This window comes from Balaenoptera acutorostrata, chromosome 4 (genome assembly GCF_949987535.1).
Source record: "Balaenoptera acutorostrata chromosome 4, mBalAcu1.1, whole genome shotgun sequence".
Taxonomy (NCBI): Eukaryota; Metazoa; Chordata; class Mammalia; order Artiodactyla; family Balaenopteridae; genus Balaenoptera; species Balaenoptera acutorostrata.
Genome location: NC_080067.1, coordinates 69,995,978 through 70,062,405, shown reverse-complemented (window position 1 = coordinate 70,062,405; position 66,428 = coordinate 69,995,978). Strand labels below are relative to the sequence as shown.

Here is a 66,428-nt window from a genome sequence, read left to right as displayed (position 1 = left end):
TTTTGGGGTAAATAAGATTTCGGAACTGAGTGGTAGTAGATGTTCAAAACAGAGAGAAAAAGTGCAGGAGAGAGGCAACTGCTCATTATTACTCTTACAGGGCAACTGGGCAAATGTCACTGCCCACATCTTGTTCCTTCTCCTCTTGGTCCATCAATTCTAGATTTCCTCATTATAGGATTCTAGAATCTTGGAGGAGGATGGGCCACCCCCTGTCATCCTATCCTGCCCTCCTACCCAGCTCAGAGATTCTTCCCAGAATACCTCTAACTTCCTGGCCTCTTCTTCAGCACCTCCAGAAATGTGGAGCTCAGTACTTTTGCCTGAAATCCTTTCCCCCTTTCTCTGCCTGCAGCACTTCTACTCATCATTCAATATTCAAATCAGGTGCTCAGTTTCTCTGAGGCCCATGTGGCACAGTCATTGGTGCTTCTGAGTGTGGACTCCGGGGTCAGAAAGACCTGGGTTCAATCCTGCCTCTTCTCCTAACACTTGCTGTGTGATCTTAGCCAGTTTATCTCACCTCTCTGAGCCTCGGTTTTCTTACCTGTAAAATGGGGTTCGCAGATGTGGTCATGTGTGTGGGCTCTTCATGTGGTGTCCAGTACATAGCAAGCAAGTAATAAATGGTAACTGCTACCATTAACATCAGTGGTTTCAACGCTGACCTGCAGATTAAAATCACCTGCAGAGCTTTTAAAACATGATTTAATAGGTCTGGGCTGATGCTCCTAGCAAAGTTTGCATTTTTTGAAAGTTGCCCAAGTGATTCTAATGTGTAGCCTGCCAGGTGGGGAACTGTTACACCAGCACTTTTGAAAGTAGGGTGCCTGGACCAGCAGCACCAAGGAACCTGTTAGAAACTCAAATTCCAGGGCCCCCTAGCAGACCTACCAAATGAGAACCTCTGGAAGTGAGCCCCAGCAATCTGGGTTTTAACAAGCCTTCCAGGAGATTCTGAGGCATGCTAACATTTGCGAACCACTGCACTAGATTGTAAGCTAAGTAAGGGCAAGAACTGTTTGTCTTGTTCAATGCCGCACATATTCTTAGGGCTTGACACAGTGCCATACACAAATTCAGTTTAGTTCAATCAAGAAATGTTGGGACTTCCCTGGCGGTCCGGTGGTTACGACTCCATGCTTCCACAGAAGGGGCCTGGGTTCAGTCCCTGGTCGGGGAATTAAGATCCTGCAAGCTGCACGGTGCGGCCAAAAAAAAGAGCGCTTCCCTGGTGGCTCAGTGGTTAAGAATCCACCTGCCAATGCAGGAGACACGGGTTCGAGCCCTGGTCTGGGAAGATCCCACATGCCGCGGAGCAACTAAGCCCGTGTGCCACAACTATTGAGCCTGTGCGCTAAAGCCCGCGAGCCACAACTACTGAGCCCACGTGCCACAACTACTGAAGCCTGCACGCCTAGAGCCTGTGCTCCACGACAAGAGAAGCCATCGCAATGAGAAGCCCATGCACTGCAACGAAGAGTAGCCCCCGCCCACCACAACTAGAGAAAGCCAGTGCGCAGCAATGAAGACCCAACGCAGCCAAAAATAAAAATAAATAAATAAATAAATTTTTTTTTTAAAAAAAGAAAGAAAGAAAAGAAATGAAGAATTGTCGATTGAGCGCTAATTTTCTTTAAGGCATTGTGCCTGGTCCTGGGGATACGATGCTATACGAGACAGGTGCTCGTCCTCAGGTTGCTTGCAGCCTCTCAGACTCAATTCTTCCTTCCTGCTCTCACTGCTCCTTAAGCACACCTCTACCTACCGTTGTAAACTTTATGCTGATTTATATATATTTTTTGTATGTCTTTGTCCCCCACTAAACTGATCTCCTCAGGGCAGGAACAGACTGTACTCATTTCCTAGGAGATGCTCAAAAGCAGGTGCATTGCTGGGCCTGGCTCTGCATTTAAGACCAATGGAATGTGTTCCCCTAATGAAAAATGATAGGAGGGAAAAGGCTGGTGTGTCAGTCAAGGTTTGATCAGGGAAGCAGAACCACCGTGAGGATTACGGTACAAAAGATTTTCCTTAGAAATTAGACTTTACACCATCGTGGGAGGGACTAGGGAAGTAAGATCCAGGGAAGAGGAGTTGGAGGATCAGAGAAAAGTTACAAATCAGCCTTGGTTCCTTTTTTAATTTTTTAAGTTTTATTTTATATTGGAGTACAGTTGATTAACGATGTTGTGTTAGTTTCAGGTGTACAGCAAAGTGATTCAGTTATATATATACATGTATGTATTCTTTTCAAATTCTTTTCCCATTTAAGTTATTACAGAATATTAAGCAGAGTTCCCTGTGCTATACAGAGGCATTGGTGCTTTCAAGAAAGCCGGAGATTTTAGGGAAATCTGCACAAGCACATCCAGCTGCCAGAAGGACAGCGGAGAGTTAGTGAGAAATCTGCGGAAGGCTGTCGTCCCGGTGGGCCTCATGTGGCTGGAGGTCCACGTGGCCGGTAGTGAGAGGGGGGTCACATACAAACAGGGAGGATGAAGGCGGCCAGGCGCTCTCAGCACCTCTGCATCTTACCCCACGCCTTTCGGGAGGAGCAGCTCTGTTTCATTTTCTCAGTCACATATCAATTTCTCCTCTGAACGACTCTAGCCTAGAGCCACATAGCAGAGGCGCTTCTTTTATAATCCCTATTTAGCCAAATTGACACAGTACTAAATCACCCAGCTGGTAAATATTACTTACCTAAAAAGCTGGTATTTATATTCTCTCCAGGAGCTACTGTTTTACCCTTTACTTATTTATTTATTTTTTTGCTCTGTGTGGCTTGCGGGATCTTAGTTCCCCGACCAGGGTTTGAACCTGGGCCCTCGGCAGTGAAAGTGCGGAGTCCTAACCACTGGACCACCAGTGAATTCCCAGCACCCATTTTTAATAGCCATGATAGAATAGTGTTATTCCTAGACACAGTAGGGTACCATCTCCAAATGCCATACAGAGAAAATAAAAGGCAGGAGAGCTGTTATAACAAAGGTTTGTTGCTAGATTCGGGTTTCTAGTTCAGTAGTAGAAATAGAAGTTAAGGTTATTTTCAGAGAATAATTTCTTTCCTTTATGTTCTTTTTGATATGAGCATTCCTGTAATTGCAGGTCCCCACGTTTCTCACAAGCTTAGTCCATGCGTATCTAATGCTACATCCCTGTTTATATGGCAGGTGCCACAGATAACCAGAGAAAATGAAATGATTTGAGGTGGGACATAGCAGTGTTTTACATTCCATTTGTATATCGATTTCATATGTATATTCAGCTACTGAAATATCTTAAATTATGACCATTGGGGTCAGTCTGTTTCTTTATGAGCTACTAGAAAGCACACACCCACTCCCCATTTCCTTGTTTGTGTTAATGGCATCACCATTCCCTTAGATCTTGAGACTACAAAACTTTTTGTCATCTTTGATTTATTCCTGTCCTTCATTCTTCATTCTCAGTAAGTAATGTGTTTGTAAGTCTTTGAAATGCCATACATACCCATCTTGTACTCTCCATTCTTATTGTGACAATCCTAGTGCATATAATACTTACACTCATCTATCTGTCTGTCCATCCATCCATCCACCCATCCATCAATCCCTTATGAGTTTCATAACCCTACTTTCAAACATATTTGAGTTAATAAAATAGAACAATGTAACACTGGATAATTAAGATTAAAAAGAGAACAGAGAGGGCCTAAATCAAATGGATGTATTAAAATCAATGGAGAACTTTTGAAAAATACTGATACTCAGGACTATTCCCAGAGATTTGGATTCACATGGTCTAGAGTTCCCTAGGTGATTCTAATGTGAAGCAAAGGTTGAGAACCTGTGGAATTGGAAATAGGGAGTAGTTATTACTGGCCACTTGATCTGAGCTGATTACAACATTTGAATCCTGAGTATGGCTGCAAAGGCAAAAAGGAATATATGCTGTGTTAAACACATCCCATTGTCTGACAAAACATATTTTTTCCCCCACGGAGTTAAGCTCTAAAAGGAATATATTGTGTATGTCTTAGTAATGTAATAATAGCTATTCTTTACTGTGTGCTTTCCATGTGCCAAGCATTCTGCCAATTAAAGGAATTATCTCTTTTAAGTCTCACAACACACCTATGATGTGAATATATTGTTAACCTAATATTTCAGATGAGGAAACTGGGGTCTTGAGACGTTAAATAAATTGCCAGCCTTAGGACTCAGGCTGTATAACTGCAGAAACCTGATTTTTAACCACTTCACTACTGACTCTAAAATGAATATGCTGGGCAAGGCCTCCAATGAAAGTTTTGCAAAAGATAGAATGGTGTTCAAATGGAGATTCTTATAAAATAGAGGCTGAAGGCACATAATTTTAAAAAGCAATTTTGCAATGTGTTGAGACAGTATTTTATTTTCTGATCATCTAACATTATAGGGAGAGACACTGGAACTTCTGAAAGAGTGGAATGTTATACTTACTGGATCCTCGTAAGTCTTCCGATGGGAGCCTTAGAGAGGCCTGGCTTCTTCCACAAGGTAAAGGCACAGAGCACCAGCAGAGAGGGTGGAGCCTGAGTGCCAGACAGACTGGATGAGGCCAACAAGCATTGTCTTTTGGAACCAGGATTAGAAGCAGGAAGTGGAAGATGGGGTAAAAAGCCAATAAGGGCATCCCGCTTGAGGTGCTAGGACTAGACGAGGTGAAGAATGTGGGTTGGACTGGACAAGAGGAAATTCCTGCATTGAAAAGAAGCACAGGGGCTTCCCTGGTGGCGCAGTGGCTGAGGGTCTGCCTGCCGATGCAGGGGACGCGGGTTCGAGCCCTGGTCTGGGGAGATCCCACATGCCGCGGAGCAGCTAGGCCCGTGAGCCACAACTACTGAGCCTGCGCGTCTGGAGCCTGTGCTCCGCAACAGGAGAGGACAGGATAGTGAGAGGCCCGTGCACCGCGATGAAGAGTGGCCCCCACTTGCCGCAATTGGAGAAAGCCTTCGCACGGAAACAAAGACCCAACACAGCCAAAAATAAAAATAAATAAATAAATAATAATAAAATTTAAAAAAAAAGAAAAGAAGCACAGATGGATGAAGCTGTGTGGTTCCAGAGCCAAGGTCATGACCATGGGTGTGCCTTTGGCTTGGGAGTAGGCGGAGGGTGCAGATACTTCAGAAGAGTGAAAGGTAGGTGCTGGGTCTCAGGAAACTCATGATTATTTTATCTAACAAGGGTCTGAGGTGGAAATACTTCCTGTTGTCGTGTAAAGTGAGACCTGTAGACTTTGTATAACAGCCCTGAGTGCTCATTCTTCTGTTGAGACGTGATGGTCTGGAGATACCCAGAACACTGCCTTGAGTCCAGGCTTGTCTCATCTAATCAGTGCTCTCCAGAATCTTCAGCATAATGGGTCTTAAATGCTCTTTTAGCATGTCTTAGCTCAGGACATGTAAAAGGTACTCTACTGCCTACTTCAATATAAACTCCCACTTGGTAGCACAGGAAACTATACTCAATATCTTGTAATAACCTATAATGGAAAAGAATCTAAAAAAGAATATATATATATATGTATATACACACACACACACACACACACACACACACACATATATCAATTATTTGCTGTATATCTGAAACTAACACATTATAAAGCAACTATATTTCAATAAAAATTCTTGTAAAAACCGTCCCACCTGGGCTTCATTTTATCTTTCCAAGTTGGTCCCTCCATCTCTTCAGCATCTTCCTGTCACATTAGTCGGGTTCACTGCTCCACAAAGATCCTACTTGGATTAAATGTCTGTTTCATATGCTTTCGTCTAGGCTTCCCAAAGTGATTGTAAGCTCTTTGAGGGAAAGCATTTATGTCTTTTAAATTTTATTTCTCTTCTTTTGCCTTGAGGTTCCCATAGGCTGAATATGTGAACACAAGTCAACTAAAGATGAGTAGAAGCACCCGATCACCACACTTGTGCTCTGAGCACCCAGGGAACCCCAAAAATGTGATGAGCTGGCAGGTATTTAAACTAAGACTGACAAAAAAGAAGGCTTACATCAATTTCTGTCATCTTATTGATGGCATCTTCATCTTACTCCGTAATTCTTCTTTTTTTTTTTTTAAAAGACATAGATAATGACTTTTTTTCATATATAAATTTATTTATTTATTTTTTCTGCGTTGGCTCTTCGTTGCTGTGCGCGGGCTTTCTCTAGTTGTGGCGAGTGGGGGCTACTCTTCGTTGCGGTGCACGGGCTTCTCATTGCGGTGACTTCTCTTGTTTCGGAGCACAGGTGCTAGGCGTGTGGGCTCAGTAGTTGTGGCTCGCGGGCTCTAGAGTGCAGGCTCAGTAGTTGTGGCTCGTGGGCTCTAGAGCTCAGGCTCAGTAGTTGTGGCGCATGGGCTTAGTTGCTCCGCAGCACGTGGGATCTTCCCGGACTAGGGCTTGAACCCGTGTCCCCTGCATTGGCAGGCGGATTCTTAACCACTGCGCCACCAGGGAAGTCCCTTACTCTGTAATTCTTTAAAATGATTGCACAGGTTTCTCTTTGTTGACTTTCTCTTCAATCTGGACAGTACAATGGAGTGGGATGTTTTAAATAAAAATTCAATATTAAAAAAAATAATAAGTATTTCTCTTTTTCTCAGGACTGACTATGGTAAATAGCCAATGCCTGTGCTTGACTCCATTCTAGTTTACCATGAGCAGGACTCAGAACAGCACCAGCCACAATGAGATATTTCATAAAGGTTTTGGAGCGAAATAATAATCATCTCAGAATCAGAAATTATCTTGGTGTGTTTTTTGTAATGACAACATTGATGATAAAGCCTTGTGATGATATGGTGTAAAGGCGTTCAAGGTCTGAGTTTGAATGCCAGCTCTGTCGCATATTAACTTTGTGACCCTGGGCAGGGCTCCGTGAGCTACAGTTTCCTCATTGTAAAAGAAAGGTGATCACGGGGACCTCAGAGTGGTTGTGAGGACTAAGTTACACATGAAAAGGAGCATTCAATAAATGTGTTTTGTTACAGAAAATTTTAAATCTCTTATTTTTTATTCTACTGGTTTTCTATTTTTTCCTTTACCCGGATCAGAAAGATAATTTTACATTTGCTTTCAACTTTTTTGAGACTTAATATTTTCTGATAATGAGAAGTTGGTAGACATCATATTAACAAAAGATTTTTTTTCTTTTTTGGTAATTACCTGGATCATAACAAATAATAATAAAACAAGACAAATTTCTCTCAGCTTTGGGCTGGGAATCAGGAGGAGGAGGAAGAAGGGAAGGGAGAAAGAGAGTCCTTTAGACTGGTGGTAGAAACATAACCCACTAACCCTTGATTGGGCACCCGTGACGAGGTCTCTGTGGTGGGGAAGCCCCACCAAAGGGATCCTTTCTTGGTGAGCAAGAATGCTTCAGGGCTGGGCTGTGAGCTCCAGGGCAGAGCTCTAGTGCCCGCTCTCTGATCAGCTCGACTTTGCTGCAGGTTGGTTGTGACTGAAAGGAGACCGCTGTGAATTAACTAGGAGGGAGAACATCAAGTCGGAACTTTATTTCACCCAGCCACAGGGGGATAAAATGGTATTCTTCTCTATTTAAATTCTATCCCATCTTCTTGTCCTTCCATGCAGGGCTGCTGACAGAGGTTGTCGGGGCAATTGTGCCAGGTGTGGAGATTCTGCCCACCGGTCAATTGACCTCACTCTCAGATGTTGGCTCTGCCCCTGTCTCTTGAGGTCGGCCCTTGTACTCGCAAGACTTTATGTGCCTCTGTAAGTATAGTAAAACTCCATTAATCTGATGTTATCATTCAAAAAGAGAAAAGTGAAACCACCAGTTGACAAGATGAGACTTTTTCCTGACATCATAGGTTATTTATTTGCAAGTACAGATAATATTTGAAATGAAATAAAAACTCAGAGGCTCAAATGCATCCAATAAATTGAAGGAGCAGTGACACATGCATCCACAAGTGAGTGTAGCTGTATAAAGCCCTATCTGTTTCCCTAGGCAAAAGCACAGCAAGGGTTATAAAATATATGCCTCCCTCACATTAAAGATAATCATATTATTCTCTTTTGCAAAGTCTGTACACTTCAATGTTGTAGCAAAAAAAAACAATGCAATTATAAAGTGAGGCTAGAGAGGAATTTCTCATAAAATTCCTGAACAAAATTTACATCACATCTCGTGATAATCCCTTATCAATCATTAAAAAAAGATATCCTTAAGCAGGCCTGCCTTTGTATTACTTCTTCTGCTTTCCATCCTTATCATTAGACTCAGAGCTACTAAACACTAAGGATTACTCAATCTAGCCCTGGCAACATATAAACAAACAGAAAACTCCTGTTTGAAAGCCCTGTTGCAAAGCACAGTTAATGAGTAAACAGAAGTAACTGACTTATAAGAAACACTCTCACCCAGAAGGAGAATTATCAGAATAGCTTTGTCAAGTGGGAGTAACTGTTTAATATAACTAGCCCATTTTGGAAACAGAAAGTCAATTAATTTACTTTCTCTCTCCTGCCTTTGGCCAATCTGTCTTTCTCTCTTGTCCCTCTTTGACCTCTGGAGGTTTTTATTATTGTTTTTTCCCCATTAAGAAGTTCAGCATTCAGTCTCTTGACTTCCCTTATTTTCACATGTGTTCAGGGCCCAGATGTCACAGTTTATTCAAAATGTCAAGAATCTTTGTATGAAAATTGATGAAGTATGTTTTAAGGTACACATTCGTTATCAGAAAAGCAAACTGCAGTAGGCCACAAGTCACATTAGTTTGTCCATTTTCTGTGCTAGTTGAGAAAACTCATGAGGAAGACTCAGAAAGGAGTTTGACTTCTGCGCACAGCTTTATGTCGTCCATAGAGATTGATGGTGTCCCCATTAGGAGTCTCACCATTTCTCTCTAGGCTGTTCTGAACGTTCATGGTCTTAGTTGTATTATATCAGGATATTTGGACAATGGGGAGAGGGGATGATGAGATGTTAAAGAAATACCTGTGGCCACGTGAATTAATAAAGAGCATCAGAGAGACTGAAATCATGAAATTCTTTCATTTCTACAGTTGGATTCACTCCATTAACTGGCTTCCAGGGGCGTCCAGGACATTTGGGGGAAGTTGTCTCTGGAAAATCTGGAATCAATTTAAATGCAAGGCTATTTGGCTCTATCTGGATGTCAGGGATCCAATCATCATCACTCTCTGTGGGAGGTGGTAGTGTATTAGGCATCACAGTTGCAATGAGATCTGAGTCCTGAAAGTCGGGAGAGGTATCGGCTACACCTGGCTGGGCTAGAGAAGGGAGGGTTGTTGGCCCTTCTGTCTTCTTTCGTATCTGTGCAGAAGAGGTAGTACTATCTTCATAAAAATTTGCCAAATACTCCGTTCTCCAACCATTGTGCTTTCCATTGTTTTTTCCTTTATTTTTATGTTTTCCGTGGCCATGACCATGCTTATGTCCATGGCCTAGGCCATGTTCCCTTTGATGTCCATGACCCCCTTGGTGCCCATGCCCAAGACCATGACCCCTGTGGTGCCCATGCCCAAGACCATGACCCCTTTGGTGTCCATGGCCTTGGTCATGCTCATGTTTATGGCCATGGCCAAGGCCATGTTTTATTTGCTTTCCATGGCCCCAGCCATGCCCATGAGTGGGTCCTTGTTCTTTTCCTGAATCCCGCTCTTCATCTTGTACAGGTGCCAGGAAAGTGTGGGGTGGACTTACGATTGTTCCTTCTGTAGTTTTCTCTAGTTGTACTGATCGGAAAGGTGAAAAACCTGGAGGCCTTTTCAACAGTGAGATCTAAACAGGAGATATTAAGATGAATGCATTACTGTGAAAACCACATTATCAAAGAAGAAAGAAGGGACAGGGACCTGGCAATGTTATCTCAGTTTACAGTGGGTCATGTCTTTGCCAGATTTTAAGTACTATATTATAATAATAATCTGAAAAGGATGAAAATGAATATTTTTTCCTTTTTTGATTGATTTTATAATTTGTAGATATTGATTCTTTTTCTTAATAATACTCTAAACTAGAAAATTTTTTCTTTATCTGGAAAAACTGGATGGTTAACTATATAATCTCTAGGGTACTTTCTAAGCCTATGATTCTGTAAAGCCATGGCACATTACTTATTAGTTGATGCTATTTCTATTAGCACAATTACTGCTTCTATCCAAAAAGGCCCTACCTGGCTTTAAGAATGGAATACATAGGCAGCATATACCACAATCACTCTGTTGAATTGAAACACATTAGAATATATATGTTCATAAGCTTGAAACACAGCCTTTGTATAATGTTTGTATTAGAGTATATACATACCTACACATGGCAAAAACCTAAATGAGAACAAAGGGAGCGGAGGCAACTTGCATTGAAGATACGGATTTGTGTTTTGTTTCTACCTATACTTTCACTACCTATGAGGACGTGGCAGTCGGAGGCACTGTTTGGTGATGCAAAGAGCATGGTCTTTGAAGTCAAACAAGCCAGACCCTACTAGTTACCAGCTAGTTACCAGCATCATGGTGAACAGAGTAGGCTCTGATTTGACCTAGATTTGAATCTGAGCACCACTAGCTTCCCTCTCCTCATGTGTAAAATAGGAATGATAAAAGCACCTGCCTCATAGATTTGTCAGGAGGAACATATGTGTCAGGTCCTCAGTACAGTGCCTGGGAGGGAGGAAGCACTTGAGAAAGTTATTATTCACTTTAGGACTTTAGCATCTTCGTAATGTTTAGTGTCTCAACCTTGACAGTGGGGAAAGTATTACTTACCTCCCAGGGTTCTTTTAAGAATTAAAAAAATGATGCAAACTAATGCTTCTCAAACTTGAATATGGGTATGACTCCCTTGGGGACTGTGTTAAAATGCAGCTTTTGATTCAGGAAATGTGGAGTGGAGTATGAGACCTGCGTTTCTCCCAAGCTCCTTGGATGTGCTTCACTAAGAGAGCCTGTGGACCCATGGGGCACTGACAGTGTCTGAGGAGTAATTAAGAGGACTGCTGCTCTCCTTTCTAGTCATAAAAAAAAAGAGATCAGCACAGAAATGTGAGAGTTCTCCCCATTTTAAAGGATAGTCCCCCAATTCACTTAATTAGTGGTTCATTTTCAACCCCAAAATATGATTTTTCAGAATGAGCATAACTAACCCAAACCAACTGTAATTAGAATCATACCTGTCCAAGTGATTGACAGTTGACAGTAGGGTAAATTTTTTTCTCCCAAGGTACCACGTAAACATCAGCTTTACAGTTTAGAATTAGCTATCCACGAAAACAGAAGCCAAAAGAGAGAACAGTGTTATTCATGGGATACATAAACAAACATAAAACATCATATAGGTTTCCAGGGAATAAGTAAGACTGTTGTGTTACTACTCACACTATGTTTATTGATCTCACAACTTTTGGTCAACTCTTCCTTACTTTCCTTAGAACATGTGGTTTCCCTGGCCGTGAACACAATAGAATATTTTTTTCCAGCTACCACCTGGAAAATGAATTAGTACAAAATAGGAGCTTAATTAACACTGTGTAATAAATCATATGTTTTACCATAAGGGCTTTTAGGGGAGACTATTGAAATTTTAATTATACATTGACCAAATGAGAGCTACACTCAAAAAGCACAAATATTTGACAACAAAACTTTGTTTGTATGCATGTTAAAATATCTGGCTATTGGTTGGGCTCATTTCCTTTTCTAAATGGGAAAAGAAAACCAGGCTATAACTTTTATTTTTATACTTTTCTGAGTTTTATTGTTTAGCAGCTGCAAAATTCACTAGTAATTCTAAGCCTCAAGTCATAATACATAGACTCTAAGAAGAGTAGGAAGTAAAACTTAAACATTTCCTTTAAACACAACCTTATTGTCCTGCCAAATCTTGAATCAGAGAAATACTGAGTTAGTACCACTGTAGATATTATGTGGATTAAATTATGTGAATAGGAAAATTATTTGGATTTCTAGCTCCCTTCTCTGAGTTTTTTAATATTAAGAAATTATTTTAAGCTCTAGCACTCTAGCAATATTTTTAATCATTATACAATGCTGTCTTCTGTTAACATTTGTGGCCCAGTTTTTTCCTTTTTTTTTTTTGGTCTAGAAGAGGCACACTTTATTTATTTAAAAAGTAAAAATCATTGTGCGTTTTTTTTTTAATACACTGACTTCAACAAAATCCCAAGCACAGTTTTTTTTTTAAAGCCTTACAGCCTTTATATACTTGAAAAACACACTTTATAAAATGTTTTAAAATTATATATGTAAATTTAAAAGTTAGGGAATTCCCTGGTGGCACAGTGGTTAAGAATCTGCCTGCCAGTGCAGGGGACATGGGTTCGATTCCTGATCTGGGAAGATTCCCACATGCCGTAGAGCAACTAAGCCCATGTGCCACAACTACTGAAGCCCACGTGCCTACAGCCCGTGCTCTTCAACAAGAGAAGCCACCGCAATGAGAAGCCACGCACCGCAACGAAGACCCAACACAACCCCAAAAAAAAAAAAAAAAAGTTAGTTGATGTGGCTCAATTTTCAGGCTAAGTTATTCAGTATTTCGTTCTAGGATTTAAATGTGTGTGTGGGTGTTAGTGTGTGTGTTATGGACTGAATGTATCCCTCCCAAATGCATATATTGAAGCCCTAAGGTGATGGTATTAGGAGGTGGAGCCTTTGGTAGGCAGCTAGGTTTAGATTAAGTCATGATGGTGGGGCCCCCATGATGGGATTAGTGGTCTTATAAGAGAGAAACTAGACCCCGTTCTCCCTCTGAAATGTGAGGACACAGTGAGAAGGCAGCCATCTGCAAGCCAAGAAGACAGTCCTCACCAGGGAAACAAACTGGCTTGTTTTTGGACTTTCCAGCCTCCAGAACTGTAAGAATAAACTGCTGTTGTTTGTCACCTAGTCTATGGTATTTTGTTATGGTCGCCTAAGCAGACTAACACTGTGTGTGTGTGTGTGTGTTTAATATTAAGTAGCTATCAGAAAGAATATATCACATATATCTGTTGACCTGGAGGGTTGACCATTATTGAAAAAATAAAGTTATAGGGTGATAGTATAATCCCATTTTTGTAAAAGCAAATCATAACAGTCTTTCCGATCTCTTTATGTTTTCTAAAAGCATGGAGAAATTATGGTGGGAGGAGGATGAGGAGAGCAAAGAGTCACAGGAAGAACTAAACTCCTCCTCTACATTTTCTGGCATCATTTTGCTAGGTAAGCACAGTTAAATTTTTAGGAAAAATTTGATAATTAACTTTTAAAACTCCAGATATGTATAAGTTGGGCAGAAAGGTTCGAAAAGCGTTTTAGAGTCTATACTTTGGTGATCATGAATTTTGTTGCTTATTTCAGAGTATACTTTAATCCAGTTTGTTTGACATTACAGTTGATCAATGTGATGTCACCTAAGAAAGCTGACAATATATGACACAAACTACAGCTGTTGGCTCAACACTATTCAGGGTCCAGAGGGGAGGAATAAAGTAGACCTAATAACATCTTCTGTTCGAGGGCCTCAAGATCGCATCCATATTGCCATTCTTATCAGAAGTCTTCCCTGTTTAAGCCCATCCTGCCCAAGTTTTGTTTTTAAGGTAGAGAACACTATGTAGCAATATAAGTTCCAAGTGCATTAAAACATTTAAATTAAAGTAATAAACTAGAAAGATATAATAAACATTCATCAGTTCTCAGGATGATGAAGGCTTTTTGTAGGTGAAAAGCAGAGGAAAGAACCAGGAGGAAGGAAAAAAGGTCTAAATTTGACTAGACAAAAATGAAAACTGATTCTCAAAAGTCACCATAAGTAAAGTAAAAAGGCAAACTGGGAAGAATATGATGTAGGGTCAATATTCTTAAACATAGAAAGCCCAACACTAAAAAACTGGACAAAGGACATGACCAGATCTTTTGGAGAAGTTAAAATGGTCATTAATCCTGAAAAAAAGTTTACCTTCATTAATAACCAAGGATACGTACGTTAAAAAACAATGCAACATCATTTTTAACCTTGCGTGTTGGCAAAGATGAGAAACAGCGATGACACCTGGTGTCGGCCAGGTGTGGGAAACATGCATCTTCAATCACTGATGGCAGGAATATAATTCAGATCAAGACCATCAACCAGTGTCTTACACCCAGGCGGTGTGAATGTAAATTGGCATAATTGCAAATCACTTGGTGATTTGTCAATTTGCATCATACGTCTTAGACATCCACGTATTCCTTGACATTTCTAGGACTTTGTCAAAGGAAAAATCCTAATGTGCACACACAGATCCTTGAAGTGTGTTCCTCTGTGCAGAGGCAGGGAGGGACATTGACAGCAGCGGGGACAGCGGCAGTAGGGACACAGCAAAATAAACAGTATATAATAGAAATCGCAACCATTCACATGTGCAAACGAAGGATTTAAGAAATGTTTGGTATCTGAAATATGAAACCAACCTGGAATGGACATGCACCCAAATAGGACTAAACACGCAAAGCCAAGGCAAGACTAAAATTGTAAAACAAATCTAGCAATTTGGCAAATTGGTCACTTGGAGATTGGCTATTGCAAATTCATTATGGTAAGTTGATTTCCAATAATAATAAATTGGCTGCTTCCACTAAGGCTGCCTTGAGTAACCGAACTGCTCTCTTTACATGCAAAAATCAGTAAAGAGTCACCTCGTAAAAGTAAATTTGAAATTCTCACAATATTCCTGATTAATTTGGCAAGTGAAGGGATGTCATTCCCTTTCAATTCGTAGCATAATCTATTGTGGTTCCCTTTGCACCCTTAGCGTAAACAAACACACACCCTTTCTAGTGTGTTGACTAATTTACAGAAAGAACTGTGACTACCAAGACTAGATATTCACGCTTGAGAATGAATGGTTCTCTCCTGACAGTAACTCTCTGACATGCAATATATGGTGGAGTACGAGACTGTTCCTGCATCCTTAGGAATAAAGGAATTTCACAGAAAAGCAGAAATACAGAGTGAGAAGAAAAGCTGACAAAGACAGGAGTAGTACGGATTGGTAACTCCTTCAAGTAAGCCTAATGTGGGTCACGTGTCAGTGAAATCAGGGAGAGGAGTTAGCGACCGACCGGGACAGGAATAAGTGCCCGAGTAGGAGAGAGATCAAGTGTCAGTTTTATTTTAATACAGTTTGTTTAGGTCCTTTTTTCCCCCAGTTATAAAACTACTACAGGAAACAAGAAAGATGAAAATAAACAGCCCATTGTGCCATTACCTAAAAGCTACCACTATGAATAATCTGAGGTATTTGTTTCTTTTCAGTATTGTTTCCTGTACTGTTTTATTTTTGGTTTTTATTTATTTCTTTCTTTAGGCTGCACAGTGTGGCATGCAGGATCTTAGTTCCCCGACCAGGGATTGAACCCGTGCCATCTGTAGTGGAAGCACGGCATCTTAACCACTGGACCGCCACGGAAGTCCCTATACTTTTTTAAATAACACAACTGAGTACAGAATGTTTATTCAAGTTCATGGCCTCTTTTTTTTTTTTACTGAAGTATAGCTGATTTATAATGTTGTGTTAATTTCTGCTGTATAGCAAAATGATTCCATTATACATATATATACATTCTTTCTCATATTCTTTTCCATTATGCTTTATCACAGAATATTGAATATAGTTCCCCGTGTATGGCCTGTTTTCTCACTGCATATTATAACATAAGCATTTTCCACATCAAGAACTCCTCACAAAGATGATTTAAAATTGCTGCTTAATATTCCATTGTACAAATACACCAGACATTATCTGATCGTGTCTATATTACTGATCATTTTTATGGTTTATTTATTTTTTTTTGCTTTTGTAGTTAGAGCTGCAATGAATATCATTGTATTTAAAGACTCTTTCTATTTTAGATTTCTAGAAATTCAATTACTTAGCCAGAATTATAAACATTTTTTTGGTGAGATTTTCTTCGTATTGATAGATTATAAAAATCATCTTGGTTTGCTATAGGAGTTTGGTTCTACTTTGATTACTTTTTTTAGCTTGTATTTAGGGAAGCCCGTTTTGAGGTTCCATAAAAGGAATTGTCCATGAATATATCGGTCATAGGTTATTGGAGTTGGAAGGGATTTGGGCTCTTCTAATCCAGCCACTCATTTTACAGATGCTGTGTGAGTCTGAATGACGGCCCAGGATCACCTGGGATGTAAGTGGTCGATGCTGTGGCAGAGCTGAGTCTCCTGACCTCCAGACCAGGATACTCCTTATCCTCTATTGACAGGCATGGACGGAGAGATGAATCCCCAGAGGGTACATTTGTAGGAGAGAATGACACCCCAGGCAGGGAACAAATGACATGAAGATGAATGTGTGAAGAGAGCCTGGGGGACGATTGGCTGATGTGACTGAGCGCAAGGCATTAAGTGATGTTATAATGAGAGATGAGTCTAGAAAGGCAGAGGATAAGTCTTGCTTTTCCTAGCCCTGAATTTTATTAATTATATATATAATCATTGCTAATATTTATATAGCACTTTAGATTTTGAAAAGTGATTGACATACATTATCTTCTTTAACCCTCACTGTTAGTCCTTTACGGATAAAAGAGACAATATTTTAAATGACTTGTCCAAGATCACACACCAAGCATGCAGCGAGGTTGGGACCTGAAATTCAAGTCTACCAAATCCCATTCACCAGGTGTACTGTTTCCCAATCCAGAGCCAAGATTAGTGGCAAAATTAGTAAGCAATTTGCAATAGATAATCACTATTTTTGTAGCATAATTTACAGACCTGCACTGTTGCTTTTTTCACAGTGTCAATCTTGAAATAGAAGGTTCCATTATTCTCTACATTAAGCTTTGCGATGGAATGATCCAGAGGTTCCTCCAGCTCTGGGCTGTCAACAGGTATAGGTCTGGGGCAGCCAGCGCAAATCCTGGTGGGTGGTTGTACAAAATCTTCCACTGAAAGAGGCAGGTTTTATATCAGCGTGTGCACTGAAGGAGCCATCTAGCCTAGAATTGTACCTTTCCCACATGTGATCCAGCATCCGTTTATAGAGGGCCACGTGGCAGCCCAAGGCCCAGCAGTGAGTGGGTGGAGGTTGCCTGTCACACCTCCAACTTACTGTCTCTCCTCTTTTCCTCTCCTAAGAGCCAAGTGTGTTTAGGGAAACTTTCAATCAGAAGGTGTTAGTGACAATCAATAGGCTGCACTTTTCTTAACTTTTTGCATTTTTAATGGAAACTGTACAAAGCAATGCTTAACGTAAAGGAACGATTTTCTAGTGGGAAAAATTTAAATCCTATGATTCTGGTGAGCAGGCAACTTCCATAATGCTTTATATTGTACAATGTATACAACTATCTTCCAAATATGAGAAAAGCCAACTCTTGGTATAAGAAATACTGACTTGACCTTAAACTTGCACTATCGCCCTTTCTCCACATTATAACATGCAAGGGAAAAAAACTTTAATTGAAAGGATTTTATTCTGAGTAGTTAAAAATGAGATACGGCTTCCCCAATTCACAATATCTGATGCAGGGACAGCTTGTATACAAGAAAGACCAGCTGACATATCTGAAGGCTAGCTTTGCCCAGAAAACATAAATTTTCCCTTCTGTCACCATATTCCCTTCTGCTACTTGCCGAGCAATCTCAGCTTCACCTGCTGCAGCACAGCGGGGCAGAGATGGGGCACAGTGTTCCTAGTAAGGTCTGTGGGTCATGTAGATTTTGTGGCATATCATGGGAACCAAAGCACAATATCTATGGAAAGATTTAGCCAGTTGTCTGGGACCAGCGTGAGCACCAACATGTATTATCCTGTACCTGGATAAAGGTCACATTTCTGCGAGAAGGAAGCAATTCTTAGCTGGATATCCACGTATGCTTTATCTGTACATTCACCGATATTCTGGTTTTTAAAAAGCATATAAGAGCATAAATTAAAAACGTTTTTAAGAATCTTTAAACAACTAGTAAAATTAAAAATAGGATGTTGACTTTGCAAATCATCACATAGAAAAAAACAAAACATAGTCTATTTTCAAAAGACAGAATAAGAAACAATGAAAAAGCAGCACCAACACCAACAACAAATACATACACACAAACACACAGAAACATGAAAAAAGATGACAAGAATATCTAATGTAGAAATAATAGCCATACAAGTGAATGGGTAACATTTTCTTTTAGCAAGACAAGGACTTTCAGATTAGGTTAAAACCAAAATCAATGTACTACATCTTCAAGAATAATAGCATATAATAAAAAAGATAAAGAAAGATTAAATATAATGGATGAGCAAAGCCACAAGAAGCAAATATGAACAAAAAAGGAGCTAGGGTCTTATTAATACTGGACAAAGTAAAATTCAAGGTAACAACTCATAAAGGTAAAAGAAAGATAATTTTATTTTTATCTAAAGGCATGGAATCAAAATGCGTAAAGCAGAAAACATATATAAATAGAAATGGATAAAAATAATTGTGCTGGGAAACTCCAATATATAACTATTATACAACAGGCAAAATGTATAAAAAATAAATAAGGTCATAGAGGACTTGAATAACATAATAAAGATTTGTTGAAATGGTATTCTCACATGATACACACGATTTAAAATGATACTCTCATAAGTACGATGCAAATAATATTTCTAATTGCTTTTATACTAGGTTACAAGAAAGTCTCAATAAATTTTGCAAATTGAAAACAATACAGGCCATGTTCTTTGACCTCAGCACCACAATGAAACAAAAAACCTCCCTAAAAATTAATAACATAAGTTTAAACAAATAAACAAACAAAAAGTACTTGGAAAAATAAACACACTTTCCTAACTAAAATCTTCCTTGATAAGGAAAATAATAAAAAACAAACTGAGAAAAACGAGAATTCCACATGTTGCCAGGGCAGCACTCAGAGTTAACTCCTGGCTTTATACACTTCCACGATTTAAAAAGAGAGGCAAAAATAAACAAAACAACCCCAACCTCAATGTTTATCTCAAGAAGTTAGAATAAGAAGAACAATAAACAGCCTTAAGGAAAACAAGAAGGAGGAAACAATAAAAATAAAAGCAAAACCGGTGAATTAGAAAACAGAAAGCACTAGCATTAATAAATAAATCCAAATAATCATTCGTGGGGTAAGGAAAAAAAATCAAATGCATAAAAAAGGAAATCTAACAAAGGATACAGAGAAATGTAAAAATATAAGAGAATATTATGAACAAGTGTATGCTAATTTAAATCTCAAAGAAAGACACTTTTCTGGAAAACTATAAATAACCAACACTGTCTTAAGAACAAGAAGAAAACTTGAATGGACCAATGACTAAAGAAGAAATGGAGAATGCTATTATTACTCTCAATTTACATCCCATTTTTCACCTCCAAACAGCATAGATGTTTTATAGATGAATAATTTTAAAACTTAAAGAAATATATACTGTATTTCCATGCTATGTAAACCATTTCTGAATACAGAAAAACTACCCAATCATTCTATAAAAGTATATTCTGGATACCAAAACCTTAAAAAATAGAATGCACACACAAACACACACCCAGAAAACTGTTACACCACTTTCACTTATAAATGTATATGTAGACTTCTTAACTAAACTAGAAATAGAATCCAAATGCATATTTAAAGAATAATTAACACTAAACAAGTAGAGTTTAGTTTAGGAATCTAAAGATTACTATTAGGAAAGTTGTCAAAACAGCATAGATTAAATTAGAAAAATATGACATTTCAATACATATTCTAAAGCATGTGCTAAATTCAACACCAATTCCTTATTTAAAAACAAAACAAAGCTCTTTAAAGAGGAGGAATGTAAGGATGTTTCCTTAACATGAGGAAGACTATCTACCTGGATCCCATAGCAATATTATACATAACTACAAAATTCTAGAGGCTTTCTCAATAAAATCAGGAATAAAACATGAATTTGTGTGATCACCACTATTTCAAAAAATATCTCTGAAAATTTGGGTCAATTCATTGAGACATGAAACAAAAAAATAAACATTGGAAAAGAGGAGATAGTATTATTTGCATAAGGTATTATTATAGATCTAGAAAAATCAAAAGAATCAATGAAAAGACATTAGAGTTAATCAGAGAGTTCAATAAAGTTTCTGGATATAAGGTAAGTGAATCAAAATGTATACATTTGTATATAACAATAACTTATTTAAAAGAGAATGAGGGGCTTCCCTGGTGGCGCAGTGGTTGAGAATCTGCCTGCCAATGCAGGGGACATGGGTTCGAGCCCTGGTCTGGGAAGATCCCACATGCCGCGGAGCAACTAGGCCCGTGAGCCACAACTGCTGAGCCTGCGCGTCTGGAGCCTGTGCTCCGCAACAAGAGAGGCCGCGATAGTGAGAGGCCCGCGCACCGCGATGAAGAGTGGCCCCCACTCGCCGCAACTAGAGAAAGCCCTCACACAGAAACGAAGACCCAACACAGCTAAAAATAAATAAATAAATGAATATATAAAGTCCAAAAAAAAAAAAAAAAAAAGATAGTGAAGTAAGGATCTTTAAAAAAAAAAAAAAAGAGAATGAAAGGAAAAGAAAAAAAAAGGATTTAATTCCTAATAGCAATAACCAAAAACAACAAAACAAAACCTAGTAATAACTTTAGTGAGCATTGTTCTGAATATATTTAAGAAAATCACACAACTTTAGAAGTATAGAATAAAACTTGACTACATAGAGGTATATACCAAGTTCTTGACTAAAAAGACTAAATATAGTACATATACCAATTCCTCAAATTAATTTAGAAATGTAATGCAACTCCAATCTATGTGACAGTGTAAGTTTTTCTTTCAAACCTCCTCTAAGATTGGTTTTAAAGATATAAACACTAGAATAATAAATCATGTATTCAAACATACTATGAAGCTATGGCTGTTCAAATATGGTAGTGTTGGTACAAAAACAGAGAACAGATTTTTTGTAAGAAATTATTACGGGATAAAGTTTGTTGCAAATTTTGTGGAAGGAAAGACTGTTAAGGTATCTGGTTATTCTCTTGAAAAACTCAAGTTAGATACCTCACAAGATACATCAAAATTAATTCCATATAGTTTCAAAAGCTATATTTAAAAATACTGACCATAGACAAACTAGAAAAAAAAACATATATATTGACTGCTGAGCAAGTTGTAGAAAGATTCAAAAGGAAAATATTGATAGATTTGGTCACCTATAAACAAAAACTATTTGTAAGTCAGAAATACCATAATGAAAACTAAAAAGTAAATAAATGAGAAAATATGACAAAACACTGATACCTTTAAAATATAAATACTATTTCTAAGTCATTAAGATTTATCCCAAAAAGAAATGGGCAAAGGATATAGAAGACAATTCATAAATTCAACCCATAAATTTCTAATGAATGTATGAAAATATAATGCTTAAATAAATGCATATTAACTATGTTGTTGATTGAGAAAATAAAAACTAAAAATGTTTTTGTCTATGAAATTAGCTGAGTTAAAAAAATACTGAATTCTATCAAGGGTAAACATTGCTGATGGAATGTAAATTGGTGCATTTAGCAGTTAACCTATATATATATCAAGAGTTTTAAGAGCTTTCATACAATTTTATACTATGTGTAAAGCCAGGACTTTATTCTGAGAAAAAAAAAAAGCCAAACAGAAATAGCTTTATTCTAAAAGATGTTTGGTGAGTTATTAATTATAATAAAAATGGAAACAACCCATTTTCTTGGTGGATTTTGAACAAATGACCAAAAATAGGAAAGTAATTAAAAAAATAATCTATGGCATCTTCACTAGGATATTAAAAGATATTTTAAAAGTTTATCAAGAGTTCTAATGACATAGAAGAATTCTTAGGTGAAAAAAATGTAGCATGTAAAATAATTACAACTACAAAAAGACAAAAAAAAAAAAATCACTCAAAATTGCCCATATTCCCCACCAAAACAGACAAGAGGGAAATACATTCAGATGACTTTTGGTGTTTGGGTGTGTGGTGCAACATTATTTTTTTTCTTTGTTTCTGCATTGTCTTGAAGCTTTCTATAAATGTATATTTCCAATAAAAGAACACATATATAAGAAATGTACTCCAATAAAGATGTTAAAAAAAAAAAGTCATGTTTTTTAAAGATACAGGGAATACCACACTTATAGTACCTTAATTTTGGATGGGGAGAAGGATGCTGGAGATAGCTTAGAATTTCTCAGTATTATTAGCACATTTGGTTTACCTGAGAAACTGTTAGATCATCCGACTCCAGGGACTCACCCCAGACCAATTAAATCAGAATATCTGGTATGGTACTGGCACAAAAACAGAAATATAGATCAATGGAACAGGATAGAAAGCCCAGAGATAAACCCACGCACATATGGTCACCTTATCTTTGATAAAGGAGGCAAGAATATACAATGGAGAAAAGGCAGCCTCTTCAATAAGTGGTGCTGGGAAAACTGGACAGCTACATGTAAAAGAATGACATTAGAACACTCCCTAACACCATACACAAAAATAAACTCAAAATGCATTAAAGACCTACATGTAAGGCCAGACACTATCAAACTCTTAGAGGAAAACATAGGCAGAATACTCTATGACATAAATCACAGCAAGATCCTTTTTGACCCACCTCCTAGAGAAATGGAAATAAAAACAAAAATAAACAAATGGGACCTAATGAAACTTAAAAGCTTTTGCACAGCAAAGGAAACCATAAACAAGACGAAAAAACAACCCTCAGAATGGGAGAAAATATTTGCAAATGAAGCAACTGACAAAGGATTAATCTCTAAAATTTACAAGCAGCTCATGCAGCTCAATATCAAAAAAACAAACAACCCAATCCAAAAATGGGCAGAAGACCTAAATAGACATTTCTCCAAAGAAGATATACAGATTGCCAACAAACACATGAAAGAATGCTCAACATCATTAATCATTAGAGAAATGCAAATCAAAACTACAATGTGATATCATCTCACACCGGTCAGAATGGCCATCATCAAAAAATCTACAAACAATAAATGCTGGAGAGGGTGTGGAGAAAAGGGAACCCTCATACACTGTTGGTGGGAATGTAAATTGATACAGCCACTATGGAGAACAGTATGGAGGTTCCTTAAAAAACTAAAAATAGAGCTACCATATGACCCAGCAATCCCACTACTGGGCATATACCCTGAGAAAACCATAATTCAAAAAGAGTCATGTACCACAACGTTCATTGCAGCTCTATTTACAATAGCCAGGACATGGAAGCAACCTAATTGTCCATCAACAGATGAATGGATAAAGAAGATGTGGCACATATATACAATGGAATATTACTCAGCCATAAAAAGAAACGAAATTGAGTTATTTGTAGTGAGGTGGATGGACCTAGAGTCTGTCATACAGAGTGAAGTAAGTCAGAAAGAGAAAAACAAATACCGTATGCTAACACATATATATGGAATCTTAAAAAAAAAAAAAAAGATCATGAAGAACCTAGGGGCGATACGGGAATAAAGACGCAGACCTACTAGAGAATGGACTTGAGGACATGGGGAGGGGTACGGGTAAGCTGGGACAACGTGAGAGCGTGGCATGGACTTATATATACTACCAAATGTAAAATAGATAGCTAGTGGGAAGCAGTCGCATAGCACAGGGAGATCAGCTCGGTGCTTTGTGACCAGCTAGAAGGGTGGGATAGGGAGGGTGGGAGGGAGGGAGACACAAGAGGGAAGAGATATGGGGATATATGTATACGTATAACTGATTCACTTTGTTATAAAGCAGAAACTAACACAACATTGTAAAGCAATTATACTCCAATAAAAATGTTAAAAAAAAAAAAAAAGACTTAGGGTTTCCCTGGTGGCACAGTGGTTGAGAATCTGCCTGCTGATGTGGGGGATACGGGTTCGAGCCCTGGTCTGGGAGGATCCCACGTGCCGCGGATCAGATACACCCGTGAGCCACAATTACTGAGCCTGTGCGTTTGGAGCCTGTGCGCTGCAACAAGAGGGGCCGCGACAGTGAGAGGCCTGCGCACTGCGATGAAGAGTGGCCCCCGCTAGCCGCAGCTAGAGAAAGCCCTCGCACAGAAACGAAGACCCAATACAGCCAAAAATAAGTAAAAAAAATAAGACTTAAATGTTCAGTATGTACACTGTTGGACACTGCAACTAAAAAAAAAAAAAATCATAATGTCTGGGGGAATGATCTGGGAATAGGTGTTTTTTAAATCTAGGGTAGCGCTTCTAAGGTGCAACATGCCCTGAGAACTACATAGGAAAACCCTTAAATCAGTGCTTTCCAAACTTTAATGTGCAGATGAATCACCTGAGAACCTTGTTAATATGCAGATTCTGATTCAGTAGCAATGGGTGGAGTTGAAATTCTACTTTGCTAAGAAGCTCCCTGGTGATGCTAATGCTTCTGGTCCGTGGACCACACTTTGAATAGCAAGGCCTTAAATCTCACCAATTGTGGGCAAAATATTTCATGTCCTTTAATTACTGTAACAACTCTGTGATATAGGTGCTATTACTCTTCACGATTTTACAAATGAGGAAGTGAAGGCTCAGAAAAGTTATACCAAATCTGATTGGCTTTGTGACTCCAACCAGCCTTTGCAACTCTCTGTGTTGCAAAGAGAAAACTCAACTGGGGGTTTATAAACAGATGCAGCAAGATTAAAGCTAGATAACATTTAGGCCTATATAACGTCAAATGGCTAAGGATAAAAACAGAAGATGTTAATAGATGCTTAAAAGGCCAGACTCAACTCAACCTGACAAAATTAAATAGTGGCTAGAACCTATGTGTTTAGAGGGTTCCTCTCTCTCTCTCCTTCTCTTTTATACTATTTTTTTAAGTTCTGGTAAAATATATATAATATAAAATTTGCCATCATAACCATTTTTAAGTGTATAATTCAGGGCCATTTATTACATTCACAGTGCTGTGCAACCATCTCTACTATATTTCCAATAGTTTTCATCACCCCAAACACAAATTCTTAGGCAAAAAATCCCCGTTCTCCCTCTTCCCAGCCCCTGGTAAACTCTAACCTACTTTTTGTCTCTATGAATTTGTGTATGTTGGATAGTTCATATAAGTGAAATCATATACTGGTTGTCCTTTTGTGTCTGGCTTATTTCACTTAACATTTTCAAGGTTCATCCGTGTTGTAGCATATATCAGAATTCCATCCCTTTCTATGGCTAAAGAATTGTTATATACATGTCACATTGTGTTTATGCATTCCTCTGTTGATGAACATTTGGGTTGTTTTCTACCTTTGGCTATTGTGAATCATGCTGCAGTGAATATTGGCATATAAGTATCTTTTTGAGTCCCTGTTTTAAATTCTTTGGGGTATATATCTAGGAGTATAATTGCTAGGTCATATGGTAATTCTACATTTAACTTTTTGAGGAACTGCCATACTGTTCTCCACAATGGCTGCATGATTTTACATTTCCATCAGCAATGTACAAAAGTTCCAGTTTTTCCACATTCTCCCCAATACTTGGTATTTTACAATTTTTTAAAATTACAGGGCTTCCCTGGTGGCGCAGTGGTTGAGAATCTGCCTGCTAATGCAGGGGACACGGGTTCGAGCCCTGGTCTGGGAAGATCCCACATGCCGCGGAGCACCTAGGCCCGTGAGCCACAACTACTGGGTCTGCGCGTCTGGAGCCTGTGCGCTGCAACAAGAGGGGCCACGACAGTGAGAGGCCTGCGCACTACGATGAAGAGTGGCCCCCGCTCGCCGCAACTAGAGAAAGCCCTAGCACAGAAACGAAGACCCAACATAGCAATCAATCAATAAATCAATAAATAAATCTTTAAAAAAAAAAATTACAGCCATCCTCTAGGTGTGAAGTAGCATCTCATTTGTGGTCTATATTTACATTCCCCCTGATGGCTAATGATGTTGAGTATCTTTTCATGTGCTTTTTTGGCCATTCGTATGTCTTCTTTAGAGAAATGTCTATTTAAGTCGTTTGCCCATTTAAAAATTTTGCTGTTGCACTGTAGAAGTTTTTTATATATTTTACATATTAAGCCCTTTTCAGATACATGATTTGCATATATTTTCTCCCATTTTGTGGATTGTCTTTTCACTCTCTTAATAGTGTCCTTTTTACTTTTTTCCCCCCCATTTATGAAACAAACACATACTTGATTAGAAACATTGGGAAGTATTGAAGAGTTCCAAAAAGTATAAAAAAATCAGAGAAAGCAGCCATAGTTCCAACTGAAAGTTAACCATATTTTATATTTTGGCATATTTGTTTTTCATCACTTTTTATATTTACATCTACTTTATGTACCTGAGTAAATCTGTATGTGTAATTTTGTACCATGCTTTTTTCGTTTTTTACTTAACATACTGTAAGCATTTTACTAGGTCACTGAAATCTCTGTAAACATAATTTGAATGGCACATATTCTACTGTATGGATATACTGTAATTTACTTAACCATTCCATATGTTGAAAATATGTTATTTCTAACATTTTCCTATTAATAAAAAGTCAAAATTAACATCTTGCTGCCTGGATTTCTCATTTTCTTCCCATATAATGGACTTTCACAAGTAGAATGACTAGGTCAGCGGTCCTCAACTTTTCTGGCACTAGGGACCGATTTCATGGAAGACAATTTTTCCACAGATGGTAGGGGGTGGTGGGGTGGGGGAGATGGTTCAGGCAGTAACACAAGCGATGGGGAGCCATGGGGAGCGATGGGGAGCCATGGGGAGCGGCAGATGAAGCTTTGCTCACTCGCCCGCAGCTCCCCTCCTGTTGTGTGGCCCGGTTCCTAACAGGCCTCAAACCGGTACTGGTCCACGGCCCAGGGGTTGGAGACCCCTGGACTAGATGAAGGGACTCGCAGCCACCCCTTGCTTAAAGCACAGCCTTCTGCTAAAATGCAAATAGCCCTGGGAAGGTCATCATGCCTTATCATCTTAACATGCACTAACTCCTGCCACCTTGAGATGCTCTCTTTTAACATAATTTTGGTTCAGGTAATAAGATATCATCCCGGAAAGGGTCACTAAGGGAGAGAGACGCAGGATGTACTTAGTAAAGATAAAAGTAGGGGAGGGAAGGTGAGACAACAAGCAGAGACAAGTTGGAAGTGAAGGATTGTCCTGGGTAGAGCTCGGGAGCCTTGTAAGGACACTGAGCACATGGGGAGGAAAGGAGACAGGAAAGCATGAAGACATGAAAAGACAAACTTGACCGTGGCATCATTTTGTCTCAGGCTATTCCTAGTCCCTGGTTATATCTGTAAGTGCTTATTGCCAGATGTACAGACTCTGACCAGCTGGGTAAGCAGCTTGACCAGTGACGTGAACTGTTGAGTCCCAAGTGAAAGTGAATGTGAACTGGCGTATGTCATCAAAAATTTTAGTGACCGAGTCTTTCTCCACAGCTAAGAGTTCCCACACCTGTAAATACTGGACACAAAAGGCTAAGAACTTTATAATTAGATTTTCGCCTACTTACACCATTTGAAAGGGACTTGCAGTCTGGAGTTAAGAATAGAAAATTCTCCTTGGAACAATTAGTCTGCACAATTGAGTAAGTAATTTCATAGTTCCATCCAGCCACCACCTGAAACGATTTTGGATTGAATATTTAAAGGGCAGTTTAAACATAATTCACAGTGTTAGGAGGAGCTTAGAATACTGCCTGACATTTCATAAGTGCTCAAAAATACAAACTATTATTATTACTAGGCAAAAGTCATTACTGAATAAATATTGAGCACGTTATGACTCTCACACCCTTCAACACAACAGACACACACACAGCTACACATCTGAAAATGAAAAGCAATTTATAGATGGAGTTACTGTATTTCCTTAAGTAAGACCTAGCAATATTTCCTCTGCCAGGCAGCAGGGAAAAAATGATCTGTTGAATTTTGTAAAATATTAATAATGCTTTTCTAGATGGATAAAGAAAACTTTGGAGCTGGAGTGGCCTTGACCAGGAGGTGCTTAGGTTCCCAGACTGCCAGACAGTAAGATTTCTCCTGCTTTTTCTGGGTTGGGTCCCACCCTGATACCTGGATATGGACAGAACTGAGTAGAGCATGCATCTTGCATGAAGGCAAGTCAGAAGGTCAATTAAAAGCAGGAAATGCTACTGACCAAAGTGGGTCCCTCATAATTAGAGGCTGAAATCCAAGGGGCCCAGTCAGCTGTCAGTAAAGTCTTCATGAACTGAGGCAACGGAAAGACCAGATTTACAAGTATTTGCTTTTTTCTCTGCTGAAACGGAAACCATAATTTAGAGGGTACCCAGCAAGCTTTGCCAACTTTTTTAGGTACAATTTAATATTGGGGGGCCATGTTTGCCTCATAATAGTTAGGTGATGAGAGAGTCTTCTTAAAACCCTAAGGCCAGAATGACTTTTCCATTTCACCATCTCCAGGGGAACATGCAATGCTGATCACGCATTCATTAAAAACAAATCTCCCAGGAAGGGGTCTGATTAGGCTCCCTTTCCCCATTTACATACTGCAGTATCCAAATCATTGTGCCTGAAGAGAAAGCCTTTGCCTCCTGAGCTAGTCGTATGAGAACATGAAAGAGTTCCTCCCCACCACCTGTGGAATCATATGTTTTCCTCTGGCCAAAGGTTTTTTTTTAGGTAATGAAACCCTAAACCATAAAGATCTAACAAATTTTAACAATACTATGACATGGGAAAAATTAAAGAACAAACCTGTCTTTGGGCCCTTTTTACTTCTTTAAGGTCAAAGAGGTGGGGGTGATTGGTGTTGTTGTTGAAGTGTTGAATGGCGTGTCTCAGAACAGGTTCCAAGTCGGGGCTTTCGGTTGATATGGGGTGCAGGCAGCCAAGGCAGTCGTACTGGGCTGTCACCACGGGGCCCTCGGCTTGGCAAAGAAAGAGCAAGCAAAAGGGCAGTGTTAACAAGCAAAACCTGCATTCACATACATTGCCCTAAATAAGTCAGATAATTTGGAAGGCCCTGATAAGCAAACTTTCCAGTAAGTCCTAGTATGCACTAGAAAAAGAGAACACAAGACTTAATGATAGGGAAGACCTATCATTCACTTAGGGACATCTTATATGCATCCTATTGTGCATAATTATTTTAAATTTATTTTAAAGTCATTTTAAATTACAGAAGTGATACACGAATTTATCCTCATAAAAATTAAAATATTACAGATGCATTTTTATTTCTTTTTCAGCGTTAACCAAAGCTCCTTGAAGCCGGGAGCAGGGTGTAATACATTTTGTATCCATTCAATCCAACAAACATGTATTTCACACCTGCTATAACATGCCCTGTGTTGAGCATGGCTGTGTAGATGCATTAATTCGTTAGTAATGGTCACTGCCATGAAGGAGTTGGGCAAAGTCAAGGGGGAGAGACGGAACTGGAGATGGATGATTTCAATGTAATTCAGCAAGAGCCTGGAAAAGCAGGAGCCCAGAGTGAGCCCAGGGAAGCCTTTCCTGAGGAGAACACGCTGAGCTAAGAAGGGTGAAGAGCAGTCAAGGTCAACCTCTCAAAGCAAGGTGTGAGGCCTGAGGAGAAGGGAGGGACGGCTCCTGAGGAAGAAGGATGAGGCAGGGACCGTGGTGTACACACATCTTAACCAGAGCTTATAGCAGGAGGCAGGGAGGGGTGGTTTGAAGTGTGAGCAGTCTGAAGAGAGGCCTCTGCTGTGGAGTCTGGGCTGTGCTCTCTAGGCAGGCATTCCTAACTATTTTCCTGGGTCATAGGCTCCTTTGATGACCCTAATGTAAGCAATGGCGCCCTCTCCTGGAAGATGCACATTCTCACAACCTTCTCCACTTCTGGGCATTCCTAGACCCTCTGAGGTGAATTAAGAATGGTCCCCTGGGGGCTTCCCTGGTGGCGCAGTGGTTGGGAGTCTGCCTGCCAATGCAGGGGACACGGGTTCGAGCCCTGGTCTGGGAAGATCCCACATGCCGCGGAGCAACTAGGCCCGTGAGCCACAACTACCGAGCCTGCGCGTCTGGAGCCTGTGCTCCGCAACAAGAGAGGCCGCGATGGTGAGAGGCCCGCGCACCGCGATGAAGAGTGGCCCCCACTTGCCGCAACTAGAGAAAGCCCTCGCGCAGAAACGAAGACCCAACACAGCCAAAACTAAATAAGTTAATTAATTAATTTAAAAAAATTAAAAAAAAAAATGGTCCCCTGTAAGAATGGGGAGCCACCGAATGGGTTTTAATAAAATGATGTAAAATATTTTAAAAAGGAGAGAGTCTGTGTTAAATCACCACTGTTCATGACACACAGCCCTGACTCCCTGATCAGTAGCAGTACATGTGGCAAAAAGGGGAAGAAATGACGGAGTTCTGGGCCCCTTGGCTCCGGGGCTCTCACAGCCCGAGGATGTAAGATCCCCCAGTCAGCAGTTCAACGCAACCCCCCTTGCAACTGTTTCTCGGCATTCTCTCCATAAGTTTGTGTCAGGAAATGACATACTGTGTGAATATTCATAGCTTTCCCCCCTCCTTTTCTTGTAGAAGTTAGGTTGAATCAGGGTAATGGGCAAAGTTAAAAAACTAGAGGGAAATAAATAAATAAATAAATACTGTTGAAATAATATTGACATTTTTTCCGAGAAAAATATACAGACCCTTTGAATAAAATTGTTTCTAAGATGGTTTCTGTTAAAAAAAAAAAAAAAAAACTAGAGGGGATGACATGGGAAAGATGAGAGAATTACTGATGGGAAAACAAAACAAAAAAAGATGAACACAGGAGGTGAAAGGGAGAGATGGAGAAAAGCCCAGAGGCTGGTTTGCCTGACCTCAAGGGCAGCTCCCACTGGTGTAGGGGAAGCGATGGAGCAGCCTTTGAGGGTGAGACGAGCAGGGAAAGATGCAAACTCAGTTTTTCTGGGTGACAATGATTTTCCACCCTGCCTCAACATTTCCAGAGAGATTTTTAAATTAAAATGTTTCAAATTTTGAATTCTGAAACATATCTGGCCAAAAAGGTTTCAGAGAAGAGATTGTGGACCTAGCACTAATTTCTGAAGGTGTGGCAAAGAGCTTTTTCTCTCATGGTACATAACGTGCTCTGCTCTGGATAATGTTAAAATGTGCTTACGAGATAGAGTTCTTAAACCAAATAATAAAAAGCTACCCCTATCAAAAGATTTTAATTACTTGTGATTTCTGTTTTGGACTAGTTTTCTTTGAATGCAACTTCTTGCAGGAATGAAAACTCAAGGGATGTAGTTTTTGTGGGTACCATATAGAGGATTAAGGCTGGAATAGAAGGATCCCTACTACAGTGGGGTTCAATAGTGTAGCTGAAGATGCTGTTCTGCAGCTCACGTACAAAAACGTTATCTTGCAGAAGGCCAGTTCCAGGATGGCTTTTGTGACTGACTTCACCTAGACGTGCCCATCCTTCTGTACGTGGCACCTCTGCCACAAGAGGGAAGGAGCTAACAGTGGTTATCTGTTGATAAGTTTCTCCATACTTAGATTCTAAAGGAATATCGTTTATGGAGGGTCTATTCCACCAACTCTGCTAACTGCTAGCTGTGGGGTCTTGGGCAAGATATTTGACTGCCGTGGGCCTGTTTCCTCATCTGTGAACTGGGGATATTAACATTTGCCTCGTAGAGTGGTTCTGAGGATTAGATATGTTAATACACATGAAGTGATTAGAACTCTGGCTGGTAATAAGGGCTCAATAAATGTTAGCTATTATTACCTTTACCTTGATTATCATTAATACCTTATTATGATTACATCTTCAGGTGTATCATCTAGTTTCATTCTAAACAATTGTGCAAAGTGGGAATTACTGTGATCTCCTTTTATAGGTAAGGAAAAGGAAAGCCAAGAAGGTGAGAGCTTTGAAAGATTCCAGGCCAGATCTGACCTCAAAGCCTGTGCTTCTCTCACTCTAGGACGCTGCCTACAGTTGAAGCCAGTTCTGTGTCTTCTCATCCTTTTGCACACACCTAATACAATGCTGCTCTTGAGGAAGAGAATCAGGATAGCGCCGAGGGGCGTGAGCCCCGCCCCACCTCAGGACTCTGCCGCTCCACCCCTCCAGCGCCCCCGCAAGGCTGCGAGTGGTATCGCCACTGCTGCCCTCCGGGAAAGAGGGGTCTTTGGTCCCACACAGAAGAGGTTCATTTTTCCCCAGGGCAGCACCACCAGGCACAGCAGCTACCTGGAGTAATCTGACAGGTCTGGGTAGCCACGGAGAACTTCATATTCCCCCTCTTCGCCACGGTCGCTGTGCATTCCCCTGTAGCCTAAGAAGAAAAAAAAAAAAAAAAAAAAGATTTATCTTAATCTTTCAGATGAAATCCACCTAGCACTATTGCTAAATACTGCTTTCCTTTTTAAAACCTTGTCAAGATTTTTTTTTTTCTAGCAGAGTTTTGAGACACAAGAATGAACGTTTTGCAGCCTAATCATTATTTTATACAAGCCACTGGTATTCGTGAGATATTGGAGGAAAGGCAGTTTAAATGGCGAGGTTTTAGAGTATGAATCTTTGTTTTGAGCCCCGGAGATATTTCTGTTTCATCAAGATGCACACAGTGGCTGAGAACCAGCCTGCTAAACTGTCCTCTTGATTTACCTTTCAATTTCAGTGTTCAAACTGCATACAGGAAGCCAGGGTTTTGACATTGAAGAGGTAGCTCCCTGGACTGTGGGGAGAGTGGCTTGCTTCCTGGCAGGTACCATCACACTCTCCCTCACTTACGGCCCAACAAGAAGCTGTGCTGTGTCAGGGCAGGGTAGGCGTTAGGTTAAGACAGCCCTTGGTAAACTTGGCCGAGCAAACTGGAGGCTCGGAAACTGTCAACACACTCACAGCTTGTGCAGAGTCACCGTAGTCACAATCCTGCCAGGTTTTGTCACTTTGAACAGGACAGTCGCCCTCCTTGATTTGGTACTTGAAGGAATAAAACGTGTCGGGATCATCCTGAAAAAAACAGCAACCAAAGATACGTAGGGTTCATCTAACTGACCCAACAGCAAATCATTTGAGTGGGATCTGGTGCAGTTATATTTGATCTTGATTTGATTCAATTAAGGCAAAAACATTTATTAGACATATTGAAAGTTTATAAATATTTACTTGGAAGAATGTTCACAATATACTATTTATAAATATATATATATTTAAATTACAAAGTAGATCCATAGTTTTAGCCCATTTTTGTAGAAACCAATTTATATGTAAACATATATTAAAAAAATTTTTTTAAGTCTGGAAAATTATTCAGCAAAGCTGTTAAAATGTGTGTCTTTCAGTGGTGGGAGTACAGTTCTCTTTCACTTTCTTCTTTCAACAAACATTCCTGAATTGTCTATTTTTTTTGAACAAACATATTATTTTTACAGTTAGAAAACAAACCAGAAGACTTTTTTCATTAAAAAAAAAAAGTAACAATTATCTGGATGGTGGGAATAATTATGGGTAATTTTAGTATTTTTATTGGCATTGTTTTGTTTTCTATTTAATATAGCATGACATGAAATAATAAATTAAACTTTTAAAGTATAAAGGTGCTGACTTAGATGAGCCTTCAGATGCAAAGTCCTGGTGTGTCAGAACAGCAAGGGACCTCAGAGGGGATGTTGTCCATCTTCTCAGTTTGCAGGTGAGAGAAAGGAGGCCCCAGGTAGATGGTGTATGCCTTAGGCAGCCTCCCCACCTTGGAAAGGCAGAGCCAGCTCCGGATGGCAGGTCTCCTGACTCGCCAGGCAGTGCTCTCTCCACAGTGTTTGCATTTGGGAGATGATGGAATCAGACAAGATAGACTCCAAGGTTCCTTCCAGGTCTCAGATTTTAATAAAACCTAAGTGGTCATGGTACAGGCAGTCCCCACACAGCAAGGTAGAGATAAAGAGTGATTCTATGGACATTTTAGAATAAAAAACCACATTTGCCATGGATGTCTGCCAATAAAGACTACAACCATACTAGAGAACACTAGGACTCACAGGACTGCACGAGTTTGTTAAACAGAAAGGCCGGACTTTCAGAAAACAAACAAACAAAAACATACCTACTGGACTTTTCCCTTTTTCCTTATCATATCAACTACGTGGGGTTTTTTTCCACCAAAGTAATCAATTGCTTAACTATCACAGAAACACAATGTTTTACAGTGAAATTCACTTAAACAATTGAAAGATTTGTAATTCTTGAAGTCACACACCCTGTCAGGGTTTGTCTCCATCCTGAGTGCATCAATCAGTGATTTTAAAAAAATGCTAAAAACCAAGTAGAACATGGCTGTCACCTAGATGCATTCAGCCATACGGACTTCATGGTAGGTATTTTGTCCAATGCAGTTGAACCAAGTTAATCTCATTTCTGACTCCTCTTAGACAAACCTTCCCTTTCCCCTAGCTTAACTGAGGTATAATTGACAAATAAAAATTGTATATATTTAAGGTGCACAATCTGATGAATTGATATACATGTATATTGTGCAATGATTACCACAAACAAGCTAATTAACACACCCATGACCGCACATATTTATATTTTTGTGGTGAGAATACTTAAGATCCAGGCTTTCAACAAATTTCAAGTGTACAATAAAGTATTATTAGCTATAATCACCACACTCTACATTAGATCCCCAGGACCTATTCATCGTATAACTGAAAGTTTACACCCTTTGACCAGCGTCTCCCCATTTCCCCCACCTCCCAGTCCCTGGCAATCGCCATTCTACTTTCTGTGCCTGTGAGTTTGAATTTTTAGACTCCACACATAAGTGAGATCATATCATACTTGTTAGACGTACCCCTTTAAGAACCCGCTTCCCACCTGAGGTCTGGAGGTCTTCATATTTTTGTCTAGGACTGGTCACCCAGTAAATCCTCTTGCTGCAGCCTGACTGAGTTCCTGGATTCTCCCACTCTGCACAGTCCCTTTAAAATTTCTCCATCTACCTTTGTTTCTTTTCACCCTAGGATATGCTGCTCTGATCACCCAGGACTAGTCATACCATTCCCTTCACCCCCAGGCCAGAGAATGGTGTTGGTCTTTTCTAAGAGCTGTAAGCTTCCCTTTGATTATCAGTTCTTTGGTGATTAGGGTGCGTGTGTGTGTGTGTGTGTGTGTGGGTGTGTGCAGGCGCGTGAGGCCTGGGCTCCAAGTGACAGCACAAATCCCCAATGACCTCAAGGTTAAACACAGCTCACTCACCGTCCTGGTGACCTCAGTTACGCGGTACAATACAAATTGGTTGCCACTTTTGTTTCCACTGTTATATTTCTTCAGAGCAGTGTCCACAGCTTTAAATACATCCTGGTCGTTGCAGTCGATTTCTTGCGAGGACTCCTGGGACAAACTTGGTAGCAGCCTGGAGCAAAGAAAAAGGATGGTGATTAATTTCATGATTTAAGTCTCCCTCTGGGAGTTTCACCAAGAATTGGGAGCCAATTAAGTTGCTGATTTTAACTATCTTCAGCCTCTATCTCCTCAGGGCTCTCCTCTTGCTGCCTCAGTGCTCTGGGGGCCTGGCTAATTCCTGCTGCCATGCACTATTTGCTTATTCCAAAAGGACAAATGGCCCTGCTGGGTAATCCAAGCAGATTTCAGGCTGAAACATTACAACACTGGGGTTGTTGACCTGCTTGTTTGCATTTGGGGAGCATGTGGGAGCACAGAGCACATTTCCTGGTGATTGCACAACTTTGTCTAGCAAATCAGAGCAGACTCTAATGAAGAGAAAAAAACACCAACTACCTCCGTTATTCCCTTGTGACTTTCCCAAAGCCATTTATGAAGGTCACTGCATGTGGCAACAATGCAACTGTAGATACAATGTGCAGACACCTTTCAATAAAATTGCTCTGCATGTTAACTTCTCTAGCTGCAGAGAAGCAAGCTGCCAGCAATCATATTGCGTGCCCGGGGAGCCCATGCACAGTAACGTAGTGAGTGCTGGGGGTCCCACACCAGGATATTGGTGCAACTAAAAATAAAATATGGACATCCTTTCTGGTCTGTGGTCAAGCCAGCCTCTCTCCACTCACTTGCATTAGTTCTAGAAAGGAAAATGCTCTCCAGGGTGGAGGAGAGAGAGGAGAAGCATAAGAAGAGATGGGTTGGGTGAAGCCCTGCATCCCCAGGCCTTGCTTCTGGCTTGGTGTCTTTCACTACTAAGCCTCCGCCACCTGTCTGAGAAAGATAGACTCTTCTGGGAGAGGTGGTCTAAGAGTAGGTTAAAGACAAGGGCTAGCCCCTAGCAGATGTTTGCCCTCAAGTCTTATCCTTCTCCCCCACCAAAAAGGTGCTTGACTTCTTTGTTGTTGATAGGGTCTCTAGCTTGGCAATTCAGTCTCCCTGAGAGCCCTTGGAAAAGAGGGGTCAATGTGGGCCAAATGGTGGCCTTGTAGTGGAGTGGCAGGAACATTTCACTTGACAGCAATCCAACCTTGATTCCAGTCTAGCTCTGCTCCTTAACTGCTCTGTGATCCTGAGCAAGTCAGGGTCATATAACCTTTCTGAGCTTCAGTCTCCTCCTCTGTTAAATGTAGACTAGTATCTTCATGCGTTTTTTTTTTTTTTTTTAAGGAGTGAATGAGTTAAGATATGTACAGGGCCTGGTAATTAGTTCTTATAAATTATAAACACATTTAGAGTGGGCTGGTTAAGAATGCCTGATTTACTGAAGTGGTTTCAGGTGCATGGTGATGGCAGAAGGTAGATTCCAGTATGTGTGTGTATTGAGGCGGGGTCGGGGGTGGTGTAGGAATAAAAAAGCTAGAGGTGAAAGAGACTTAGGTAAGTTCTTAGGCTGGGAAGAAGGAGAGATGTGCAAAAATGGAGACGCTGAAGCTGGGAGAGTGAGCAGGTGACCGAAGGTTCACGGTCCAGGAGGACTCAGAAAGGAATACAAGGCTGATCATGGTGATGTTTCAAGTGAAGACTCAAAAACCGGACTTGGAGGAAGGTGCTCAACAGACACAAACTTTCAGTTATGAGATAAATAAGTCCTAGGGCTGTAATGCACAGCATGGTGACTATATAGCTAACACTCCTGTGTGATACATAGGAAAGTCGTTAAGAGTAGATCCTAAGGGTTCTCGTCGCAAGAAGAATTTTTTTCTTTTTTTTAAAATTGTATCTATATGAGATGATGGATGTTAACTAAACCTACATTTCACAATTATGTATATCAAAGCATCATGCAGAACACAAACGTACACAGTGATGTATGTCAATTATTTCTCAATAAAACTGACAAAAAATTTAAAAACACAGGACTTGGCAGTGTATACAGGAAATAAAACAAGTAGCAAAGAATGTGACTTTGGAGGAGGCTGATCTGGGTTGTAATCCCAGACCCACAATTTACTGACTGTAAGATCCTAAGAAAGGAATTAAACGTCTTTGGGCCTCATCTTTCTTCTCTAAAAAATAGTAATGGTGGCAACCCATTTTCCTTTCCTCCTTGGAAGACAGCTAGACTTCATTTCCTGGAGCTACAGTGTTGACACTCTAAGTATTCAATAACTAATATGACAAAAGCACTGACCAATCAGACCAGATACGACAACCAGTGAGAAGAGTCGCCAGCCATAGACAACTAGGGTGGCACCTGCTGAATGCCAGCCCTGCAGAATCACATTCCTCCATGAAGGCGTGGACACAGGGAGTGGAAAAAGGTGAAATCCAGGAAGACCAAAAAAACACATAGCTTAATAACCCACAGAAGCATTTGAGCAGTGTTTTATAATCTTTATTAAGTCCTTTCACAAATATTGCTTGAGTTATTAAAACTATTTCCTGGAAAACATAGGATTGAATGCTCTCAATTCATTTCAATTAAATGCATTCATAATAGGCAAATAGTTGCTACAGGTGAATAATGGGGTAAGAAAGGATTCCTACTTACTTTAGGGATCTTACATTGTTCTAGAGGTTTAGACAATACACCATTGATTGCTCCTTTTCTAGATTTTTGTTGTTGTTGTCATATGATAGCTAAAAAGTATATGAATGCTTCTTTAGTGTTTGTTATAATTAGTAAATTGTGGGACTGGGATTAGAACTCAGATCAGTGTCCTTCAAAGTCACACTCTTTCCTATCAGTTATACACCTATATACACTGCCAAGTCCAGTTGTAACTGAACAGCACCCTTTGGGCCTTCCCAGGACCAGACCCCCACCGCATGTCCTCTGCCTGCCTCTTGTTTGTAAAAAGGCTTTAGTCTCCTAGACCTTCCCCGAGTTCCAAAGAGCAGATTCAAACAGTTACTAACTAGGGAAGTGAGGGAATGCAGAGGAAGAAAAATCAAGTCCAACATAATCTTATCCATGACTGTTAGTTTAAACTAATGCCTTGATTTATGACTCCAAACTGTCCTGTGGCTTTAACCAGCTGGCTCCAAGCGGGCTTAAAATTGATGACCCTGGGAGGGTCAATTAAGAATTGAAACTCCTGAACCATCACGAAGGCTCTAAGAAATAATAAAATGCCTCAATCATCGCTGCTGCTCTCTCCTAGAAAGAAGTTAAGGGGTCACAAGACCACCATTGACTAATCTGCTTTGCAGGAACACACAGATCAATCACAATCACCAAGAACACATCGAGTCACAAGATGGCGCCAGGATGTCTGCAACTGAGGTCTTATCAAGAAGGGAAAATCACAAAGATCCCCTCCCCTTTACTTTTTTGCCTTTCAGAACCTTGTACCCCCGCCAGCTAGGAAGATAAATTTGAGAAAAGTCCCATCTTCCACGCTGGCGCCTCCTCAACTAATAAACCTTTCTCTGATCCAAACTCTGACATTTTTTTTTTTTTGGCTTCACAGTGTGTCAGGCACACAAATTTAGGTTCGAAAACACTGTTTTTGAGTCTTCACTTGAAACACCACCGTGATCAGCCGTGTATTCCTTTTCAACTCGTGGACCGTGCACCTTCAGCCATCCCCTCACTCTCCCAGCTTCAGCTTCTCCATCTTCGCGCGTTTCTCCTTCTTCCCAGTCTAAGAACTTAGTTGCTTTCACCCTTAGCTTTCTTTCCTACCCCGCCCACCCCGCAGCCCCGCGGTTAGAATCTACCTTCTGCCAACACCACACACCTGAAACTGCTTCACTAAGTCAGGTAGAGAGAATCTAAAGTCTTAGTAGCCTGTGTCTAAATGCTTGAGACTTGATTTGGGAAAAAGGAAAAAGAAAGAGGATTCGAGTGTGAGAAAGGAGTCTTTTGGCAGCAAAAACGAATAAAGAGGAGTTATCTGAGACTAGAGAGTCCCTAGCCTGGGGAGAAGAGAAGAGAAGAACAGAGGACTTGTGAAGCAGAGGACACCTCTGTCCTGCTTTCTGGGGCTGTAGCTTGGAGGCAGCAAGATCTCAGGGAGAGACCAGCCATATGGTGTCTCTTGGCAGTCACGTCCATTAGTCATCTTACGGAGACTCCTGTATCCCAGTTTGGTGCAGAAGAAGCAGATAAACGAGACCTAAAGAGAGATGTGAACGGGGCAGTAAGCACCCCTCAGCCGGGGGACCTGGTGGGTTAGTGATGAAGAATCAGACCTCCTTCTCATGCCCACCGCCCAAACACCTTGACACTATGCGAGTAAAACTCTGACACCACTTCGTGTGGGGAGTAGCAGGAACTCCAAGAAGGACTGAGGTTAAATTTCCCATTAGCTCAGTTCGGACATCAACCTGAAATAGAAATTAAGTTGTTCCAAAACACAAATGGGCTGGAAATAACAAGTGGAAGAGAATCTGGGTCACTTTTATAAGAATAATCCTCTAAGTGAGAATGCATTCCTTCTTGGTAGGCCCAGCCTCAGCATAAGTACTGGCAGAGGAAAGACGCTAGAATTAAAGGAGTTAAGTTCAGGAAGAAAGAAATTCTGAGGATCAGAGATTTGCCTCAAGTGATGTAGTAGCCAGTGTTGGACTTAACTTCTAATCTGTAGTGCTGAGATCTTTCCTCTCCTTTCCATTTGTCTCTCTCTTCTCATGCCATTTCCACTCCCACTCACATTTTGCCCTATGTTGAGCATGAAAATAAGGTTAAAATAACTTGCCATTTTGCATTTATTACTGGTCACATTTTATTTATGTTTCTAATCTAGGACATGATTCATTTTTCCCATCAAGGAAATCAGATTTTACTTATTTTTTTATTATTACTTTTTTAAAAATTTATTTTTGGCTGCATCGGGTCTTTGTTGCTGCGCACGGGCTTTCTCTAGTTGAGGCAAGTGGGGGCTACTCATCGTTGCGGTGTGCGGGCTTCTCATTGTGGTGGCTTCTCTTGTTGTGGAGCATGCTCTAGGCACGTGGGCTTCAGTAGTTGTGGCCTGCAGGCTCAGTAGTTGTGGCACACGGGCTTAGTTGCTCCATGGCATGTGGGATCTTCCCAGACCAGGGATCAAACCCGTGTCCCCTGCATTGGCAGGCAGATTCTTAACCACTGTGCCACCAGGGAAGTTCAGGAATCAGATTTTATTTTGGAACTGTATATGCAAAAAAACTTTGAGATTTGTAGAAACTCATTCTTGAATTCTCCTGGACATGATTCAGAGGCTGACTGGGGGAAGGCCTGAATCTCTGGCTGTAGGGGATTATTGTGGTTTGGCAATGAGAAGCTGGGAAAACTTGCTTCGGGAAGAGGCAGAACTTCACCTTTCTTTAGTGGAGGGAGTCAGTGAACATATTCAATTTGTCTCCAATGGAAGGTCCTTTACCTGGACCTCTTTCTTCTGAGTGCCTAGGTGGTGGGCCATGGCCTCAGCGATGGTGGTCTTGGGGACCTTGGCTATGCGGTGGTGGGTCACAGGGTCCATGGTCATAGAAATCATGGCCATGGGGATGGTGTCCGTGAGGACGATGTGCATGGGGATGGCGCTCACCAGAACTATGATTATGAGGGGGCCCATTGGTCCCACTGGTTTCAAAATGAGGGTGATGGCATTTTGACCCTGGAGGGGGCAATGGTAGAGGAACTCCTGCTCAAAATGGTGGACTATCTGAGTAATTTTTGTCTTCTAGAGGAGGTGGGCATCTAAAGTTATGTGACTCGTGGGGATTATGGTGATCTCTAGATCCATTGGGCTTAAATGAAGGCCTGCCAGCAGGAGAATGCTCGTGCTCACCAGAGTGGAGGGGAAGGCCCAAACGATGCTTCACATCACTGATGTTTGTATGTTCCTGGTGAAGGACACAGAAGAGTGAATATCATCATGTAACACAAAAGAAGTTAGACGTTTAATTTAATTTACACCAATGGCTTCCAGACTTTTGGATTCCACAACTAATTTTAAAAATAGGAGACCCAAAAAAATGGTTCCTCGAATTCTTATCTAGCCAACTTGGCATTTAAAATATGAACAAAACTATCATCTACCACCAATATTATTTCACAATAGGAATAATACTTTGATAACACAAGAGTCAGAAAGTTAATCTCAGAGTAAAGGATACTCCTTTAGATGGAATAAATGTTGTATTATGAAAACTTTCCTTATTATTATTCTTCTCATTTCAACATAATCTGGTGAAATTATATTATAAAATGATACTCATCTATAGATCAACCTTCGGAAAACTAGTGCTTTGTAATTTATATTCTCAAGAGTTGAGGCTTTATGGTACAAACATCTCCTACTCCTAAAGGATGAGCGCTTACCTCTTTGCACTTGTGGAGCCATGTTCATGGTGACAAGCCTGCCCCCTCCATTTTGGGGGTGAAGGTTGGTACATGGACATTTGGATTATACTCACTCAGGGTTTTGTTTTGTTTTGTTTTGTTTTTTGCTGATGTAAAAAATACTGTGAAGAATATCTTGGTACAGAACAAAACTTTCTGGGACATATGTAAAATATTGTTTTGAATCTTATTTCATATACCTTTATATAGTAAATTTTAGGCTAATTCATTCTTCTTAGGTTCTATGCCTAATAATAAAAGCTAGGAATTATTAAGTGTCAGCACTGGAATCCTGACTACAAGGGCCACTTTCAAATTCATTAGAGGTTGATTGAATTGATCATGATTTTACTTTTCTGGCAAATCTTACCCTCAGTTCTTGGGGAAAAATTCATACTTTTTGTGTCATATCAGCAATTGTACTTTCCCAGGGGCCTATTCTCTCTGTATTTCTCTTCCCCCTCATCCCTCATCCAACATCTCTCTCTCTCCCTCTCCCCATTCTGTCTCTCTCTGTCTCTGTCTCTGTCTCTCTCTCTCACACACACACAATACACACCAACAGCCATAAGAACAAAATACACTATATGTGTGAAAATATCACTTAGATTGGCACTGCTCATGACAAAGGCTACTTAAGCAACCCGCCTTAAGATTGAAAACTTCACAGTTTATGACAATGTCTTTTGGGGTTTCCAAGTCAGAGTCTTCTACATCATAGGACAAATCTGCTCTGCAGAATCCGAAGATCTATAAAGAAGAGATAAACCTGTTAGTGTCTGTGTATGTGTATTTGAGTGTGTGTGTGCAGGTGGTATGAAGGTGCACAGCTCTTGTTGTGAACTTCCAGACATTTGGGAAAGGAAAACAGGCTTTCGAAAAATCAGGGTAATATTATCAAATATCTTCATCAGCTATTTAACCATTTTTCCTAGTCAACACTTTGGGGAAAGTGTAGGTTCTGAAGGGTTTCATTGCGAGTTGCAGTGGTTCCCTTCCATGAGTGGTCCCCTGCACTGAGCTTCCCCATGGGCTGTAGGAGGAACTCTGCATCATTGATACCTTTCCTCTAGCCCAACCTTCTGCATGAAGACCTGAGTTGCCTGTGTCTAGAGAGAGTGAAGAGTGGTGTAGAAGAGGGATTTGCACAACCTTAACTGGCCCCTTGGAGGAAAGTGTTGGGAAGAAGGGAGCCAGTATAAAAGTGGGTTTGCACAGACCCTGTTAAAGTGACTGTCTGCTGGCCCTACCCTAGGTACTGAGGCTACAACGGGCTGGCACCCCTATGCCCCAGAGGCCCCAATACCCAGCTGTCAAGGTTAGGCTAAGACAAGAAGAAAACTCTTTTTTTAGAAGAGACTGTTAAGCATTGAGGTTCTGAGTACAGTTTTGGAGTCAAACAGACCTATGTTAATCTTGGCTTTGCCATTTACTAGTTGTGAGTTTAAGCAAGTTACATAAAATTTCTGGTTTTGTCTTTGTAAAGTGAGTACATGCTAACTATCCACAGGTTGTGGGAAGGCTTAATTAAACGAGATAATGCTGGAAAACACTTAGCACTGAGCTCCTCTTCTCCAGCTGCCATGTTTCTCTACTGGGTTTGCATTACCTACACCAAGATAGGAGTTTGTTGGGGATGGGAATGGAGGAGGCAGGGTGTCTTTCCTGGTAGCTATTAAGCAGGATTCTAGAACTGCTTGAGGTTGAAAAGTTGAACAGTGAGAGAAGGAACGAATGAATGCCTCCTTTCTTTCCATCCTGGAGAATGTGTTATTAAACCTCAGAAAAATCCTGGACTTGAAATCAAAAGGCCACCATTAAAATCCTGTGTCCTAACACTTCCTAGCTAAGTGCCCTCAGGCAAGTGTTTAAACTTCTAGGCCATCTTGTTCCAGGGAAATGGAGGCAAACACTTGCTTCTCCTCAGAGGGGTTGTCACAGGGCTCCAACGAGGCCATAATATGTGTGCTTTGTAAACTCTAAGTCACCATACAAATGCTGAGTGTTATTAAGGAGATCTTCCTGCAGGTACCTGAGTATCAAAGTATAAGTGACTAGGGGAGCAATCCCATTGACTGAGCAACTGGAGGACTGGATTCTAACCTCAGCTCAGTTGTGAACATCAGGCAGGACCCTCTGTTGAGCCTCAGTTACCTCCTCGTTTGTCAAATGGGGTCACTGAGTGGAGTAAACGAGGTGAAGTGAATGAAAGCACCCTTGGGTGTCAGTTCTTAATACAAGCAAGTTATTAGTTTTAGCTAAGTCTTTAATCCTAATGGGTAAAGAACCTGGTGTTAAGTTGAGGTATATAGCATATATAATTCTATAATATACATGATACGCTCATGATTCACTTAACTTCTCTGTGCCTCAGTTTCCCCATCTGTAAATCGGGAATAAAAATAGTACCTACTTCATAGGGCGGTGGTGGGTTAATAAGGTCACATATGTAAAGCACTTAGAAAGTTGCCTGGCCCATAGTAAGTGGTCTCTAAATGTTACCTAGTATTTCACAGAGGCTGATTATACTCACATGAGAGTGCCTGGGAAAGTGGTGACTGGAGCAGTTCTTCACAGAGAAGTCCAGGTAGTAATTGGTTCTTTCCCCTCCTCTCTAGAACAAACTGAATCCAAGCAGTTTCGGGACATAAAAAGTAAAAAAGACAGTGGATACCTACGATCCAATATACAATAAAGCACTATGAGGAGCTTCCCTGGTGGCGCAGTGGTTGAGAATCTGCCTGCCAATGCAGGGCACATGGGTTCGAGCCCTGGTCTGGGAAGATCCCACATGCCGCGGAGCAACTGGGCCCATGAGCCACAATTACTGAGCCTGCGCGTCTGGAGCCTGTGCTCCGCAACAAGAGAGGCCGCGACAGTGAGAGGCCCGCGCACCGCGATGAAGAGTGGCCCCCGCTCGCCGCAACTGGAGAAAGCCCTCGCACAGAAACTAAGACCCAACACAGCCATAAATAAATAAAATTTTTAAAAAAAAAAAGCACTATGAGGATTCAAAATCCCCAGCATGTGCCATTTTTCTGATGGTCTCTGCCTTTAAAATATTTATCACATAAGTGATAAGGTGAATACTATTTCATTGAAACGTTCAAATTACACAGACATAATCAAGCACAGTGTGAAAAATCACCCTTCCTGCACCCCAGCCTCCCCTTCTCAGAGGTACCATTGTCATCCACTTGATGAGTTTTTCCTTCAAGCCTTTTCCTAAATATGTTGCACATATACACATATATCTAATTATTTAACATAAATGGGATCATAGTCTAAGTATTGTTCTGTAACCTGTTTTTTTCCATTAGCAATGTATCTTGAAACACTTTCCAGTGCATATGCATCCAAAACGTTGTTTTTAGTAATTATGTTGTATTCATTCCATTGCTTGGATGCACCATGATCTATTTAACTTCGCATTTTCAAAACGCACAACAGACATCAACTAGCTGCTCTACAAGACCCCTCTGGGTGGGAAGCACTTCGGTCCCTGGACTGGGAGGCAGAACTGCCCCACTCAAGCCACACCACTGGGTGTGGTGAGATAGGCACTCTGAGCCTCAGTCTTCCATTGTAACACAAGGAGGTTAGGACCCGATGATTTTAATGACTCGCATCATCTTATTATGCTCTTTCTTCTGTCTTTCCCTCTTCCTTGTTTGGGTTTTCCCTTTTCCCTGTTAGAGATTCAGATTCACACACCCCAACTCCAAAGACTAAAGAACCGAAGGAGGGCAGTTCTATGGTATCTGCTGCCTCTCTGCTGAGGCTGCAACAGGAGTCTCAATTTAAAAGGCAGCTGGCCGAGTGAGGCCAGCGGAGAGGGACAGTGCCGCTGAGTTTGCACCTGCCAGGTTGGAGCCTGGGCCCTCAGACTCTAGCTAAACATTAGTGGTGATTCACAACTCTTGCAACCCTCTTCACTTTGTCCACTCTGAAAGAAGCAAAGTCACCATTCTCCCTTTTTGTACTTCTCCAGGGCTTTGTCAGCTTGTTTTCTGTAGAGCTCAGTATCCTCAAAGAAATTTGAGAGTACTGGGCGGTCTTCAGTATTGACCAGTGCCGAAGAGACTGGAGAAAGTAGTTGGCAGCTTTGTGGTTACTGGGTTGGAAACAGCAATGTCAATGCTAGGACTTAACACATATAAGCATGGCAGCAAGAATAACTATAGCTTCCAATTTATAAATGGACAAATTGAGGGTTGGGGAGGCTAAGTAACTTGTCCAAGATCAAATCAGCCAATTAGCAGCCAAGCTGCTTAAACCCAGATCCTTCCGATGCTCAAGTCTCTGTTGTGACCCTTATTCACGAGGCCCACACCCCCATCACTCATAAAGCGCTAATATTTTGATGACCTCTTCCTGTCTCTGCCAACGAGAGAGAGGCATCGTTAACAGAGAGAGGAGAAGGTACAGCTCAATCTTTCTTTAAGGCAACCTCCTGAGGGAGTTGCTGACTATTAAATTTTTGTATGTTGAAACATGTTAAGATTAATTATCTTAAAAGAAGTTCTGTGATAATTCTTTTTGAAAAAGTGAATTAAAAGAGCATGGAATTTAGAGTCAACACCGGTGGTATAAGGTCATGACTTTGCCACTCTTTGGCTGTGTTCCCCAGGCCAGGTCATTGAATCTCTTTGAGGCTCAGTTATTTTATCTCTAAAATAGAAAGGATCATAATCTTTACTTCATAGTCTTGTTGTGAGATTAAAGGAGATAATACATCCTTTGTATAACTGCTTTGTGAACATACATAACTTTCAGATGTTGATGGCAATACTTGAGTGCTAAGTAGTTTGCAAAGTGTACTACACAGACAATTTTATTTAATTCTGAGAAGGAACCAGAGGGATAATATTATTGTTATCCTCATTTTACAAAGGAGGAAAGCTTGAAGAGGTTAAGTAACTTGCCCTCAAGACCACACAACTGGTAAGTGATAAGGTTGGGATTTAAACTCAAACAAATCTGACCCCAGAGCTTATGTTCTCTACGATGATGCCATACAGCCTCTTGTAAATTTCTATTTTTTTTTTTTTTTAAGGATTTTCTTTTTTTTTTTTTTTTTTTTTTTAATTAATTAATTAATTTATTTTTGTCTGTATTGGGTCTTCGGTTCGTGCGAGGGCTTTCTCCAGTTGCGGCAAGCGGGGGCCACTCTTCATCGCGGTGCGGGGACCGCTCTTCATCGCGGTGCGCGGGCCTTTCTCCATCGCGGCCCCTCCCGTTGCGGGGCACAGGCTCCAGACGCGCAGGCTCAGCAATTGTGGCTCACGGGCCCAGCTGCTCCGTGGCATGTGGGATCTTCCCAGACCAGGGCTCGAACCCGTGTCCCCTGCATTAGCAGGCAGATTCTCAACCACTGCGCCACCAGGGAAGCCCATAAATTTCTATTTTTATATGTTGAATTTATTTAAAAGAAGGTGTGCCAATAATAGGAAAAACCCTCTCTCTTCTCTTCTCAGGAGAGCAAGTAATAATACGTCCACAAGGGCAGGAACCATTTCTGATATGTACTTCATAGTCTTATATGATGATACCACTGTAAGACTGAATTTTGTATTAATTAGAATTAATTAGCATTTTAACAGATGATCATACCAGAACTTGTGGTGCAGTTAAAGTCATTCACTCTAAGATTCTGAGACCCATCCAAACGTGTTATAGCTATTACCTTACATTGTCCGATCACCTGCAAGAAAGAGGGGTTTATGTTATTGCCTACTGTTTTCCTCAGGTTGACAAGAGGGAACAAAAAAGTGAGGCACCATATTCCTACTAACCATTTGAAATTTGTCTGTGCTTTCTCTCACCAAACCCCCTCTCAAAAACCTGTATTTTCTTAGCATATTTCTGTGATCTGGATGCTACAAGCATCCAAAACCCTCATGAGAACCACGGAGAAACTGTGGAAACAGATCATGGCCATATCCCAAATATCTGCAAGGGAAAAAAATGCTAAAACCCCTGGGTATGTAAACATCTTATTTTCTGGATTTGAAATCTTATATCTGTGCTCTTTCATCTTTGTGTCCTCCTCCTGTGGCAGGGAGCCTGGGCTCTGAGTACCCACGTGCAATGTGCAGAACAAGACCCTATTCCTCATGGTGACTGCAACTAATCCCTTTGGCCATTTCTGTTAGTGGGATCAGTATTCATAGGACACGGCTACAAGTTCATAGGTCCTTAGACGTTAGGTGATTTGCTCAAGGTCTCACAGCTGGTCATGCTATCACATGGGACCACAAGCCCCACTGACTTTTCTTGAACTGGGTTCCAGGGTATAGCTCTCAAGAAAATATTACTCGAGGTCAACATAGTCTTCATGAGCCAAGAGGCAGAAGCTGCTCTTACTCTTTTACAGTGTTAGCCCGGGTGTGCAGCCACTCTGGGCAAGCACAATAGACAGAAGTCAAGAACGCTAAGAGGAGAGGAATGGTACCCTGTCTACTTACGGTATCAGATGGACGTATAGAAACAGCTGGCTCACAGTCATCCCAGTGTTTCCTGGATAGGACTGAACAGTCAGATTCTTTCACATCCAAGACTAAATAATAGACAGCTGTGGATCCCTGGGGAATACCAAGAAAGCAATGGGTGGGTAGCATGTGGGAGCCCAGAGCTTTTTCAAAAAAAAACTATCTTTTTATTTGTTAAATAGAATTCCTGCTCCTCTCCAAGTCATTGCAGATGTCCTTCCTTTGCGTCATTTGATCTATTTATTTAATAAAACGCTTCAGAGAGTTACTTCCGAATGCTCTTTTTAACTGGTCACAATGTTGCTTCTGCCCTTGAACTTTAAAAAGCAATCACTAAAAAGCAGTGTTGATTTGGGCGGAGGTGTTGACGGTACAAGCCTAGAATATAAGTGCTGACAGTCACATCACGGCCTCCAATCTGTATATGCAGTCATGTCCTCTCATCCAGCTCTACTCCTGAACTTGGATTTCTTGTCTTTTTAAAAAAATATAGATTGACTGTTTTCCCCTTTGGCTGCACCGCATGGCTTGCAGGATCCTAGTTCCCTGACCAGGGATCAAACCCGTGCCGCCTTCAGTGGAAGGGCAGAGTCTTAACCACTGGACCGCCAGGGAAGTCTCAGATTTCTTGCCTTGATTTCAACTTGCCCAAAGCTAAATTCAGTCTCTTCTCTTACAAACCAGCTCCCTCTCTCAACTTCTTTTGTCTGGTCAATGGCACCATTAATTATTTATTGCCTTAGTCTTTGTCTTAAAGAATGTCCACCTAGAGGGGTGGGATAGGGAGGGTGGGAGGGAGGGAGACGCAAGAGGGAAGAGATATGGGAACATATGTATATGTATAACTGATTCACTTTGTTATAAAGCAGAAACTAACACACCATTGTAAAGCAACTATACACCAATAAAGATGTTTAAAAAAAAAAAAAAAAAAAAAAAGAATGTCCTGTCCCCAAGCCTTGAATGGTCTTTCTTTGAAACGTCTCATGTCTTTTCTTTACTCTCATTGCCCTAATTCCCATTGCCTGGGGCTGCTCCTCTTGTCCTCATTCCTGAATGTGTGAAGTAGCTCCTAGTTGTGTCCCTGCTCCGGCCCCTATCTTCCCAGGCGCAGGGAGATCCGCCCCCCCACCCCCACACCTTCCCCACTGCCACTCAGAGGTCGCACTGTGCTGAGTCATCCTGCGTCCTACACGCGTGGCAGAGAGCCTGGAAGGGGACTACTGGTCATCAGATTGCTAGTGGAATCCTAAATCCCTCCACTCTCGTTCTCTGTAACCTTTAAGGCCTTGGTTTCTAACACTGTAACAAGTATAAATATCTCTGCTTGTCCTCTTTGGTGCCCCATGGTCTCGCCTCCCTGATTTCAGTGGTTCCACCAAAGGGTAGGTTATTTCTGGGGTGGTGGTGGAGAAGCAGGACTCCCTCCATAATCTCTATCAAGCCCTCAAATGCGCTCCGAATAAGCATATAACTTAAGTGAAAACAGTAGGCTTGCTTTCTTCAAGCCTACAGTCTCTCTTCCAAGGTGATAGCTGCTCCAAAGCCCACAGAGAACTACTGGAACCCCTCTGCTTTTGTTCCGCTTCTCCCTAACACCTTCCTTCCTGATACCCTACCCACATAGAGGCGGTATGCCTGGCATTCTCCTGGAAGGCCATTACACAGGCCACCGTCCTATTCAAATCCTGCTCATCCTTCAGGACGCAAAGGAAGCCTTCTTCCATCCCATCGTAATCGTTCTTTTATGAGATCACTCCAGCATCTATACCACTCACTTGGTCACTTGAATATATCCCATCTTATGCAGTTCACATATGTGTGCATGTGAGCTGATTATTATTTCCTTGAGAGCAAGTCCCACAGTTTATTCTAATCTTTCTCTTATAGTACTGAGCCTTTGACTGGGCTCTGCATAAGTGTTTACAAGTACTTACAGGCTGATTCACAGTGAAGGACATACTAGTAACAAACATTCATCTGAAGGAAAAAAGAACAGTCAGAGCAGCCCACAAATGAAACAGACAACCCTGCCCAAAGCCAATCCACTGTGCAAAGCAGCAGGCTTAGGGGCTAGAGTCTCAGTTGCCCCTGGTACACCATCTCCCCACTCAGCTCTGCCATGGGCAGCTCCACAGCACTTTGTCCAAGTGCACATCAGCGACCCGCAGCAACTGGGAAAGGTAGCCATCCCTCCGTCCTTTACTGATCAGGTCTAGAGCTTTCCCAGCCACGGGCTCAGCAGCATCACAGCCTGTGGGACTCACAGCACAGGAACGCTGCCGTGGGATCAAAAGGATGAAAAACAGTGCTGCAGTGAGTAACTTCATTTTGTTAAAATGTGAAAACCATTCCTTGCTCTGGGATACCACAGCAGAGAAGGTTATACAGATTTTCTAAAACACACACACATAAACACACAATTGATTAAACAAAGTCTTTATACATTTTTGTTATGTAACTGGGTATGTTCACCTTGACCCCTGGTTCAAATATCGGTCAACACGCTGTAAATGATTAGTGGGTCCTGGGGACAGAAAGTTGAAACATGCCACCAGTGAGTGGGTGAAACTGTGATCTGCACAAATCTGGATATTTCTAGTAGGTAGCAGATCCAAAGTGTGTGTTTTTTTTAAATTAATTAATTAATTAATTTATTTGTGGCTGTGTTGGGTCTTCGTTTCTGTGCGAGGGCTTTCTCTAGTTGCGTTGAGCGGGGGCCACTCTTCATCGCGGTGCGCGGGCCTTTCACTGTCGCGGCCTCTCTTGTTGCGGAGCACAGGCTCCAGACACGCAGGCTCAGTAGTTGTGGCTCACGGGCCTAGTTGCTCCGCGGCATGTGGGATCTTCCCAGACCAGGGCTCAGACCCGTGTCCCCTGCATTGGCAGGCAGATTCTCAACCACTGCGCCACCAGGGAAGCCCCCAAAGTGTGTTTTTGACCGTAAGCACTGCCTGCATTGGTATACGAGGTGGAGTCAGAAATAGTTTTCCTCCATCTGCCGGCCAGAAATCTCCGCCATCAGTCCCTTCTTTAGATTGTGGCACTGAAAGTCCTCAGTAGAATGTAGCTGCATTATTGAAGGGAGGAGACATGTTAAATGGTTAACACCATAAAAGAAAGAGAGTTCAGGTAGAAGAGAAGGATTGAGAGGCTGTCGCTTTGAAGTCAGATCTGAATTTCAACCCTGGGTCTGTTACTCTCTTTCTGTGTGATGCTGGGTAAGCTATAAAACTCTGATCCTTAGTTTCCTCGTTTATAAAATAGGGTTTAAAAATCTCTTGGCAGGCTTGTGTGATGATTAAATAAGAAAACGTGCATAAAAAGTCAACAACACGATTCTTAGCACAGATCCAGGTGCTAAATAAATAATGCTATTTTATTATTATAATTAGTGTGACTGGGAAGAAGTTGGGGGCACACTCATGTCATTCCAGTTCTTTGTGACCCTTAAAGTATGCTAAAGAGAATTAGTTCATGTGGAAGAGGATGGTGGTGAGGGTAGAAGTCAAGCCATTCTATGCCCATCCCAGAGAAGGGGTTAGAGGGACTAGACCATTGGGGGAGGGGCTCAGCCCCGGGGGGACAGGGTTGGGATTAAGCTGCTTCCCCCACCCTCACTCCTCCTAAAAAGCCAATATACCTGCAGGGATCCCTCACGCCAGCAGAGCCCAGTGGCATCAGAAAGGACCAGAGGGAGTCAGCCCAACTTGCATCCCCACTACTAGTGACTTACACGGCATCTGCCTTCCTCCCCACTCTCTTCTCTGCGGTGAGTCACCCGAGATGCTTTTCAGAATCCTTACTTCCAGGCCTCCCCCAGAGCAATTAAATCAGGATCTCTGGAGATGGATCCAGGTGTTGGGAGTTTTTCCAACGTGCAGCCAAGGCTGGGAACTGGTGAGGCTCTAGACAGAACCTGAATGGAGGGGAAGAGTTTGAAGAGAGAAGCAATGGGGACAGGCGTATGGAAAGCAGACCTCACTTCCCAGAGTCACAGGTTGGTTTACCAAGTGTTAAAAGGGGAAGAAACCCATTTCGGATTATATTTGAGACTGAACTTTTAATATTAGTAACACTAGCTTTTAAATATCCAAACAGGACAGCTTCAGTGTAGTTTAGAATGACAGGATTAGTATGGAATCTGGCCAAGGTGTTACTAAGCAGCTCCAACCCAAGGTTGGAGGGGGGAGAAAGCCATTAATTAGAACAAAACCGTTTTATGTTTCAATAAGTTGAGCTCCTTAATGAGGCCTTTCTATTATTGCTACACTGGTCACACCCAGTATGGAGTGCCCTGGGCGAGCTAAATGCTGGTGGAGGGAAAGAGATGGGAACGCTGAGCGGATGGGAAAGGGCACCGAGGGTGAGAATCAGCTTTTCCTACATACTGTTGTGCTGAGACCTAGGGGTAGTCACTAGAGCCATGAATTCCCTTCCGCTCGCTTTATTGAACCTGAAAGACAAATACAGTGCTAGTGATGTGTTGTGTTTCTTGCTAGACCCTGATTGAAATAGGGTCAGAGCCACCACATAATACCCCTACTTAGTCATTTTTCCTTCTTAAAGGAGGCAGATAAGAGTAATAGAGTGTGAATATTGTCTATTGCTCTTTTTTTTTTTTTAATTTTATTTATTTATTTTATTTTTGGCTGTGTTGGGTCTTCGTTTCTGTGCGAGGGCTTTCTCCAGTTGCGGCAAGCGGGGGCCACTCTTCATCGCGGTGCGCGGGCCTCTCACTGTCGCGGCCTCTCTTGTTGCGGAGCACAGGCTCCAGACGCGCAGGCTCAGTAGCTGTGGCTCACGGGCCTAATTGCTCCGCGGCATGTGGGATCCTCCCAGACCAGGGCTCGAACCCGTGTCCCCTGCACCGGCAGGCAGACTCTCAACCACTGCACCACCAGGGAAGCCCCTGTCTATTGCTCTTAAACAAATTATGCCAAGCCCTATGTGCCTCTTCTGAGAAACAGCTGCCAGGAGAGAGGACAATAGTTACATCTGCACATTCCCTGTTGTATGAGTTTGCTAGGGCTTCCAGAACACAGTACCACAAACTGGGTGGCTTAAACAACAGAAGTTAATCTCTCACAAGTCTAGAGGCTAGAAGTCCAAGATCAAGGTGTCAGAGGAGTGGTTTCTACTGAGGCCTCTCTCCTTGGCTTGTAGATGGCCATCATCTCTCTCTGTCCCCACGCGGTCTTCCCTCTGTACTCATCTGTATCCTAATCTCCTCTTCTTATAAGGACACCTGTCATAGTGAATTAGGGCCCACCCTAATGACTTCATTTTAACCTAATTACCTCTTTAAAGACCCTATCTCCAAATACAGTCACATTCTGAGGTACTGGGGGTTAGGACTTCAGTATATGAATTTTGAGGGGACACAATGCAGCCCACAACACCTGTCCAACTTCAAAAGATATGTGTATATGTAAATGTCTGCAGACAAATATGTGTATGTGTCTATATATTATACATATACACACATATAATATATATTTTATATAACATATAATATATATTTTTTATATTATGTAATTTTTAAGTGAAAAAATTGGGAATAAATATAATCTGGGCCCTTAATGTCTCCTCTGGGAAACAACTTTTAAAGGAATCAGAAAATTCCCCAACTTGGACCATTGTTTGGTTCTCTCCAGGATTAACCACAGGCCACAGGTAAATGTCACTTCCATCTACCCCATTGTTAAGTGAGTCTATCAACTCACTTGGGACTTGGAGACTATTCAGACAGGTTAAAAAAAAAAAATTCCACCTTCAAGTTGAAGGTTGTGCAGACAATATCTGACCAATACTTGGTGTTGAAATAATTATGGAATAAGGGGAGAGTGAAACTCTGATGAATCCCAGTCTCTTGATATCCTTCAACTTTCACCTTATTTGATCAAAAGAATCACAGTATGCTTTTGCCCAGTGTAAATAATTAACAGAAACCTCAATTACATAGAGTTGGGAGACCAGAAGGGGGAGCACTCATGCCCTGTGCAATAGCAGAGCTCAATAGGAAGAAGAGAGACTTCTTCCGTGGCAACAGCTCAGCCAATGGAAAGCCATGGGCTCTGTTTACTATAGCCCTCCCAACTTCCTTTTCCTCTTTATAAGAGTTTTCCTTCCCTTGTTGTTTGGGGACTTCCCTGTGGCTCACCATGGTTGCAGACCCCAAATTGCAATTCTCTGCTGATCCCAAATTAACCCATCTTTGCGGTAGAAATATCTGGCAGTCTATTTGTTTCGGGTCAACATTTTGGTGGCCTGTACAGGGACCAGAGAAGACACCCAACAGCTCCAGGGTTGGTGAGCAAACAGGTGTGGTATCCACAGTTAAGCCCATTGTTGCTCATTGCTTTTCCAACCCCAGAGTTTGAAGGTATAGCTTTCTCCTGGATCCGAGCTCACACCCTCTTTGCTTTTGAAGCTCCAGGCTTTATTCAGTATCTATTTGAAGGTTTCCTCTTTCTCGTTAAGGCCTTGTTCTGTATGTGAAGTTGGCACTTCTGTCTGATTTGAGATCAGACTGTTTCACTGAAACTGGCTAGCCTTCAGCCTATTCCCTTTGGAACAAAGGCTGCTTCTCCTGAAGCTGGATACCCTTTGACTCATTCCTTCGGGAACGGGATTTTTTTCTGAATCAGTGCCGAGTTTTTCAGCCTTTGGCCTATTCCTTTGGAATGGCTGTCTTCTGGAGACTGGCTTTAAAAAGCCTTTGGTCTAGATCCTTCAGGACAAAGCTATCTCCTTAAGACTGGCTGGGATTGGCTTGCAAGCTATTTGAATTGAGCCGTTTGTTCTGTAAGCTATTTGAGCTGTTTGAAAATTGTTCTTTACTCTAGAGGAAAACCTCTAAGAAATGGGCTCCCAGTTATCTAAGTATTTTGAGGGTGCCCCCACTACAGGGACTCCAGACGATTTTATGTCTAAACACCAGGGTCCTTCCTCATGTTCATTTCTAACTAAATAAACGGACTTGACCAAACACAATTTAGAATACCAATGACCATTGTGGGGAACTTTTGAAATTCACAAAATTTAATTTCCTTAAAACTGAACTGGTCTTTCCTGGTGGCACAGTGGTTAAGAATCTGTCTGCCAATGCTGGGAACACGGGTTCGAGCCCTGGTCCGGGAAGATCCCACATGCCGCAGAGCAACTAAGCCCGTGCGCCACAACTACTGAGCCTGCGTGCCACAACTGCTGAAGCCCACAAGCCTAGAGCCTGTGCTCCGCAACGAGAGAAGCCACGACAATGAGAAACCCGCACACCGCAACGAACAGTAGCCCCCGCTCGCCACAACTAGAGAAAGCCCGTGCACAGCAACAAAGACACAACGCAGCCAAAAATAAAAAAACAAAAAAACCCAAACTGGACTACAATAGGTCAAAAATTTCCAGAACTGAGTGGAATGCTTATTTCAATTGGTATTTTGAGGCTTCCCAACTATTATCAAGAGTCTGAAATTGCCTCTGCAAAAGATTAACTGAGGCAAGCAAATGATTGAAGAAAGATAAAATGGCTCCTGAAGCCTGAGGCTCTTCTTCCTTGGCTTCTTTGTCTCAGGCTCTGCCTCTGGCACCGTCTTCTTCTTTCTTTTCTATGATGCCTACGCCTCCGCTATACCTTCAAATCCCTCACAGTAATTCTTCTACCAAACTTTCCCTTTTCTCTGAAACTCTCCCCACTCCCTTTTCCTCTGCACTTGTCAGAACCTGTCTTTTTAAAATGAAGTCTTCTGAGGATCCAGAGGCTAAGCCCTTAATTTCTTATACTACCTGGGCTAAAGCTGAAATGCAAGCCATAGTCAAAGACCTTCCCGAAGAAACTGAAGATCTCAATGATTTGCTGAGGAATTTAATATAGTCATTCAAACTTATCAACCTGGTTTCTGTGACTTTTCTCAGCTAGTTCATATGCTCATTGGTGAAGGCCAGGCCCAGCATTGGAATGAAAACTGCTAATTAGGAAAGTCCTGAAAGGTCTCTAGAATTACACCTGGGAATCCAGCCTACTAATTTACTATGTGATCAAGCTCAGGCAATTGCTAGGCGACTTTATGAAGCAATTCCTAGGGCTTTTCCAAAGCCTGTTGATGGGAACAAAATTCAGGCTTGCACACAAAACTCTGATGAACCTGTTCATGAATATTACAGTAGGCTTCAGATTCTGGTCTTCCTTCAGATGTTGATTCCACCCGGGTAGCCTTTAACTCTGTGTTTATTAATGGGCTGAACCAGGACCTTTCCCTTCTAGTAAAAAGGACCAGGATAGAAGGGAAACTATGTCCACTCCAGATTGAGGGAATCTGGCAAACCAGCTCTCTCGTACTCTAGATGAGTCACCTCCAAGGAAGACAGCCAAAATCTTAATCTTCCCACATGTAAGGGTATATCCATTTGGGGCACATAGAATCCCAGACGAGTTACAAAGGTTCAAAGACTAGTTAATAGGTAAGAAAGCAAGAATAGATGCCTTGGAGTGCTAAAACAGTTCAAATAGTGGGGATCTCCAATGAACCTCAAGAGGTTCCTGTCTCTGAACTCATTCCCTTTTGTTTAGGCCTTTTGAGAGATACCCACACTTTCCTCCTTAGTCCCTCTGCTGTTATTCATTTATTAGGCTGAGACTTCTTAGAGAAGTATCATGCCTGAATGTCTTTGTCCAAAAAAGGGGAAATAATTCTAGAAAATGGACAGTCATCATCAAAGTTATCCACCAGGTGAATTAAATGATCCTTTGACATCTTTTTTTTGTTCCATCTCTGATAATAGTAGAGCAGATTCTGGAAACACTGATCATTTGTCCCTATTGAATCAGCTACCATTTTCCTTATGGGCACAATCCACAGTGTACTTCCCATCAAGATTCAAATAGATCCCTCAAGACCTCTTCCCAGAATTAATACCCTATTTGTAAAGAAGCCCTTCGAGGCATAAAGCCCATAATAGAAGATTACAAGACTCATGGTCTCATTGTCCCTTGTACTAGCTCCTGTCATACTCCCATTTTACCGGTAGGAAAAACCTAAGGACCAAGCGTGGAGATTTGTCCAGGACCTCCAAGCAATAAACAACATTGTTATCGCTCATACCTTACTAACATCCATTCCCACCAGAAGTAAATTTTTTACTGTAATAGATTTATGCAGTGCATTCTTTAGAATTCCAGTTGACAAAGCTGGCCAATACCTTTTTGTCTTTACTTGGGAAGAAAAACAGTTCACCTGGACAGTAATGCCTCAGGGTTATACTGGGAGTCCTTCTTGTTTCTTACAAATCCTGAAGGCTGATCTGGATGATGTAAAGTTCCCTAGGGGTCCTACTTTGTTGCAACAGGTGGATGATTTGCTTCTTTGCTCTCCTCCTCAAGCCTCCTCACAGGAAGACATCATCCACTTGCTAAAGCTTTTAGCCTTAAAGGGACATAAGGTTGCCAAAGAAAAATTGCAGCTTGTCCAAACCCAGGTTTGACATTTAGAGCATCTGATATCAGAACAAGGACTACACCTAGATCCAGATAAGATTTCATAGTGTCCTAAGTCCCCTCAGACCTAAAACTAAGTGCCAACTGCAAGGTTTCCTCGGGCTAGTTGGTTATTACTGAAATTGGATTCCGAATTTCTCTCTTAAGGCCAAACCTCTATGTTTTACTCAACAATAACCCAATTCAATTTTATGGGAAGAACTGGATGACACAGCCTTCAAGGCCTTAAAGAAGAGTTTGATGAACTCTCACCTGACTTTGGGCATCCCAATTATCAGATTCCCTTTTTCCTTTCTATATACGAAGAGGAAGGGAATGCCTTGGGGTACTCACCAAAAACACAGGGTCATGATAAACTCGCAGGGTATTATAGCCAGCAACTGGATTCTGTGGCACAGGGATACCCCCTTGCCTTAGAGCTATTACGGCTACTGCCCTTTTGGTTAAGACTAGTGAGAAAATCATTGTGGGATCCCATTTAACCATTTTTGTACCTCATGCAGCAGAAGCCTCCTGAACTCTCATCACACTCAACATTTCTCAGCCAGTCACCTCACCTCTTATGAAGTCCCTTTGTTAACTGTTACATACAAAACTCTTTTACGTTGTAATAACCTTAACCTGGCTACTCTTCTCCCCTCTGTCACTGATGAAGTCCCTCGCAACTGCTTAACTGCTTAACGCTGACCAACCACCTCACGATCTGTAGGAAATTCCATTGGGTAAAGCTAATTTCTCATGGTTCAACAATGGGCTGTATTTAAAGGCGACAATGGCAGATATTGGGCTGGGTATACCATTACAACTCCTTTTGATGGTATTGAGGCAGCATCTTTACCTATGGCTACTTTGGCTCAACAGGCTGAATTATACGCTCTTACACAGGCTTGTCCTTTAGCCAAGGACAAAACTGCCAATATTCATACTGGTAGTAGATATGCTTTCAGAGTAGCTCATGATTTTAGAGAGTTGTGGAGAAAATGTGGCTTCCTTACTTCCATGGAAATAAAATTTAAGAACGGCCCCTACATTTGGGAATTATTAAATGAAATACTTTAACCTGCTGCTTTAGCTATTATTAAGATCCCGGGGCATTCTAAACTGGACTCTCTGGAAAGTAAGGGAAATTTACCTTGCTGAGATTTCTGCAAGCAATGCTGCCCTTAAAGGGACCAACAGTAGCCAAACCTCTGTCATGGTCCAAAGGGATATTTCCCCCAAGGATAATTTAGAAAAACTGGCTAGAGAGGCCCCAAAACTGGGCTCAGAAAAACAAGATTTTCAGCAATTGTTGATTTTATAAAAAGAGAAAGCTCTGGTTTGGACCAAATAACAACACAGTCCTACCAGAGATTCTAAAATTCCCACTCCTTACCACTGTATGTGCATTAAACCATCGGTCTCCTGACAAAATGAGAGACTTCATGAACCAATATTGGTGGGAAAACACTAATAAGCTCGAAAAAAGTGCCTACCTCACTTGTCCCACTTGTCCAAAGCGCAACCCAGGGAAGCCTGTTTGTATCGTTCCCAGACATTTTAAACTGCCAGATGGACAGTTCAAGGCCTGGCAAATGGAGTTCATGCAACTTCTCCATCTAATGGATATAAATATATTTCAGTCATGGTCTGTATGTTTTCACACCAAACTGAAGCCTTCCTTTGCAGACAGACTACTGCCTCTTCTGTAGCTAAAGTCCTCCTGGAAAAGATTCTCCCTGTCTGGGGAACTCCTCTTAAACTTCATAATGATCAAGGAACACATTTTATTTGCCAGGTATTTCGACAAATATGTGCTGTTTGGTCGCTTTTACAACACTTTCATTGGGCTCACCACCCTCAATCCTCTGGTTTGACAACATCATGAAGACTCAATGGGAAAAATCTGTAGAGGCCCTCCAACTACCGTGACCAAAAGCATTTCTATTGGTCCCTCTAAATCTCAGATCTGCCTATTTTGGAACTCATAAACTCTCACCCTTTGTGATGGTCACAGGGCACCCAATGAACTTGGCTCCTGCTTCTTTTGACCCACGACTGATAAAGGAGAACTATTCCAATGTTGCAAAGGCCCTAATTGTTTCTATTAAAAATAACCATGTTTTGGTAAAGTAATCTTTTCACTGTGTGCCCTCAGGAGAAAAAGACCTTAAGCATCACACCTTGCAACCTGGAGATTTTATCTACTTTGAAAAGACTTCTCCAGAAGAACTCTCCTTCAACCTCATGGAAAGGCCTCTATCAGGTACTGCTAGCCAGCTCTTGTGCCACCAAACTCCAAGGAATAGACTCTTGGATTCACATGACACACCTAAAGAAAGTGCCAAACCCTAACTGGACCTGCCCATCATCTGGTGACCTGAAAGTAAAGATTTCCCAGAAATGAAGCAGATGACAGCTGATGAGACAGCTTTCTCAGGATATCCAGAACAGACCTGTTGGAAGCTTGTTGCCGAAATTTTGATTATATAATGCTCCAGATGATCTCCAATGTCTAGGATCTTGATAACATATGAACTTTAGATAAAAAGGGCCTGAGAGTTCTCTCTCCTACCCGTCTTGTCATTTAAATGTGACCTTAATAGGATTCTAATCTTCGTACTTTCCCTTTGATTTGAGACACTACACCCAGGGAAGGTCCTTCCTGACACTGAATGACAAAAAGCCATTGAAACTAGAATACCCAACTCTTGATCAGTGATGCTTTCAGAGAAAGATCTTGATTAAAAGGGGAGAAATGTAAAAAATTAATAAACAGAAACCTCAATTCATAGAGTTGGGAGACCAGAAGGGAGAGCTCTCACCTGTGACAATAGTACAGTCCTATAGGAAGAAGAAAGACATTTCTTTCCTGGCAAGGACTCAGCCAATGAAAAGCCACGGACTTTTTGTTTAGTATGGCCCTTCCAACTTCCTTTTCCTCTCCATGAAGGCCTTCTCCTTCGCTTGCTGTTTGGGGACTTGCATGTGGCTCTCCACAGTTGCAGACCCCAAATCACAACCCTCTGCTGATCCTGAATAAACCCATGTTTGCTGGAGAAATATCTTCAGTCTATTTGTTTTAGGTTAACCTCAGAAAGACGAGGACATTCTTAAGTAAGGCCCTACATCAGAAACAATTAGCTAAAAGTAAGAAGTCATTACAAAGAGAGAGGCAGAACATATGAGAGGCATCTGTCCATGGCATGGGGCCTTGGATGGTTTAGGAGGGATGCAGCCCAGTGTGCAAGTGAACATTTAAGTCTTATTTCCATTTCCGGGCAACATGATGAGACCAAGAGGAGTCAAAAAGACATACTTTATTAGCCTTCTCTATGTTTGAACTGTTTCTCTGTCCCCCTTTTCCCAACACCTCTTATCTCCTGCAGGGCAGTATGTCCCCCAGAATCCTCTACGTGGTTCTCAAGGTGGGAGAATAAGAGGGTTGTCCTTTTGAGCTGGTCCTGGGCACTCAGCAGAGCGTTGTTCTTTTGAGGGAAAAGGCAGGACAACCAGCTTCTCCTCCATAGGCTCCAGGAAGAGGAAGGAGACATCCAGTGGTTCTCCTTGGGGATCTGTGGTTAGATCCAGTTGCACAGGGAAGGCCTCAACAGGGCCCGTTCCCTGGGAACCTTTAGGCTTGTTATCCAAGTCAGGAAGGTACTGGACAGATCCTTTAGGCACAGCTTTGGCAGATGAGTTGGTGGGAGCTGTGTTTTTCTGCTGGGGCTCTTCCACCTTGGAGAGGTTCACAGGTCTCTGGTCAACAGTAGAGTTTTCACCTCTAGGGGTGGGGGCCTGAAATAAGAATGCTTTCAAATAAGGGAATGTCCTCCAAGAAAATCCCTGCCATGCCTGGTACTAGGTTACGCTGTTCTGTGCCTTTCTGATGGAATTTTCAAAGGGAGACTAGCTATATGGGCCTCTGATTAAAGGGCTTAAGGGAAATTCCCTGGCATCTAGTAGTTAAGACTCCAGGCTTTCACTGTCATGGGCTGGGGTTCAACCCCTAGGTGGGGTCCTAAGATCCCACAAGCCGCATGGCCAAAAAAAAATTTTAAATAAATAAATGGTTAAAAAGCAAAACAGATAAGGGCCAGGGGGAACCAAACGTTTAGAAGCTTGACTGTAGGCTTCACAAATTTCAGAGCTGAACAATGATCCAGAGAGGTAAGATGGCTTGTTCAAAGTCCCTAGTAAGGTGTCTCCCCACTCCTAGTAGTGGCAGCAGAAACCACCTTTATTAATTGTTTATTCTGTGCTAGGCCCAGGGCAGTGCCCTTGAACCAGATCCTCTGACCTGTTTCTCATGGGGATCTGAAGGAGGTAGGTATTGCAATCCAATTCTATAGATGAGGCAACCAAGACTCAGAGAGGTAGGAAATTGTCCATGTTCACACAACTTGTAGGTGGCAGAACAGGACTGGAACCCAGGTGGCCTGTCTCAACAACCCTCTCAACTACACCAGGCTGCCTTACGGTAAGTGCTCAATAAATACTTCTGAAAAAGGATTCAGTATTTCCATGGAAACAACTTCTACGTATGGTTCAGGGTAAGAGTCTTTGGGACACTGAATTTAATATCTCAGAGGCCTGAGCCACTCAAGCTAAAGGGGTCTTACTTATGCTATAGGGACCATGTTGCAACTAAAAGAAAGGGTGACAGGTCTTTCTTTTAGCTACCCTGTGGATGTGGCCTTAGGACACCCTGAATAAAGTGGTGATCATGGATTTTAGGAAAATAAAAGGAGAGGGTAGGGTAGGGGCAACTAAAATAATCTGCTCTTTTATTCACAGAAAGACAAACAATTAGACTAAAAAATACCTGTGATTTAAAGAAGTCACAAGTCACAGAGACTGACTTTTCTGAGTCTTGTTCACTAAGAGAACCGTGGCAAATACCAACAGGCTAAAAAAAGGAAAATACAATGTCACATGTGTATTACGATTATCAATGATCATAAATGGAAATCAACTTGTTTTCTGATTACATAGACACACAGCCAATCAACACTTTCATACTCCTACCATGTAATAGGTAGGCTCTGAGCCAATTCTTTAGCTCATCCCTACCAAATAATCACCCAAACTAGGCTAAATTACCTCCAATGAGAGAAACTCAGGATTTCTTGAGGAACAAACTCTATTAGAAAATTCTTTGTATTGAGCAGAAATCTGCGTCTATAGAACAGACACAGAAATCTGGGTCTATCTCTTGGCCACACTTCTACCCTTGGGTCAACTAGAAAACTTGTTTTCATCTCTCATATAGCAGCTCTTTATGTATGTTCCACCTGAGTCTTTGCTTCTCAGACAAGACTACTCTCATCTCCTTAAACTTTTCTTTATTTAAAAATAAAATAAGTTTGTTTTCTTATTAGAAATGTAATAAACAGTTATTTAGAATATGGATAAACAAATAGAAAATAAAAAGACCTGTAACTACATGAAAGGTACTCGTTTCCTGCAGTGATTTGATTTCTTTTCTTCTAACATTTCTTCCTATGCATACATAATTTTTCTTCTAGAAAAATAGAATTATACTCTTCATAATACTTTATAACTCTCTTTTGTCATTTAACAATGTATAGTGAAAATCCGTTTATGACACTGAATAGTTTTCTATGATTTTCTTTATAATGGCTACCTAATATTCCTCTGTGTTATTTAACAAGTTCTCTTTTGTTAGAAGCTGGGTTGAATCTAATTTTTTATGTTTAAACATTGAAGCTATACCTTTTCATATATCCTTAGGGTAAATTCCTAGAAGAGAAATTTTAGAGTCATAGAGTATGCATTTTTTTCAAGTGTAAACAGAGGGCCAGTGTAGACCAAGAGAAAATTACAACTGTAGGTCCAGTTATGTAAAAGACTTTAAACTCTTTTCTCTAATCCTCTCTCATTCTTCTCAGAACTTCGAAGAGCCACAGTTAAATAAATGATTGCAGGAGGGGGAGAAAGAGTGAAAGGACAGAACTTGACTCCTGCCTCACAGCAAGTCCTAAGCTCTAGGTCAGGCTTGAGCTACAGGGAGGAAAAAGCTTTGAATTGGATATGAGATAGAAGTTTTGATTCAGAATTGACTAAAAGGAATTTTTAATACCTGAAAGTGAATCTTAATAATCTAAGTGAAATTGTTCTTATTACTGAATATGACCAGAAAGCTATGTGATCTGCCCAAGATGGCATTGAGAAGTGAGAAAGGGAGATTCCACAGAAGATGATGAAGACATTTTCCCAATTATTCCTTAATATTCAATTGACTGGTTATGAAAGACTTTTGAGAGACATAGTTCAGATTCAAAGACACACATGGGTTGAAAATTAAAAGATGGAAAAAAATTTACAATGCAAACAGTAACAAAAAAGAGCTGGGAATGGCTATACAAATATCAGACAAAATTTACTTTAAGACAAAAATTGTTATTAGAGACAAGGAAAAACACTTTATAATGATAAAAGGCTCAATTTATTAGAAAGACACAACAACTATAAATATAATGCTCCTAATAATAGAGCCCCAAGGTACATAAGCAAAACCTGACAGAATTCAAGGAAGACATAGATAATTCAACAATAATAGTTGGAAACCTCATTTTCAATAATGGATAAAACAAGTATGCAGAACATCAACAAAGAAACAGAAGTCTTGAACAACACTATAAAAAAATTAAACCCAACAGACAATTACAGAATGCTTTACCTAACAACAGCAGAATACACATTCTTCTCAAGTGTACATGGAACTTTCTCTAGGATATACCTTATGTTAAACCATAAAACAAGCTTCAATACATTTAAAAGAATTGAGATCACACAGAGTACATTCCCCAACCACAATGGGATAAAATTAGACATGAATAACAGAAGGAAATTGGAATTTTCACAAATATGTGGATATTAAATAACACTATTAAATAACCAATTGGCCAAAGAAGAAATCACAAGGAAAATTAGAAAATATTTGGAGATGAATGGAAACAAAAACAACATGTATAACTTGTGAGATGCAGCTCAATCGTTGCTTAGAAGGAAATCTGTAGATGTAAATGCTTATGTTAAAAGAGAATAAAGATTGTAAATCAGTAACCTAAACTTCTACCTTAAAAAGCTAGAAAAAGAAAGGTAAACTAAGCCCAAAGCAAGCAAAAAGAAGGTTACAATAAAGAGTAGATAGGAAATAAATGAACTAGATAATAAAAAAAGAACAAAGAAAATAAATGAAACTGAAAGTTGATTCTTTTTGAAAAACTTAATAAAATTGGCAAAGCTTTAGATAGACTAAGAAAAAAATGACTCAAGCTACTAAAATTGGAATTAAATAGGGTACATCACTTCTAATCTTTCAGAAATAAAAATGGAATACTATGAACAATTGTATGCTGGAAAAATGGATAACTTAGATGAAATGGACAAATTCCTAGGAAGATATGAACTACCAAACCTTACTCAAGAAGAAATATAAAACCTGAATAGACTTACAACAAGTAAAGAGATTGAATTATTAATCAAATACTCTTCCCACAAAGAAAAGCTCAGGCCCAGATGGCTTCACTGGGGAATTCTACCAAATATTTAAAGAAGAATGAACATGAATCTTTCACAGATTCTTCCAAAATAAAATAGAAGAGGAGGGAAAATTTCCCAATTCATTCTATGAAGCCAATATTAAACTCATATGAAAATCAGGCAGATACGACACAGAAAAACCAGAGACCAATGTCTCTTATAAATAAGAGATTAAAAATCTTTAAAAGAAAAAAACAACCACTGGTGAACTGAATTCAGGAATTCCCTGGTGGCACAGTGGTTAAGAATCCACCTGACAATGCAGGGGACATGGGTTGAAGCCCTGGTCTGGGAAGATCCCACATGCTGCGGAGCAACTAAGCCCGTGCACCACAACTACTGAGCCTGCTCTCTAGAGCCCACAAGCCACAACTACTGAAGTCCATGTGCCTAGAGCCCATGCTTCACAAGAAGAGAAGCCACCGCAATGAGAAGCCCGTGCAATGCAACGAAGAGTATCCCCCGCTCACTGCAGCTAGAGAAAGCCCGCACGCAGCAACAAAGACCCAACACAGCCAAAAATAAATAAATAAATATTTTAAAAACCCTGAATTCAGAAACATATAAAAGGGATTATACACCATGATCAACTGTGATTCATCCCCAAAGCACAAGTCTCTTTTAATATACAAAAATCATTGTTATGTACAATACTAATAGATTAAAGGAGAAAAAGAAAACCAAACGATTATCTCATTAACACAGAAAAGGCATGAGACAAACTCTAACACTGTTTTTTGACAAAAGCGTTCAACAAACTAGTAGGACTAGACGGGAACTTTCTCAACTTGATAAAAAAAGCAGCTATAAAAAGCCTACAGTTACCATGATATTAAATGATGAAATACTGAATGATTTCCTCCTAAAGTCAGGAATAAGATAAGGATGTCTGCTCTCCCCATCACTATTCAGCATTGTACTGGAAGTTCTAGTCAAGAAAATTAGGTAAGAATTAAAAGTCATTTAGATTGGAAAGGAAGAAGTAAAATTATTTGTAGAAGACATGATCTTGTATACAAAAAATCCTAAGGACTCTACCAGAAAACGATTAGAACTATAAAAACGAGTTCAGCAAGGTCACAGGATACAAGATCAAAATAAGAAAATCAATTATACTTCTATATATTTGCAATGAACAATCCAAAAATAAGATT

At 40.9% G+C, this 66,428-nt stretch overlaps 3 protein-coding genes across 3 annotated transcripts in view; all 3 read right to left on the bottom strand.

Moving 5' to 3' along the window:
- Positions 1 to 7,527: 7,527 nt before the first annotated feature.
- Positions 7,528 to 35,646, bottom strand: KNG1 (kininogen 1). Its single transcript, XM_007195249.3, has 11 exons — positions 35,268 to 35,646; positions 32,913 to 33,023; positions 32,259 to 32,343; positions 28,784 to 28,956; positions 27,556 to 27,663; positions 17,841 to 17,925; positions 16,797 to 16,969; positions 11,393 to 11,500; positions 11,188 to 11,274; positions 9,720 to 9,797; positions 7,528 to 7,760 (listed from the first exon to the last, which is right to left on the bottom strand). The coding sequence occupies exons 1-11, from the start codon at positions 35,457 to 35,459 to the stop codon at positions 7,680 to 7,682; spliced, it is 1,281 nt and encodes a 426-aa protein (XP_007195311.2). The 5' UTR covers positions 35,460 to 35,646; the 3' UTR covers positions 7,528 to 7,679.
- A 4,605-nt stretch (positions 35,647 to 40,251) lies between these two features.
- HRG (histidine rich glycoprotein) lies at positions 40,252 to 50,563 on the bottom strand. The gene is given in 8 exon segments (XM_007198467.3): positions 40,252 to 41,243; positions 42,391 to 42,492; positions 44,276 to 44,356; positions 45,658 to 45,720; positions 45,722 to 45,825; positions 47,356 to 47,446; positions 48,210 to 48,326; positions 50,375 to 50,563. Coding segments are annotated over 8 exon segments (945 nt in total). The 3' UTR covers positions 40,252 to 41,045.
- A 10,447-nt stretch (positions 50,564 to 61,010) lies between these two features.
- FETUB (fetuin B) overlaps positions 61,011 to 66,428 on the bottom strand; it is an 18,376-nt gene continuing 12,958 nt past the window's right edge. The window contains exons 6-7 of the mRNA XM_007195250.2: positions 62,531 to 62,614; positions 61,011 to 61,503 (exon numbers count right to left, since the gene is read on the bottom strand). Coding sequence (XP_007195312.2) covers positions 61,129 to 61,503; positions 62,531 to 62,614 — 459 coding nt within the window. The 3' untranslated portion in view covers positions 61,011 to 61,128. The remainder of the gene's footprint in view (positions 61,504 to 62,530; positions 62,615 to 66,428) is intronic.

Bases quoted from the DNA above. Each gene is read 5' to 3' on its own strand.
- KNG1 (XM_007195249.3), bottom strand. From the start codon at position 35,459: ATGAAATTAATCACCATCCTTTTTCTTTGCTCCAGGCTGCTACCAAGT. The intron at 16,970-17,840 runs GTACAGGATAAT...TGCCTCTTTCAG, and splicing joins GAAATGTGACCTTTATCCAG to TGGAAGATTTTGTACAACCA. The intron at 9,798-11,187 runs GTATGATTCTAA...TCTCCTGTTTAG, and splicing joins ACTGTCAATCACTTGGACAG to ATCTCACTGTTGAAAAGGCC.